The sequence below is a fragment of the Macaca nemestrina genome, chromosome 1, assembly GCF_043159975.1.
Source record: "Macaca nemestrina isolate mMacNem1 chromosome 1, mMacNem.hap1, whole genome shotgun sequence".
Taxonomy (NCBI): Eukaryota; Metazoa; Chordata; class Mammalia; order Primates; family Cercopithecidae; genus Macaca; species Macaca nemestrina.
The window spans coordinates 24,962,872-25,034,960 of NC_092125.1; the positions used below are offsets into that span (position 1 = coordinate 24,962,872).

At 42.9% G+C, this 72,089-nt stretch overlaps 1 protein-coding gene across 1 annotated transcript; it reads left to right on the forward strand.

Annotated features, from left to right (window-relative positions):
- Positions 1 to 3,009: 3,009 nt before the first annotated feature.
- Positions 3,010 to 46,253, forward strand: STYXL2 (serine/threonine/tyrosine interacting like 2). The gene is made up of 6 exons (XM_011760382.2): positions 3,010 to 3,132; positions 3,772 to 3,897; positions 26,220 to 26,314; positions 29,956 to 30,187; positions 31,879 to 32,096; positions 38,856 to 46,253. Exons 2-6 carry the CDS (start codon positions 3,788 to 3,790, stop codon positions 41,693 to 41,695), a joined length of 3,495 nt encoding a protein of 1,164 aa, XP_011758684.2. The 5' UTR covers positions 3,010 to 3,132; positions 3,772 to 3,787; the 3' UTR covers positions 41,696 to 46,253.
- Positions 46,254 to 72,089: the final 25,836 nt, after the last annotated feature.

Below are 72,089 nucleotides of genomic sequence, written 5' to 3' on the forward strand. Positions count from 1 at the left end.
ATGGGATCAGGCACCCTGGAGCAGGCAATGGCGCCCATCAGGGAGGCTCGGGCCATGCGGGAGCCCACGGTGGGGGCCGGGGGAGGGCTCTGGTATGGCGGGCTGCGGGTCCCGAGCCCTGCAGCTTGGAGAAGCGGCTGAGGCCCTGCGAGAATTCCAGCGCGGCGCTGGGGGGCTGGCAGTGCTGGGGGACCCTGCGCACCCTCCGCAGCTGCTGGCCCGGGTGCTAAGCCCCTCACTGCCCAGGGCCTGCAGCGCTGCCTGGCCACTCCCAGTGCGGGCCGCTGAGCCCGCGCCCACTGGGAACTCTCTTGTTCCCACTGGGGCCTCTCCACACTTCCCGGCAAACAGAGGGAGCCGGCTCAGGTCTCAACCAACTCAGAGAGGGTCTCCCAGAGTGCAGTGGCAGGCTGAAGGGCTCCTCAAGCACGGCCAGAGTGGATGCCAAGGCTAAGGAGGCGCCGAGACTGATCGAGGGCTACTAGCACATTGTCGCCTCTCACCATGTATATATAATTTACTTTTAAAAATTATTGGTGAAATTAGGCCAGGCGCGGTGGCTCACACCTGTAATCCCAGCACTTTGGGAGGCTGAGGTGGGCAGATCACAAGGTCTAGAGATAGAGACCATCCTGGCTAACACGGTGAAACTCCGCCTCTACTAAAACTACAAAAAATTAGCCGGGCATGGTGGCGGGAGCCTGTAATCCCAGCTACTTGGGAGACTGAGGCAGGAGAATGGTGAACCCGGGAGGCAGAGCTTGCAGTGAGCCAAGATGGTGCCACTGCACTCCAGCCTGGGCGACAGAGCAAAACCCCATCTCAAAAAAAAAAAAAAAATTTATTAGTGAAATTGAAAATATGTTAATATAGTTGTGCATCATATATATATGAGACTAGGTAGCTCATTTGCCCATATTTCTTTTTTTAATAAATTTTTAAAAATATAGAGAGAGTCTTGCTATGTTTACCAGGCTGGTCTGGAATTCCTGGGCTCAAGCATTCCTGCCTCAGCCTCCCAAAGTGCTGGGATTACAGGCATGAGCCACCACGTCCAGTCATTTGGCCATATTTCTATTGAGTTGTTGATCTTTACCTTGTTGACTTCTAGCAGCTCTTTGTACATTAGGGAAAGGAACTTTTGGATGTGATAAGCATTGCAAGTATTTCCCCTAGCATTTCTTTGTGTTATGAATTCATAATATCCTGCATGAATTATTGTTATCAATCCTTTTGACTGCTAGGTTTGGTTGACATACAAAATTTGTTGTTTTCTGTTTATTACCTTTCATTCAGGCACCTTGTTAAATTCTCTTATTATATGTAATAATTGTTCAGCCCCAACATTTTATAATATCTTTGCCAAATTATTCTTCCTAACACACAGCCCTGATGCTATTACTTGTCTGCTCGGGTCCTATCACTGACTCTGCAGAACCTAACAAATTGGCTTTTAAGGTATTCTAGCATTTGTTCTCAAACACAGTCTACCTTCCAGAATTTGTAATTTATGCTCTGACCAAGTTAGACATCTTTTCATACCCAGAACTCATACTTCCTTACCCCCAAAACTTTGTCGATGCCACCCCCTCGGTACCCTTCCCCTACTATATCTGCTGTTATAATCTTACTTGTCCTTTAGAAGCCAGCTCATTTATCACCACTGCTTCTAGGAAGCCTTTCCTGATTTCTTCAGTCAGAAGGGCTCTTTCTCACCTTTGAACTCACACAGCACTCTGGATCTCTTTTAGGACACTACATTCTGTCTTATGCTTGAGTTATTTTTGGTCTGTGCCTCATTCCTCCTAATAAACAGTGAGCTCATTCATTCAGCCATTCCGAATGATACTATATACCAGGCATCGTTCCACCTAACTAGGAAGAAAGACAACTTTAAGCTACATGTCTTACCAACTTTGGTCAAGTACGGTGCCATATGTAGTAGGTAATCAATGAATACCTGTAAGTGGGTAAATAGATGGATGGATAAATTAATGAAAAGATGACTATAGTATGTGTGGGATGAGAGGTGTGGGCTATTTGGCTTTGCTTTGATCATAGTGATGGTAGAGGGGGTAGTGGGGTAAGATAGCTTATTTGACATTTATGAAGCTCACAGAATTCTTATGTCACCAGGGTTGCCAATCCATCATCACCTCGGGGTGTGAGTAGAGGGGAGGAAACATGGAGGATGAGGACAACTGTTCAGTTGACCATCCAGAGACATGTCTATTAAAAGAAATGTAGGTGGGGACCGTGGCTCACACCTGTAATCCCAGCACTTTGGAAGGCCGAGGTGGATGGATCACTTCAGCCCAGGGGTTGGAGACCAGCCTGGGCAACATAGTGAGACCCCATCTCTACAAAAAATTTAAAAATTATCTTAGTGTGGTGGCATGTGCCTGTACTCCCAGCTACTCAGGAGGCTGAGGTGGGAAGATCACCTGACCCCGAGAGGTTGAGGCTACAGTGAGCTATGATGGCTCCACTGCACTCTCACCAGGGCAACAGAGTGAGACCCTGTCTAAAAATAAAGAAAAAGAAATGTAATCCTTGTCACAAGCAATGACTACTCTTTAATTGTACCACAGTACTCTCCCAATATCTACCTGTTGAGGACGCTTTCCATTCTATATATCTGGTCTTTTATTTAGGCCTCTGAGGTTGACATGTGGCTGTGGTAAGTTTTTTATTCTTCTGTATCTTTGGATTTAGACTCTCTTCTGGAAGAACTTTGAATAGGCGGTCCCAGGCAAGAGGGTTTGAAGAGAGAGCCCAGAGAAAAACTGTTTTTTAGGTTCTCCATCTACCATGCACAAACGTCTTCCAATTCTGCTGCTAACTGTCAGTGTTTGGAGAATCAGCCAGGAGGGAAAGAGTTAAGTGAGGACTGCTTTGGGGCCTGGGTCTGGAGCCTGCATTCCTTCCTCCCAGAGATCTGCCAGCCTATGGGGCCAGAGGCTAAATTTAGAGGGTGGCTAAGGTTTCCTGTTAACAGCTGTCCTGCCCCTAGGAGAAGAAGCCCTGGAGAGAGGAGGTGGTTGGTTCCTGTCTCACTGGCCGGAACTTCAGCTTCGGTCATTTCATCTGGGTCCCTCAGCCCTTGGTGGGGAACACCCAGGCAGGTTAGAGGTGAGTGTGCTTCTCCCCTCGTCAGTCCTGGTGAGCCCAGGACTTATAATACAAAGGGCAGCGGCTTTGCCCTGAGTGTCAGGGCACAGCCATGATGGCTGGGACCAGCTGCTGGTATACTTCATGCTCCTTAATAGGCTCCAGGATGACGCCTGAGCCAAAGGCCCTGCCTCCTGTGGCCTTGGTTAGAGTCAGCGAAGGCCAGCTGCGTCTTCCCCAGCAGAGACAAAGGGGTGCACATGGGCGTAGGTGAGGGCTGTGTGTATATGCACACCCTATAATTTCAACTGAAAAATTTTGCTGGTCTGGGGAAGTCATTGTTCTTCAACTTCTTGAGCTGAGTTCAGGTAACCTGCTAGCTCCTCTGCCTGCTCCCTTGCTGGCATCTGTGGAAGAAGCCACACTGGCACCTCAATATTGTTACTTCAAGGTGGTCTCCCAATATGGTGGGGTGCACTTCTTGGTGTCCTGGTAACAGTGGCTGGGCCAGGTCTGACTGGGTTTTCCTTGCCGGTCCTTTGCCCACTGGGACCTTCCTATTCCTAGTTCCACTGAGGTGACATCACCGACACACCTTATCCCCCGACAAAACCTCTGGAACCTAATTCCCTAACTGCCTTTTTCTTGCCAAACTTTCAGAGGCTGGCAGGTTGTCATGGCGACCAGCAAGGACCCAGAGGAGGAGCAGGTAGTCCCAAGTGAGGAGGATGAAGCCAACGTGAGGGCGGTGCAGGCCCACTACCTCCGGAGCCCCTCCCCTAGCCAGTAAGTGACCACTCATCTCCCACCCTCACAGCCATAGCTGGGAGGGGCTGGGGACAGGTTGGGTCATTGGCTCCAGGGAGCCTGCAGCCATCACCTCAGTTCACTCAATTAATATTGAGTACTTGTATGTGTCCTACTTTCTGGAGGAGGTAAATATGCGAATAGACTGATTGCAATGTGGCAGGTGTGTGCTAGATATTAATATGTGCAGGATCTAGTATGTGGTGGACTAGACACTAGGGAAGGGAACAACTGGACTTGGAAGGTCATAGGAGGCTTGGCTGGAAGAGATGATGATGGACCCGAACCTCAAAGGATGAGTAGGAATTTGGCAGTGCTTGATTCACTAGGACTGGGGCTGGATATGGGGATGACAGGCCGTAGACTATAAGAAAAGGGATCAGGAGAGGAGAAGCCCATGGAAGCATTCCCTAGCACTAAAATAACTTTTTATCCATAATCAAGCTGTGTCTTTAAACTGGGAGATGTGCATGCCTGGGGCAAGTGGCAAGATGCCAAGGGGCCTGAGGCATCTTCCTGGAGAGTCCTTTTTTTACCACAAGTAATTTGAAACTTCTTTTATATTAAAATCTTCGACGTTATGTTATCATGTAGAATGAAAAAAAGTTCTTAACGTTTTAAGACAAACCACGAGACATTAAAGAAATATCGTGCTTAATTGCCTGCTGAAACAATACTGTGTGTACCTGTCCATTTTCTTTTGTCATAAATCGTAACAGGAGACCTGACTTTTAATTATATCTCTGTCACCAAAATGGCGTGAAGAATAACTTAAATGATTGAGCCTTTAGTTGGAAACAACTAAGTAAAACATCTGAAATTAACTTCCCCTCTAAGAATTTATCATTCTGCTTGACTTCACTTTTCTTCGATTCTCTTGGGGTCTTGCTGGCTCCTCCCTCCTGTGGTTCAAAAGGCTTCCCAAGTAGAGTAAGATGGGAACAAGGGCAGGTGCTCAGCACTCATGGGCCAGCGCACTTAGCCCAAATGGAGCTTAGAGACGTCTCCTTTAAAATTCAGCATTATGTCGGGAGTCCAAGGCGGGAGGATCACAAGGTCAGGAGATCGAGCCCAAAGCCTGGCCAATATAGTGAAACCCCATCTCTACTAAAAATACAAAACTTAGCAAGGTGTGGTGGTAGGTGCCTGTAATCTCAGCTACTCGGGAGGCTGAGGCAAGAGTATCACTTGAACCTGGGAGGCAGAGGTTTCAGTGAGCCGAGATCGTGCCACAGAACTTCAGCCTGGGTGACAGAGGAGTGAGACTCCATCTCAAAAAAAAAGAAAAGAAAAGAAAAGAAAATTCAGCATTATGGTCTCACTTAGGAAAACTGTCAGGATTGAGAGATTTAACATATGTTCTCCTCTCTTGTATACCCGCCAATAAGGCAGAGGTCGCTTTGTGTGTGGTTGGGATAAGTGACAGTTTCATGTATTGCTAAGGGTAATGTTAGCTATTATATCTAAAGGACATTTCTTTCTTGCTCAAATAAGTTCCAAAACAGGTACCTGAGCAGTGATTCAAGAACTAAGACTCCTTCTATCTTGAGGGTTCACCACGTTAAACGTGGCTTCTAAAGTCACAATGCTCATCAGTATCCACATAAAATGGAGACGAGCATGGAGAATTTCCCAGGAGGTTTTATGGTCCAGACCTGAAAATGGCCACTTCATTTTGACTCATATTCCATTGTCTAGAACTCAGCAAGGCCATGCTTTCTTGCAAGGAAGGATGGGAAATAAGGTCCATGAGCCCAAGAAAATGAGGAAATGAGTGTGTTGATAGTAGCAGTCTCAGCCACAATGTACTCCTCTAGTCAGTCAATCCATGTTACCTTTTTTCCCCACCTATAGAACATGTTTACTGCCTCCCAAGTGAGACAACTCAAAATCCCACTCACCAACTGCTGCATACATAGTACCAGGCTAGGTTCTCCAATGGGTGTGCATTCTCTTCCTCAGGCCTGAATGCAACACCTTATGGTCGGATCAGGGTAACTGCCAAAAACAGCTACCATTTTATAAAAGGAGGAAGAGGAAATACTGCAGTCATATAAATAATGAACATGTTGACCCAGGATGTGAGGAAACCTCCTACGTTTGACCTTGATTTGTCTCTCTGAGAGGAATACCCTTGTCTGTTGTTCTCTTTGACCTCTAGCTCTGCCTTCCTAGCTGTCTTGCTTGTCCATTATCCTCCATAGCCACGTTGAAGACATGTCTTCCTTGAAGGCTGTATAACTTTTGCAGACTGTGTCCTGTTTATGAACATTTGATGACTCAGGGGCTGTTTTAAGGCTTATGCCACCTAAAAGCTTTTGGAAGTTCGGGGTTTCTTTGAAAATACTACCCTTTCAAAAACTCAATAGGTTTATGATCTATGCAGATTAGACAACTCCATGTGTTACTAACCACACTCAAAATTATTTCCTAGATACAGTTTTCAATCCTGATTCATTCATTTGCCTTTTTGTCTCAGTTTAATGTTAGCTATCTTGGGAGGTTGTCTGAAACTGTAAATATGGGTGGGGAGTCCAGGATGCATGTTGTAATTTGTAGTGTAATTGTTAGAAAGTTTTGCAATAGAATGTATAGCTGACAAGCTAATGAAGGGAAGATAAAATAATAAAATATAATCATTCCAAAAGAAGAAAAGAAAGTAGAGAAAAAGAATACAGAAAAAGAACAACTTTTTCCATAAGAAACTATAGGTTAAAAAAAGAAGAAAGAAAAAGAAAAATAAATAAGAAAATAGTAGGATGGTAGATTTAAGCTCAAATATATGAATAACTACATTAAATTTAAATAGACTAAATACTCCAACTAAAAGACAAAGATTGTCAGACTCAATTTTTTCAAAAGGCTACATAGTGTTTACCAGAGACACACCTTAAAAATAAGGATATAGGCTTGTCATGGTAGCTCATGCCTGTAATTCTAGCACTTTGGGAGGCTGAGGTAGGATGATTACTTGAGGCCAGGAGTTTGAGACCAGACTAGGCAACATAGTGAGACCCTGTCTCTGCAAACTTTTTTTTTTCTGAGACAGAGTCTCACTCTGTCGCCAGACTAGAGTGCAGTGGTGCGATCTCGGCTCACTGCAACCTCTGCCTCCAGGGTTCAAGTGAGTCTCCTGCCTCAGCCTCCAAAGTAGCTGGGACTACAGGCACACACCACCCCACCCAGCTAATTTTTGTATTTTTAGTAGAGACGGGGTTTCACCATGTTGGTCAGGATGGTCTCGATCTCTTGACCTCGTGATCCGTCTGCCTCAGCTCCCAAAGTGCTGGGATTACAGGTGTGAGCCACTGCACCTGCCCAAGCATTTTTTTAAAAATTAGCCAGGCATGGTTGCCCATGCCTGTAGCCTCAGCTACTCACGAAGCTGAGGCAACAGGATTGCTTGAGCCCAGGAATTCAAGGCTGCAGTGAGTTATAACCATGCCACTGCATTCCAGCCTGGGTGACAAAGTGAGGCCCTGTCTCAAAAAATAAAATAAAATAAAATAAAATAAGGATATACAAAAGTTAACAAAGAATAAAAGAAACTATACTACACTGTTCCAGTTACTACTGCTCATAACTTCAAATTTTAGTGGCATAAAATACCATTTTATTGTGTTCATAATCAGGAGCCTAGATGAGGCACAGTGGGGTTAGCCTGTCTTTGCTCGAGGATGTCCAAGGCCTCAGCTAGAAAGATTTGAAGACTGAAGATGACTTAAGGCTGAGATGACTCACAGAGGCATCTTCACATTTAGCAGTTTATGTTGAAATTTACCTGGGCTTTTGGCCAGAAAACCTAAGATGGTCCTTCCATGTGGGCTACTTTGGGCTTTCTCTAAGCATGGTAGCTAAATTCCAAGAGTTGCATCCAAGAGAATAAGATAGATGTGTATTAATTTTCATGAGCTAGCCTCAGGAGTTACATAGCACCACTTCTGCTGTACTCTGCTGTCACAAATGTCCATGAAGTTTCAAGGGGAGGCACCATAGACTTCATCACTCCATCAGAGAAGTATCAAGGTGATATCGTAAAGTAAGAAAAACAAGCCAGTGAAGCAGATTTTAAAGTAATTATTACTAGATACAAAGAGACAAAAAGAGACATTTCATAATGATCAAAGGTTCAATTCACCAGAAAGATTAAATAATTTTCAATTTCTATGTTTAATAATACAGCCTCAAAATATATAAGGCAAAAAAGTGACAGAACTGAATGAAAAATTAAAAGCCACAATCTCCCTCAACTCTATGTATATTTTTTAAAACTATCTCAGCAACTTATAAAATTTTAAAAAATCAAAAGAATAATTTTTAATAAGAATATAAAAAATTTATCAAGAGTAGTTGGACCAAGCAATAAACAAAATGAACCTAATTAGCATTTATAGAACATGTACCCAACAACTACAGGATATATATTCTTGTCATGTACACATGGAGCATTTACCAAAATAGACCATATACTGGGCCATACATATATCAACAAATGTTCAGTGATTGAAATAATGTAGAACATGTTATCTGAACATAGAAGAATAAAGGTAGCGATCAGTTAAAAAATTTAAAAATAGAGATTCAAATTAAAAGCACAATTAAATACTACTACATATTCACCAGAATATCTCAAACTAAAGACCAACAATAGCAAATATGAAGATGTGAAGCAATCAAAATTCTCATTCGTTGCTGGTGACAGTGTAAATTAGTACAACCTTTTGGAACTATTTTGCAGTATCTACTAAAGCTAAACATATGGTTGTCCTCTGATCCAGCATGCTCACTCTTCATAAATACTTAACAAAAACAACTACATATGTGCACCAGAAGATAAATACTATAATGTTTAGCAACTAATAGTCATTAAAAATATAAGATGTATAAACAATATGATGAACTGTCCAATTAGCAGTAGGCTAGATAAATAAAGTCTGGCATATATATTTATTTTAAAAACTGCCTGTCTTGGCCTGTTTTCTGTTGCTATAACAGAATACCTGAGACTGGGTAATGTACAAAGAATAGAGGTTTATTTGGCTCATAGCTCTGGAGGCTGGAAAGTCCAACATCAAGTGGCCACATTTGGCAAGGGCCTCATGCTGGCTCATAACATGGCAGATGGCATCACATGGCATGAGTGCATGTGAGAGAGGAGAGCAGGCATGTGCAAAAGAGACCAAATGCAAGAGGCAGCCTCACTTTAGAACAACCCCCTCTCCTGGTAACTAACCCAGTCACCCAAGAGCAAGAACTCACTCCTGTGAGAAAAGCATTCATCTCTCTTAACAACCTAATCACCTCTTAAAACACTGCCTTCCAATGCCACCCCATTGGAGACCAAGCCTCAACATGAGTTTTGGTGAAGACAAACCATAGCGTTGTCCTAGGGAATATGTATTTTATTAACTGCCTATCACTTTGGAGTGATTGAGCTTCTCAGATTATTGACTGAGGAAGGCAAATAATAAATATGACACAAAGGGGAAGGGGTGAAGGGAGTCACCGAAAGGGGAAATAGGAGGCAGGGAAGACTAATTCTGCTGGTTTACCAATTTTACACCACCTTAGCCTACCACAAGACAAAAGCACTGAAGCAAAGGCATTCAGTTCTTAGCCCTTCCAGCAGCCAGTCTGCCTTACTGGGCAAAAACAGGCTCAACCTGAAAGACCCACTTTCCTGTGCAATGGACTGAACTTCCTTAAAACATGGCCCCGCATCCAGAGCAAATGTCATCTGGATTTGCAGTGACTGCTGCCGAATCCTATTGGCTTTAATGCCCTTCCAGGTTTGTGTCTACTACTCAGCAATTGATTTCTAGAAACTTACCCCAAATCATCTAGCCCTTTTCAGAAATTTTCAAGGAAGGCAAACATGTGGTGACATGGTGACATTTCATAGTCTATCTCTTCCTGCAATGTCCTCATAAAATCTGAACTCTAAACTATTACAATTGCACAGGCTTTGGAGCTATCATCCAATCAATCCCACTTTACTACACAGAACCACACCTAAACCAGTTCAGATGAATGAATCTACAGTGCTTTTTAAAAATGAAAACAGAACCTCAGACTTGGAGAAAATATTTGTAAATTACGTATCTGATAAAGAACTTCTATCTAGAATGTATTTTTTAAAACTTCCACAACCTACTAATAAGGAAACAAACAACTTAATTAAAAAGCAGACAAATGATTTGAATACATAGTCACCAAAAAAGATACGTGGATAGCAAATAAGCTCATGAAAAAATGCTCAAAATCCTTAATCATTAGGGACACAAATTAAAACCACAATGAGTTACCATTACATAACTATTAAAATATCTGAAATTAAAAAGATTGACCATACCAAATGTTGGTGGAAAATGTGGAGTACTTGGGACAATCTTATACTATTGGTGGGAATGTAAAATAGTCCAGCCATTTTACAGTTTTTCAGTTTCTTATAAAATTAAACATACATCTACCTAAACATGCACACCTATATCTACATGATCCTGTCATTCTACTCCTAGGTATATACTCAAGAAAAATGAAAGCCTATGTCTCCTGGGTGCAGTGGCTCATGTCTGTAATCCCAGCACTTTAGGAGGCTAAGGCAAGTGTATCACCTGAGGTCAGGAGTTTGAGGCCAGCCTGCCCAACAGAGTGAAACCCCATCTTAACTAAAAATACAATAATTAGCTGGGTGTGGTGGGTGGGCACCGGTAAGCCCAGCAACTTAGGCTGAGGCAAAAGAATCGCTTGAACCAGAGAGGTGGAGGTTGCAGTGAACCAAGATTGCACCACTGCACTTCAGCCTAGGCAACAGAGTAAGAGTCTGTCTCAAAACAAAACAAAACAAAACCCTATGCCTATGCAAAGACTTGTACATGAATGTTCATAGCAGGTTTATTTGTAATAGCCAAAAAACTAAAAACACCCTAGATGTCCATTGACAAGTGAATGGATGAACACATTGTGTTACATTTATACGTAGAAATACTATACAGCAATGAAAAGAAATGAGCTATTGATTCATACAACAACATGGATGAATCTCAAAGTAATTGCACTGCTTGAAAATCAGACAAAAAAGGGTACACACTATATTATTCCATTTATATAAAATTCTAAAAAATGCAAATACATCTCTATAGTGGCAGAAAGCAGTTTAATGGTTGCCTGGGGGGCATAGGGCAGGGAGGGGGTGAGAGGGAGAGCTTAAAAAGGGGCACAATTAAAAAAAAAAAAAAAAAAGGGGCACAAGGGATGATGTGATCTTGAGTGTAGTGATCACTTCACGGATGTATACATATGTCAAATCTTACCAGTTTATATATTTTAAATTTGTGCATTTTGTATACCAATAATAAAGCTGTTTTTTAAAAAGTATATATATATAATAAATAAAACCCTCTTTTAGGAGGCAGTATGGTACTGTGGAAAGAAATTAAGTGGTGTAGTGGAGACCAAAATTGAGGTCAGATCTGCCCTCCTACTTATAAACCCTTGAAAGCTTGCTTAAATTATGTAATCAAAAAAATCAGAATACCAGTTTTACCCAGTAGTAGAGAATAAATAATATAACATATATAAAGGTATACTGGATATTTGATAAATGGGGGTTCTCTTCCTTTTTCCTTCCAGAGAAAGATATCTGACAACAAAATTTTTTCAGTAACTCATCATGTCAAGAAATTTTTATTTAGCCAGAGTCCCATACACACTGGTTAAGACATAATGCTTCTCTAATTCTGCCATGAGCAAATCCTGTATTCTAAGAAGCAGAGTATCACTTACTGATATTTGTCCCCGTCCTGAATAGTCCTCCTTGTACTTGATAAGTGCCTGAAATTCCATCCTTCTGGTTTTATGACTTCAAGTAAAGGTTTGAGTCTTTAAGTTAAATTTCAAGTCTTTAAGTTAAATTATGCACCAAGTCAGCAAATACCTCACCAACGGACTCTTAGTCCTTGTACTAGTTTCCTAGGGCTGCCACAGCAAATTACTACAAACTGGGCAGCTTAGAAACAAGAGAAATTTATTTTCTCACATTTTGGAAGCCAGAAGTCTGAAATCAAGGTGGTGACAGAGCCACACAGCCTCCGAAGACTCTAAGGAAGACTCCTTCCTTGTCTCTTGCTCGTTTCTGTTGGCTACAGGCGTTTCTTGCATTGTGGCAGCATGATTCCAGTCTTCAAAAGGCCTTCTGCTCTGTATTCTCTTCTCTTCTAAGGACACTTGCCACTGGCTTTAGAGTTAATCCTAATTTAAGGTTATCTCATCTCAAAAGCTTTAACTTAATTACGCCTGCAATGATCCTTTTTCCAAAAAAGATTATATTCCCAGGTTTTGGAAGATATACCATTTTGGAGGGCCATCGTTTAACTCACTACAGCCCTATATCCAGCCCCTAGCAAACATCATTGTACCCTTTCCTGTGGAATTAGAACAGAGTCTTGCAAAACTTCACCCAGTGCTCCAAACAGTCACTAGCAACCAGCCAAAATTAGCAGGGATGTAGCCTGCTTGCTGTCCTGGCAGGGAGTCCTGACATTTCAAGTCTCATCTGTAAATCTCATGCTAGGGTGAATTAAGAACCTGAGAAAGGGGTGTAGACAATGAATGGGGTATCAAATCTTCATTTTTGCCTGAGTTAGGCACTAACTTCACACAGCTTAAATTCAAACCTAGCCACAATGAGTCACTCTCTGAAAGAAAATGGGTGGTTAGAGATTCATCCATCTCATAGCTAGGCAAATTTCCCTAAGTGATTCATGATTCATGAGTTGACACTAAAATTGAAAACCTCCTGTCTGTGGGGCAGCTTGGTGGGGACCTCTCCCTTACCTATAGCCTCTGCCAGACCTTCGCAGTCACCTACATAAATACAGCCTAAGAAGTAAGTGTGCTTGTGATGCAAACCAACCTCTGCCCCGTCTCTTCCTTCTTAGCTATTATCATCAGTTTTCTCTTCCTTTCCAACTAAAGGAGTAAAGACATTTTCATCATTCTCTTGTTCTTGATTTGAAGAATGTTTTTCGACTTGACTTGATATCTTTCCAAGTCAAAATCCATTTCTTGCTTTGGCTTTTAGAGCTGAACTTTTCAAGACTTCGCAGTTTTTTAGAACTGCTTGGTAAGGCTTGATCAGGCTTCCTCTCACGGTGGCACTGGTTCCCTTGACCTTCAGTGAATTTCCTTAACTGTGCTCTCCTTTCCCTTCCTGTGGCGAGCAAGCATCTGTGATGTGTGGGGTAGGAGACAGGGGCATGAAGTGTAATTTCTCGGTGTTTTCATTGTGTTTCTTTGGGAAATGGCTCCTCCTGTCCATCCTTTCTCCTTTACATGTCTTTTTCAGTGAAAATTTCTCCACCTCGGCTCTTTCACTAAGCCTGTTGGAAGCAGCTTTCTAAAAATCAATTTTCTTTAGTTTACTGACTTCTTTTCTTCCTTAGAGCCTGAATTTTGCTTGTGTGTGGTCATTTTCTCTGAAGTCACTGAACACTTACAGAAACCTTGTCCTTTTTTTCAAAAGCCAAATCAAGAAATACGGCTCCTCCTGGGCCTCTACCTCCATTTCACTTCCATGGGACTCCTTGACAGGAAGTGATCAGCTACAGGGAAGTCTGGACTGAAGGACCCCAGTTCTACTGCATTCCGTGTCTGGACATCAGGCAACTAGTTTAAAGCAATGGCTTTCAAATTTTGCTGACTGCAATCTGCAGTATGCCAATACCATTTACAGCTCAACTCAGGGATATATACATGTATATATAAATTTTTAAAAGTTCACAAAACTACACTTATCCTTACAATGGGTGTTGCTATTCCCTTTCTTCCTCTTTTCCTTCCTTCGCTCCCTCCCTTCTTTCCTTCTTTCCTTTTTCTGTTTCCTTTTTTTCTTTCTGTCCCAGATGCTGAGCACAACCCATTGAATTGATTTTATGAAACACAGATTGGTCAGTCTGCAATTTTGAAAAATGCAGGTCTAAAGCAAGCTGCACCACTCTCCTGCTCTTGGTTAGGAAGTCCATCAAACTCCCCTTTATTGTTCCTCTTTCAATTCAGCCTCAAGGCTTTTTAGCAGCTGCTTCCTGATCCTATGATGAGGTATGTATTGATCCTAGATCCTTTCTTTCCCCGCCTGTCTTTCTTGAACAGCCAGCCCTCACTGCTTTCTAATCAGGGTGTGAGTGTCATCTCACTCCATCTCAGGTATGCCGGTTGGGACACAGACATAGTCATAAATCAAAACCTCTAGGGCCGCCATCTCACTGACCTTGCAAATATAAACAGGGCCAGTTGTTCAGGTCTCTCCCTCCTTCTTCTTTTCTGTTTCTGCAGTCCTCCTTCTCTGTGGAAAACAAGCACCCGTTTTAGGTATTGCCCCCACACCTTTCTTTATTAGACTTAATAAACTCTGTCTGTGGCAAACAGTTTTATGACTATTAGGTTTACATCTCCCCTCACAGCGGCTGACTCATAAAAGCATTTGTAATCTACATCCTACATTCCACACTGGGTAATACGGAGCAGAGTTTCAAGTTGCTCACATTTTAGCATCAGCAGCCAAAGACAGAAACATCGTGGGGCTGGGGAGGAAATCTGTTCTGAATCCCCTCTCTTTTCTCAATTACAAAGCTGCCAGCTTCTCAAGAGCGTACCGGGTAGGCTCTTCACGTATGATTTCTCAGGCTTGCCGCCTCATTAGCCGAACTTCAATCTTTACCACCACTAAAAAGGAAAGATATTTCACAGTGATTTCTCTTTTCAAATTTTCCCCTATCAAACCCACAGTCTCAGAGTGTAGGTATATTTAGGATGGATTCTTGGTTCTCAGTATTTGTTATTTAAAACCAAATGCTCACAATTTAAAGTCAACGTTGTTTAGGGAAAATGGCAGGATGGAGGGCTCCCAGATGGATAATCCCAGGACAGGATCTTGGCAATCCCACCTGCTGAGTTCCTTGCAAGGCCTTTCTGCACACCTGACAGGTGAGGGCACCTCCTATGTCTACTTTCAGTCTGTGTCAGTTGCTTGGAATACTGATTACAATGTGAGAAAGCCTCTTTGGGACGCAAAGGAACAAAGAAAATTGACCAAGTAGAAGAACTGTGGTGCTGTGCAAGGAAGAAGCCCTTGTAATCCCTACAGTAATACAATAATTCTCAGCATGGATCTGTTTGGTTTGGTTTTGCCCCAAACCTCATTTTACATAATACTGACCCTTAATAAATGAAATGATTAATGTTTTGTTAATAGGAGTATAAGTAGTGTTAATTACTGAAAAATAATAAAACTCCCTTAATAAATATTGTTGAAATGGAAAATATGACTGCTCACATTTATATAAAATCTGGGGCTTTGATTCTAGTTTTATGAAATATTGATATATGAAAGCTAGCTGTTCTGAACGCCTGGAGCTCAGAATGTCCACCAGGTCTGGTATAGAGGCAGGGTTTGCTCTACCATATTGGCATTATTTTGTTGTTGCTTCCCATCCACAAAATATTTGGCTCAGTCACTGATATTTATTAGGTTGTGTATCACTGTTGGGGAGAAGAGTGCCTACGCATTTACTTAAAACTTGCTTCTTGGCCCTTGGAATAGCACTGTTCCTGTGATCTACTGGGACTTAACAAATTATCCCAAAACTTAATGACTAAAGACAATAATTTTATTTTGCTCCCCTTTTTGTGGGTCAGGAATTTGGACAGGACTTGACTGGGCAGTTTATCTGTTTCATATGGCATCAGCTGGAGTGGCCTGATGGGCTGCAAGGTCCATTTCTAAGAGGATCATTCACATGGTTGGCTGTTGGCTGGGAGCTCAGCAGGGAATGTTGACTAGTGGCCTTTCTAGCTTGGTGCTGGGGGTAGTCAGACTTCTTATAAGGCAGCTCAGGAGTTCCCAGAGAGAGTGCCAAGACCCAGAGAAGGGAGACTTCCCTCAAGACATAGGCTCAAAAACTGACCAGTTATCACTTCTACCATATTCTATTGGTCAGAGCAGTCACAGAGACTACCCAGATTCTAGGGCAGTAGACATAGACCCCACCTCTCTATGCAAGGAGTACCACAGATCTGGGGTGACCATTACTCTACCATAAGAAAAAATTGCTAATTACTAACATAGGCCTCAGATATTATATACATCTTGGCCTCTAAAGGGCAGAGAGTAGGCATGGAGAGGACACAGCCAAGATCCTCCTTTTGCTTTGAGGCTTGCTACTGGTGTCCCAGTAAAATGATGAGCATGCAGCAAACACTTGATAGACCTTATTGCTGATTGTTGTAACTGCCACATTCCCTTAAGTATAGTACTATTGAAGACAAATTCAGTCAGTGAGTCAGAATTTATCTATTAAACATTTACTGTTTGCCAGACATTCTCCTAGGTGCTAGGAACACGATGGTCAACAAAATACCCAGTCATGGTCCTTGCCCTCATAGAGGGTATTATCTAGTATAGGAGACCAATATTTATCAAATGATTTCATAAATAAGTGTAAAATTGCATCTGATAGAAGTGCCATAAAAACAGATGTATGGTGCAAGATCAAGGAAGACTTCCCTAAAGAAGGGATGATTGAACTAAAATCTGAAAAATGGGGGAAGCAGGTGAGGACTAACCGTCAGGCTGCAGAAATTGACTTCTACAAAGTCCATAGGCAGAAAGGAACTTGGTAAGAATGACAGCCAAAAGGAGACCAGTGTACTGGAAAGGGTGAGCCAAAGAGAACTCAGTGCAAGTTGAGGTTGAAGAGGAGGAAGGGGCCAGAGACCACAGGGCCTTGGAAATCATCAGGTTTGATCTCCTAGGTGGTAAGTGGACACCTGACCCAACCTTACCATAGTCCATCCATTCATCCAGACATCCAGCTCTTCATCCATCTGGCCATCTGTCTGTACAGCCACTCGGTCAGTCATCAAACCCTGACTGATCACCTTCCATCTGCTAGAGACACAGGTAAATAAGACCACCTAATCCACCTAATCTGTACCTTTATAGAGCTCACTGCCACCCCAACTAGGTGTTTAAGTCTTTACTATCTTCACCAAGTAATGAGATTCCAAAGATCTCTCTAGTTTTAACACCCAAAGATAATATCCCACGAACTGTACCCTTAATCCACCCCCACTGTCCAGTAATGCTTATTTGAAAATGCATCTTTTGGTCACAGAAAGTACTTGGTGCTAGAATGGAAATGAGCCAACACAACTGCTATTGTAAAACTCTATTATCTTCACCAAGCAATGAGATCTCTAAAGACCTCTCTAGTTTTAACATCCAAGATAATTTGGAATTGAATTAAATTGAGTCGATTAGGGTTATGGGGGAAAAGAAAGGCAGATAGGAGGCAGGACTAACTTGCAGCGCCCACTTGGATGAACAGAGCAGCATGTAGAGACTCACATCATGAACCTTTGCTCCAAGAACTACCACAGGAACATACTAGGAAAACTGAAACGATTCACAGACCCTTTCAAAGAAGCAGCTTGCTGCTGCAAACATCGTGAGATAGCCAAAACACTGTGAATGCCCAAAGAGTGAAAAGGGGAAAGTCTGCCTCCAAACACACATCCTCACTGAAGAACCTGAAAATCCAGATCACAGGAGAAGGATTTAACCATTCCTAGAGGTGAAATGAATTTAGAGAGCTGAGAAACATATAAAAGTAGAAACAGCAGCAGGAAGAGCCCTGTAGGCACTCCCAGTCCCCAGGGAAGCCATTTTTGACTTTATCTCACAGGAGTCCTTGGGGAGGGCAGCCAGGGGTATTGGGGAAGGACCACAGGGAAAATGAAACTTCCAGCTGAACTTTGTAATAATTTCAACAGGTGTAAATTGTCCAGGGCAGAATGGGGATGGGGGAATGGCAAACAGGAAGTGCAAACAAGAGCACAGAAGCCACCACAGGAGAGTAGTGGCCAGGCCTAAAATCTCTGCTTGCTTTTTCCTTAGGGAGGTTTGTAGCCTGGGGCAAGATCTCATCCCTGCTTACTGGCTGCCTAAATATAAACTCAGTGTTGTTGGTGGGGTATAGTGAAAATGAGACTGGCCTTGCTGGCTGTGTGGGAACTGGGTGAGGTGCCCACTGCCAGCTTTATCCCCACTTCCCTGGCAACCTGTATGATGCAGCAGAGGCAACCACAATCCCCCTGGGAACATAACTCCATTGGCCTGAGAACCACACCCCAACAGCAGCCACAACAAGCCCTGTCCGAGGAGAGTCTGAGCTCAGACACACCTAACCCCACCCCCACTCTGTGGTCTTTCTCTACATGCCCTGGTAGCCAAGGACAAAAGACATAATCTCTTGGAAGCTCTATGGCCTCACCCATCACCTGAGAAACCTGAATATTTATCCAGGAGACCTTAGGACAAGTTTGTTTCCCCTGCAGCTGTTGCTTTCCTGAAGGTGCCACCTCCTGGCTGGCAACCAGCTCAAGCCATTACAACAACTTATAAAAGAACAATGCTGCTCCAAGAAAGGAGAAAACAACAGCTAATTCTACCACCTGTAACATCCTGGCTAACCAGAGGTCCTGAGTCTGTACACATGACAACTTTACTGCTGACAACCAGCATTTGAGAAAACCAGTGCACCAAAGAAAACTGTAACCAAGGACCCTCACAGAGTCCATTTCACTCCCCTGCTACCTCCACTGGAGCAGGTACTGGTATCCATGACTGAGAGACCGGAAGGCAGATCACATCACAGGATTCTTTGTAGACACTCCCCAGTACAAGCCTGAAGCCCTGGTAGCTCCACTGGGTGGCTAGACCTAGAAGAGCAATAACAGTCACTGCAGTCCAGCTCTCAGGAAGCCCCATCTCTAGTGGAAGGAGGAAAGCACCACATCAAGAGAACATCACATGAGACAAAAGAATCTGAATAGTAGCCCTTGAGCCCCAGGTCTTTCCTCTGACATAGTCCAGCCAAATGAGAAGGAACCAGAAAAACAATTCTGGCGATATGACAAAGCAAGGTTCTTTAACACCCCCAAAAGATCACATTAGCTCACCAGCAATTAATCCAAACCAAGAAGAAATCTCTGTATTGCCAGAAAAAGAATTCAGAGGGTCGATTATTAAGCAACTCAAGGAGGCACCAGAGAAAGGTGAAAATCAACTTAAAGAAATTTTAAAAATAATACAGGATATGAACAAAACAAACTCCAGAAAAAATAGATAGCATCAATTTAAAAAATCACAACTGTTGGAAATGAAAGACACACCTAGGGAAATACAAAATACACTGGAATATTTCAACAATAGAATCAAACAAGTAGAAGAAAGACCTTAAGAGCTGAAAGACAAGGTGAGAGAATTAACAATAGTGATGCCATTTTTCTACCTTGGTGATTGTGTTTTCTGCCTTGGTGACAGTGTTCCCAGAAGCAAAGCAAATGTCACCCTCACCCATACCTTTAGCAGAGCATAACAACCCTGACCACAACAAAGTCTGACTGGCCCTTACCACATCCTTCCCCGGCCCCTTACAGTTCCAACCTGCCAGCACTTCCCCAACCCCTCTCCTGCAGAAACTTTATTATAAAAACCTCAGCTTTAAGCTATCAGGGTCTCAACCAGACTCCTGACTGAGACACCTTGCAGGCTTATTCCTGTGAATAAACCTGTTTGGCCATTGAGTTGCTTTCTCTCCATTGCTCTCTTCCTTTATATTTTCCTAACACAAGGTTTTCAAATTAACCCAATCCAACAAAGACAAAGAAAAAAGAATTTTTGGAAGATGAACAAAGCCTCCAAGAAGTTTAGAGCTATGTTAAATGACCAAACCTGAGAATAATTGGTGTTCCTGAGGAAGAAGAGAAATCTAAAAGTTTGGAAAACTTATTTGAGGGAATAATCAAGGAGAACTTCCCTGGCCTTGCTAGAGATCTAGACATTCAAAATCAAGAAGCTCAAAGAACACCCAGGAAATTCATTGCAAAAAGATTATCATCTAGGTATATAGTCATCCAGTTATCTGAAGTCAAGACAAAGGAAAGAATATTAAGAGCTGTGAGGCAAAAGCATCAAATAAATTATAAAGGAAAATCTATGAGAGTAACAGCAGATTTCTCAGCTGAAACACTACAGTCTAGAATGGATTGGGTTCCTATCTTTAATGTCCTTAAATAAAACAATTATTAGCCAAGAATTTTGTATCCAGCAAAACTAAGCTTCATAAATGAAGGAGAGATAGTATTTTTCAGACAAACAAATGCTGAGAGAATTTGCCACTACCAAGCCAGCACTACAAGAACTATTAAAAGGGGTTCTAAATCTTGAAACAAAACCTCAAAATACACCAAAATGAACTTATTTAAAGCATAAATCTCACAAGGCCTATAACACAATAACACAATTAAAAAAAAAGGTATTCGGGCAACAATCAGCATGATGAATAGAATAGTATCTCACATTTCAATAGGCAAGTTGAATGTAACTGGCCTAAATGCTCCACTTAAAAGAGACAGAATGGCTGAATGGATAAGAATTCACCAACCAAGTATCTTCTGTCTTCAGGAGACTCATGTAACACATAAGGACTCACATAAACTTAAGGCAAAGGAGTGGAAAAAGATATTCCAAGCAACTGGATACCAAAAGCAAGCAGCAATAGCTATTCTTGTATCAGACAAAACAGACCTTAAAACAACAACAGTTGAAAAAGACAAAGATGGACATTATATAATGATAAAATAACTAGTCCAACAGAAAAATATCACAATCCTAAATATATATGCACCTGACACTGGCACTCCCAAATTTATAAACAATTACTAATAGACCTAAGAAATGAGATAGACTGCAACACAATAATAGTGGGGAACTTCAGTACTCCACTGACAGCACTAGACAGATCATGAAGACAGAAAGTCAACAAAGAAACAATGGACTTAAACTATACCCTAGATCAAATGGACTTAGATATTTTCAGAACATTCTACCCACCAACTGCAGAATATACATTTTATTCATCAACACATGGAACATTCGCCAAGATAGACCGTATGATAGGCCACAAAACAAGTATCAACAAATTTAAAAAAATTGAAATTATATCAAGTACTTTCTCAGACCACAGTAGAATGAAGTTGGAAATCAACTCCAAAAGGAACCCTCAAAACCATGCAAATACATGGTAATTAAATAATCTGTTCCTGAATGATAGTTGGGTCAACAATGAAATCAAGATGGAAATTTAAAAATTACTTGAAGTGAATGATAATAGTAACACAACCTATCAAAACCTCTAGGATACAGCAAAAGCAGGGCTAAGAGGATAGTTCATAGCAATGAATGCCTTCATCAAAAAGTCTGAATGAGTACAAATAGACAATCAAAGGTCACACCTTAAGGAACTAGAGAAACAAGACAAACCAAATCCAAACCCAGCAGAAGAAAAGAAATAACAAAGACCAGAGCAGAACTAAATGAAATTGAAACCAACCAACAAACAAAAATACAAAACATAAATGAAACAAAAAACTGGTTATTTGAAAAGATAAACCAAAACTGATAGATCATTAGTGAGATTAACCAAGAAAAGAAGAGAGAAGGGCCAAATAAACTCAATTAGAATGAAACAGGAGATATTACAACCAATACCACAGAAATACAAAAGATTGTTCAAGGCTACTATGAATACCTTTACATGTATAAACTAGAAAACCTAGAGGAGATGGATAAATTCCTGGAAATACAAAGCCCTCCTAGATTAAACTAGGAAGAGATAGAAACTCTGAAACAGACCAATAACAAGCAGCGAGATTAAATTGGTAATAAAAACATTGCACATACACACATAAAAAGTCCAGGCCCAAATGGGTTCACAGCTAAATTCTATCAAACATTCAAAAAAGAATTGGTACTAATCTTATTGAAAGTATCCCAAAAGATAGAGGGAATCCTCCCTATATCATTCTATGAAGCCAGTATCACTCTAATATTGAAACCAGGAAAGGACATAACAAAAAAAGAAAACTACAGACCAACATCCCTGATGAACACAGAGGCAAAAATCTTCAACAAAATACTATCCAACTGAATCCAACAGCATATTAAAAAGATAATCCACCATGACCAAGTGGCTTTTATACCAGGAATGCAGGGATGGTTTAACATCTGCAAGTCAATAAATGTGATACAGCACATAAACAGAATTAAAAACAAAAATCACATGATCATCTCAATAAATGCAGAAAAAGCATTTAACAAAATTCAGCATTGCTTTATGCTTAAAACCCTCTGGCATAGAAGGGACATACCTTAAGGTAATAAAAGTCATCTATGACAAACCCACAGCCAATATTATACTAAGCAAGGAAAAGTTGAAAGCATCCCCCCTGAGAACTGGAACAAGACAAAGATGCCCACTTTCACCTCTTCCATTCAACATAGTACTGGAAGTCCCAGTCAGAGCAATCAGACAAGAGAAAGAAATAAGGGAATGCAAATCTGTAACGAAGAAGTCAAACTGTCACTGTTCACTGATGATATGCTCATATACCTAGAAAAACCTAAAGACTCATCCAAAAAGCTCCTACATCTGATAAATGAATTCGGTAAAGTTTCAGGATACAAAATCAATGTACACAAATCAGTAGCACTGCTATACGCCAACAGTGAACAAACTGAGAATCAAATCAAGAATTCAACCCTTTTTAAAATAGCTGCCAAAAAAAATGCTTAGGAAGATGCCTAACCAAGAAGGTGAAAGACCTCTACAAGGAAAGTTACAAAACACTGTTGAAAGAAATCATAGATGACACAAACCAATGGAAACACATCCCATGCACATGGATGGGTAGAATCAATATTGTGAAAAATGAGCATACTACCAAAACCAATCTACAAATTCAGTGAAATTCCCATCAAAATACCATCATCATTCTTCACAGAACTGGACAAAAAATTTCTAAAATTAATATGGAACCAAAAAAGAGCCTACACAGCCAGAGCAAGACTAAGCAAAAAGAACAAATCTGGAGGCATCACATTACCTGACTTCAAACTATATTATAAGACTATAGTCACCAAAACAGCATGGTACTGGTATAAAAATAGGCTCATAGACCAGTGGAACAGAATAGAGAACCCAGAAATAAAGTCAAATACTTATAGCCAACTGACCTTCAACACAGCAAACAAAAACATAAAGTGGGGAAAGGACACCATACTCAACAAATGGTGCTGGGATAGTTGGTAAGCTACATGTAGAAGAATGAAACTGGATCCTCATCTCTCACCTTATACAAAAATTAATTCAAGATGGATCAAAGACTTAAATCTAAGACCTGAAACCATAAAAATTCTAGAAGATTACATCAGAAAAACCCTTCTAGGCATTGGCTTAGGCAAAGACTTCATGACCAATAACCCAAAAGCAAATGCAACAAAAACAAAGATAAATAAATGGGACTTAATTAAACTAAAAAGCTTCTGCACAGCAAAAGAAATAATCAGCAGAGTAAACAGACAACCCACAGAGTGGGAGAAAATCTTTGCAAACCATGCATCCAACGAAGGGCTAATATCCAGATTTTACAAGGAACTCAAACAAATCAGCAAGGAAAAAAAAAAAACAATTCCGTCAAAAAGTGGGTTAAGGACATGAATAGACAATTCTCAAAAGAAGATACACTATGGTTAACAACAAACATATTTAAAAATGCTCAACATCACTAATTATCGGGGAAATGCAAATCAAACCACAACATGATACTACCTGACTCCAGCAAGAATGGCCATAATTTAAAAATCAAAAGATAGTAGATGTTGGCATGGATGTGGTGTAAAGGGAACACTTTACACTGCTTGTGGGAATGTAAACTAGTACAACCACTATTGAAAACAGTAGGGAGGTTCCTTAAGAACTAAAGTAGATCTCCCATTTGGTAGCAATCCCACTCCTGACTATATACCCAGAGGAAAAGAAGTCATTATGTGAAAAAGACTTGTTTATATGCGTACGTTTATAGCAGCACAATTCGCTTGTGAAAACATGGAACCAGCCCAAATGCCCATCAATCAACAAGTGGATAAAGAACATGTGGTGCATATATATACACACACATACACACACATACATACATACACATATACACACATATATATACACACACGCACATACACACATATATACATATATATGCTATGAAATAATAGCCAAAAAAATGGTCTAAAATAATGGCATTTGCAGCAACCTGGATTGAATTGGAGGCCATTATTGTAAGTGAAGTAATTCAGGAATGGAAAACCAAACATTGTATGTTTTCACTTATAAGTAGGGACTAAGGTATGAGGAGGCAAAGGCATAAGAATGATACAAAGGACTTTGGGGACTTTGGGGGAAGGATGGGAGGGGGTGAGGGATAGAAAATTACACATTGGATACAGTGTACACTGCTCTGGTGATGGGTGCACCAAACTCTCAGAAATCACCACTAAAGAACATGTCCATGTAACCAGACACCACCTGTTCCCCAAAAACCTATTGAAATATAAAAAAATTAGTTGATTAGCAGAACAATTATTTTGTAATAACCATCCACAAATTGTTGTCCAATTTCAGGAGAATGCTGTGCCCAGTGTCAACCAGGCCATGGAGAAGGAAATAACCTTGCCAGGAGAAAGGAGTAGCCTGTGAATCTACTCAGGATATGGCCAGACCTGCCCATGCAGCCTCTAGTGAACAAAGCTCACCCTTAATCCACTCCCACTCCCCAGTCATGCATATTTGAAAATGCATTTTTGGTCACAGGAGTACTTGGTGCTGGAATAGGAATGAGCCGGCACAACTGCTATCAGAAAACTCTCAGATACTATGGATGATGATGCCACATCATGCTGTCCTTGAGGTGGCATAGGCAGTTCTGGCCATGTCCTGGGTGGAGTCCCAGGCTACTTCTTTCTCCTGGCAAGAGCATTGGCCTTGCTGACGCTGAGCACACCATTCTCCCTAGGGTGGACTCATGTTGTGGATGCACGAGAGAATTGTTCTGCTAATCAATTCAACTTAATTCAATCTCAACTTGTCTCAGCTCAAGTCAGCTTTGTTCAGCTCATCTAGATTCTGCTCAACTCAACTTTACTCAGCTTAATTCATCCATGCATCTAGGCTTCCAATAAGCATTTCTTACCTGTCAAAGTCTGCATTGAGTCTGGGAATCCAGCTGGGGTTGCTTCCACTAACCAACCCACCTCCCTGTTCTAATCTAAATGGTATCTGTGTATTGTGTAGAGAACACTGGACCTACAGCAGGACTGCCCTATGTTCTCAACTTAGCCCTGCCATTTACTTACTGCCTTGGACAATTTTCTTAATCTTTCTGAGCTACAGTTTTCTCATCGGTAATGCAGGAATAAAAACAATACCTCATTTGTGGAGGGTTTGTCAGAATTAAATTCATAGAACGCACTCACAAATGGTATCCATTAAATCCTCCCTCTCTAGACCTAAAGGAAAGACTAAGCAGACAAAAGAAAATGGCCCAAAGCTCATCTGAACACCTCGAAAACAGGACAACTCACTAGAAAGGCATTTACTAGTGAACTACGGTGTGGTCCCATCCCCACCACCATAGTGCAGTCCCAAGTCTTGTCTCTGCTCTAGACTCTCCACGTTCCTAAAGGTCTCTTTTTGACAACTGCACTGAATTATTTTTGGGAAATTGCTTTGACATTTACCCAAGTTACTTTCTTTGCTTCCCTGGGCTCAGCCTGACTCTTGATTTCATGTGCTCAGAATCAGTACCTGTGCATTTGAGTTCATCTTTGGCATTTCACTTGGTGGTATGCCAGTCCTTCATCATTAGCCCATTCCCTTACAAACTTGGAGAAGGAATGGAGAACAGAGGGAACAGAAAGAGTGGTGGCAACCTATTCAGTCCAGCAGAAGACTGGCAAAGGCACAATTAAGGACATCCTATAGATTGATAGCAGAGGAAAAAGAGACAAAATTTTTTAAATGAGCAGCAGGACATCCAAGAAAGTGAAGCCACATCAGGGTGGGTTCCCCCAAGCACAGACATACACTCTTGCCTTCCCAACATAGACCACCATGTCATTAAACATCACACAGCATCAGTGCCAACTGTGATCTGAAAACAGGTGGGCATCTGAGTCACAGGATGCCCAGTGTTCTCTATTCTTGGGTCCTTAAACTTAGGAAGGCTTTGCCTTGATCATTCGTTGTTTCCTACTTGTTGCTAAAATCAGAACCAGGTTTCTCATCTAAAAGAATGCCTTTAATTCAGATGCTGCAGGCTTATCTCACATGAATATCCTCTTCCCTCAGGTGTTCGATGGTCTCAGATGCAGAAACAGAAAGCATTTTCATGGAACCCATTCACCTCTCCTCAGCCATTGCAGCCAAACAGATCATCAATGAAGGTAATGCAATCAAAAACTGGGTGGAAGCAAAGTCCAGTGGTCATCTGGAGACCCTTAGAGGGGGGCCATTGGAAGATGTCAATGTGCCTCTCAGGTGCTGCCCATTACGTTAGGAAGAGCAGATCTGCAGAAGGTAGTTCTGCCAACTCCACCTCCTCAACTTTGATAGGAAGGAAGTGGAAATAATTATACATCAGCATGAACAGGGACAACCAGAGAGTCAGCACCAATCTGTTCCTAGGGCCTCCTGCTCAATTTTTGGTTACGTCAGGGGTCCTGAGGTGGCTTATGGCAGAGGCACAGACCTGAGAGCCCAAGAAATGGCCAGAAGCATCCAGAGGGTTCTCTTCCAAGGGAGCCCAGACTTAGACCTGCACTTCCACCAGTGCTTAAAGATGCTTCAAACTGAAGGGTGCATGGGAAGGAGGGAAAAGCTTGGGTGGGGAGCACCCAATATTAAATATGTTCATATTTACACAGTAAAATTTTGAAGCAGACAACATATTATTGTATTTCATTCAAAGATACTTATCTAGATTAGATGGATTTTTTTTCTAATCAATTTCAGGTAAATAATCTTTTGCAATTTCTTTCTTCCCCTTTCTTCTCCCTTCTCCCTGGGTAGCCTCACAACTCTGGTGAGATGGGGTGGAGTGGGATAAGGTGCACACTGATGAAGCAAGGCCCAGCTGGCCTTTGGACTTAATCTTGCAACCACCGCTGGTGGCCACAATCCTTTCCTTGGTCTTTCATTATGAGAATCACATGCTACTCTTTGTCCATTCTCACTCTGGTCCCTTCTTTGTCCCCTGACCCTTTTGGGTCTCCACCAGGATCTCTAGAGGACATCTGGACCTCTTGCACACTTCACATAGAACCAGAAATTTGACTTGCTGTTGCTGACTGTTCTGGGCATTCTAGGAGGCCCCATCTTCTCAAAGACTCATCTGCTTCGGGGGATTTTTTTTTTCTTTTTCTTCCATACCTAGGGTCTCTGTTATCTTGCTCCAAGATATCTTATCCCAAGATATCTTGCTCCAAGATATCTTATCCCAAGATATCTTGCTCCAAGATATCTTATCCCAAGATATCTTGCCCCCAAACCCAGGCAGTGTCTTCACCCTGGTCCAGTTCTCTCTGAATTGCTCCTAGTGCCACCATAGCTCTGGAAAGTCTTTTCTTCCTCTTTTGTGGTTGGAAGTTTCCCTAACCTTCCATTCTGCATCATCTCTGCTTTGTGCTTCATTCTATGGATCATTTTCCAGGCTTTGGTTCTTGATAAGTAAAAGTCCAGCTTTAGGAATTGTGGGGAGAAAAAAAATAAAAAACTTTTTCTCTCTTTGAAAGCTTCACTTTCAAGTCTATAGAATGCTATGGACATTCAGTCTAGTTTGAAACCAAAAGATGTGCAATGCCTTTTTTTATCCTGGCTCTTTATTCTTCCCTTCTCTGGGGGCATCAAATCTAAGTTTCATTAGCCTTAGTGGCTGAAGGGCTGTAGGGGGAGAAAAAACAATATATTAGAGAGAAAGAAAAATGTATCAGGTGATATTTCAAAACACCGCCATGCTCACTAGTGATCACAGGGGTAAAAATGTGTGTTGAAAACCTTCTGCTTTCATGAAAGTCTGCATATGCCACACATCCGAGAGTGTAGGGGAGAAATGTGTGGGCTTTACTCTCTGCTGAAGAAATGTCAGGTAATAGAAAGAAATTGATGCAGGGAGGGAGGCAAACTCTACAGAGGCTGAAGTGTGAACAGAGACCTAGGGAAAGCAGGAGTTGCCATCAGGGGTGAAGGGCTGGGACATTTGTTTTTAAATTGAAAAGAAAAGAAATGGAAACAACACCTGCTAGATAAATAGCCGAGGAAGACAATACTGTGTATTTTAATGAGGTGTCAGGAGTCCCATTTTTTATATGTAGTAAGGGAAAGACATCTAAGTAGACAACGGAAGGAGAGGGGGCTGCATTTGCTATGAAAGACCCCAGGAGAGCCAGGGGAGAAAACTGCATGGTGGAGAAAATAGGAACACTTCATCTATTTTTAAACAAAATAGAGCTCTGGGATTGCAGGAGTTTTCTTCTTTCTGCGTTTGAAATGAAGATCAGAGAACGTTTAGAGCTGAGCCCTGATGTAGGGACGTGGGGGCCCCTCAGGGGGGTTAGAGGAGGGAAGAGAGGAGGGAAATGAAATCCTGAGCCCCAGGCAGAACCCAAGGCTCTCAGGATTTGCAGTCCATGAGCAGCAAGCCCTGCTTACAGACTCCTGGGAGGAGCAGATTCCATGAGGGGCTGGGCCAAGTCTACCCTCCAAATGTGGCTGGACTCTCTCTGCAGCCCCCACCCAGAGACTGCCCATCAGGGAAAGAGATGGTGCCAACAAGAGGCTATGGGGAACACAGAGGACACATCTTTCCAGCTTCTTTTCTCTCTCTCTCTCTCTGTTCAGTATTTTTGGCTACCACATGAGAGGAACGATTTTGTTTTTCTTATTTTTGTCTAACTTAAAGAAAGAAAACATCTTACATTTCCCCAAATTTGATAAACTGTGAGCAAATATATTATTAGAAGAAGATAAAGATTCACCCCAGATGTGAGTGAGTTGGGATTTGAGTTCATTTGGAGTTTGAACTTTTCGGACCTGTTGTCAGAAAGGCCCTGAGTCACGTTTTGAGATTAGAATGAGAGCTCATGGCCAATCTTTGCCACCTATCTGTGGGCTGGGAGGCTGAGAATCATAGGTCCTTACATTCTAGTAGGGGGAAGGAGACAATACAAGAAATAAATCAGTAAATTAGATGTATATTAGAAGGTAATATTGCATAAATCACTGCTGAAAGTTTTACTTTTCCCAGGGTTATTTGCAATCCATATGTAAAAGAGTCAAACTAACAGAGTGAATTATACTATGAATGAACGCCATTCACTCATTTGGTAAATACTCCTACCTTTTTTCTTTCTTTTTTTTTTTTTTTTGAGACAGAGTCGTTCGTTCTTTTTGACCAGGCTGGAATGCAATGGCGCGCTCTCAGCTCACTGCAACCTTCACTTCCCAGGTTCAAGTGATTCTCCTGCCTCAGCCTCCCAAGTAGGTGGGATTACAGGCGCTCACCACCACGCTTGGCTAATTTTGTATTTTTTGTAGAGACAGTGTTTCACCATGTTGGCCAGGTTGGTCTTGAACTCCTGACCTCAGGTCATCCGCCCACCTCAGCCTCCCAAAGTGCTGGGGTTACAGACGTGAGCCACTGCGCCTGGCCGGTAAATACTTCTGAGCATCCACTTTGTACTGGGCACTGTGGGAATCATTAAGTACGAATCAAAGTACACCTAGTACTTAAGGAACTTGGTCTAAAAAATTATTGACCAGCTTCTGAGAAGCATGGGAGGGAGTAAAAGAAATTGGATCCCCTTTACCCACATCTATACAGTCCTCTTGCTGACCCTGATTACAAGTGTCTGGGCCAGTGCAGCAGGTACCCTGGGCCCAATTAAAATCCTTCCTGGGAGATCCTGCTGGCATTCAGTTCACGGCCAAAATCTTGGCAGCGAACTGGCCAAGAGCATGTTCCCCCCAGGAACAAGGAAGGCCATGATATTCCTAACTCTCTGATGAGACTGCTGCCTGTCTCCTCTAGAACTCAAGCCACGGGGGGTCAGAGCAGATGCAGAGTGTCCAGGCATGCTGGAGTCTGCTGAACAGCTGCTGGTGGAGGACCTGTACAACCGCGTCAGGGAGAAGATGGACGACACCAGCCTCTATAATACGCCCTGCGTCCTGGACCTACAGCGGGCTCTGGTTCAGGATCGCCAAGAGGCTCCCTGGAATGAGGTGGATGAGGTCTGGCCCAATGTCTTCATAGCTGAGAAGTGAGTCTGACTGCTCTTCATGACCCTTTGTCCTACCCCTCTGGTTAGTGCCTGAGACAGACGAAACTCTCCCAACTTTCACCAAAGGCACCCATAGGTCCATCCAGCACAATGAGGCTGCCTAGCCACTTACCCTGCCCCAGTCCAGAGAAAGGCCCCTTCAGTCACCTGCATTCAGAGGTCTCCAGGCAAGATGCCGCCATGACTGCTTATCCTTTGCCCTCTTGCCAGGACTCTCTTGTCCCTCAAGAAGGCCTTCTCTGGGCCTCCTTTCCTGCCACAGAGTCTTGCCAACTTCACCATCTCATGACATCTGTAGCTACCACAGAACCAGACACTAGGAGCCATTGATAATAATATTGACATGCATATGTAATTACCAACGTAGGAAAACGTTCACAATACAGTAAGAAAGATTACAAGAGAAGACATGTAAGTAAGTGTGCTGCTAATTGAGCAATAGATGTGTGTGTATGTGCGTGCATGTTTTTGTATAGACAACAGTTAGAAGGAAATGTGAGAAAATGATAACAATGTTTCTCTCTGGGAGGTGTTTTTACAAGTGGTTTTTATTTTCTCTTTAGATTTCCTTTGACTTGTACAGGTTTCCTAAAGTAGACATTGTTTTTATAATCCAAAAACTATTATTTTCTAAAAGTTTATCGGGGCTTCCAGAACAAAAACAACTCACTCACATCCTATTTCTTTAGGATGCCAGTGCATAATTGCTACCACCAGGTTAATTAGTGAAACAAATATTTTGCTGATTCATCAAATACTTAATGAGATGTTTTCCCAATGTAATTATCTGGATATCCAGAAGCAAAGGAGGAAATTTGGCCTCAGGGGAGGGAATAGGGAAAACAGCATTGGACAGTGGGTCTCATCTTCACCAAGGAGTCATCCGTTGCCTAGAACTTGATCCTCAGCGCTGGGCACCAAATCCTACGTGATCTTTAGATAGATCTTCAGATCCAGGAGCATTCATCTCATGGTCACTAAGAACCCAGCCATCGCCAGGTATCCTTAGCTAAAAGCGTTTGGTCCTTCTCGGACAACCTGTCCTCAGGGCCTCTTCAAACGAAGCTACACTTATACAGCTACAGCAAAAAGTGCTCTGAACTAGAAATCTAAAACACTAGTTCTTGTTGTCTTTTACTCCTTTCACACTCTTGGGAAGTTATAAGAGCTCTCAGATTGAGTTTTATAATCTTCAAATGGGAATAAAACTAGTGTCCCTGTCTACTTCTTAAATTTATTGTTAGGATAACATGAACTAATGCATGTGAAAGGATTTTGACAGTTATAAGCATGCCATATCAATGCAGAATACACTTAATTTTATTATTTGTGCCTGCCACTTTTGTGCCTTGATGAATGTCCATTCCCAAGGCATGAGGTTTTAAACTACAAGTCTCTGGATCATTCAAATGTTTCCTTTCACGTCACTTTGTTGGCCTCTTCATCTCGTCCTTCCTTGCCTAACTCCCTGTCTTTTCTCCCTTTTGCTGAGGCCAAGCCATCAACTCTTTCTATAATGGTATTTGCAGTGATCCCCAGACAACCAGGGCAGAAAAGGAGGTACTTGCCCAGCTGCGGCCCCAGACCGGCTGAGGCAGGCTCGCCATGGCAGTGGTGACACACCTTTCTAGTTCCGACTCTGGCAAACAGGTCCCTGCCTCTTCCCCCAGGAGTGTGGCTGTGAACAAGGGGAGGCTGAAGAGGCTGGGAATCACCCACATTCTGAATGCTGCGCATGGCACTGGCGTTTACACTGGCCCCGAATTCTACACTGGCCTGGAGATCCAGTACCTGGGTGTGGAGGTGGATGATTTTCCTGAGGTGGACATTTCCCAGCATTTCCGGAAGGCGGCTGAGTTCCTCGATGAGGCGCTGCTCACTTACAGAGGTGAGAGGGGTCTGCCTGCTCCAGGCTGCTGGAATTCCACAGGGGGAAGAGCAACGTGGGGAATGTTAAGAAAACCTGATTAGTTGGCGTGTCTGGAGGGTATCTGTCTTAAGAACACCGTTTTCTCTAAGAAAAGGAGAAAAGACAGGATAATCATTCATCCAGTAAATAATTACTGAGTGCCTAGCATGTACCAAGTACCATTCTAGGCACTGTGGTGAAAGATACAGGCAACGCTTCCAGCCTTTGACTCTTACACTGTAAAAGGGGACAGAAAATGAAAAAAAGAGAGAAAAATGTCAGATGGTGATAAGCGTCAGGCAGAGACTAGCTAGGACAATGTGCTAGAGCGACCGACTAGCTCCTTGGAGAGCATGGTGGAGGAGGCCTTCTGACAATGGGACATTTAAGCCAAGTGACAAAGAGCTAGCCATGGGAAAACTGGAAGAAGAGCATTCCTGCGGAAGAGAACTAGTAGTGCAAAGATCCAAAGGTGGAAAGCTTGGTGTGTTCAGGAATCAAAGGCCAGTGTGGATGAGCATGGTGGATGAAGATTGGAGTGGCAGGGCCTCCCCACCCCATCAAACAGGAAGCTAAAAGCCAGGGTAAGAAATTGGAGCAGCACCTTGATCTGATTTATGTTTTAGAAAACTCCCTCCCTCCACCTTGAAGAACAGACCGAGTTGGAAAAGTAGAGAGTAGTGCTTTATATGCTTTCATAGAGAGGGGCTGCTATTGCTATATCCAAGTGAAAGGCGACATGAGACTAGTCTACAGAGGTCACAGACCTCAGGGAGGAGGGGTAGAGCCCATGCAATGGGGCCGACAGCCTGACTGGGAAGAGTTCAGAATTTGGTGTCCAGAAACCTGGGTTTGAGTCCAGGATTTGCTACACTGTATATACAATGTGACCTTGGGCCATTTCCTTTAGCCCTGGGAACTGCAGTTTCCTTATACAGAGAACAAAGACAAAAATATCAAATCCTAAAGTTGCTGTGAGGAATAACGTTTTAAAAATGCATATAAAGTAACTCCCTTGGGACAACACTTGGCACAATAAATGCTTTAAAAATTATAGCCATTGCTATAATAATATTGTTAATAATTTCCTGGAAAGGGCATTTCCTGTCACCACCAATGGCCAGGTTAGGTAACTTCTAATGGAAATTACAAGCACACATATTTTCTTTTTTTATTATTTTTACTTTTTATTTTTAGAGACAGGATGCAGCTCTGTTGCCCAGGCTGCTGGAGTGCTCACTATAGCCCTGACCTCCTGGGCTCAAGTGATCCTCCCACCTCGGCCTCCCAAAGTGCTGAGATTACAGGAGTGAGCCACCATGCCTGGCCAAATACACATATTTGATATATGTGTGTGTATGTGTGTGTGTAAATTTTATATATAGAGAGAGAGGTATGTATGTGTATGTATACACATATACATATATACACACATATATACATACACACACATATAAACAGTTTTCAGTTTTCTCCTCTTTTCAATGCTTAAAAACTCCTTTTTAAGGCCGGGCACGGTGGCTCAAGCCTGTAATCCCAGCACTTTGGGAGGCCGAGACGGGCGGATCACGAGGTCAGGAGATCGAGACCATCCTGGTTAACACGGTGAAACCCCGTCTCTACTAAAAAAAATACAAAAAACTAGCCGGCCGAGGTGGCGGACGCCTGTAGTCCCAGCTACTCGGGAGGCTGAGGCAGGAGAATGGCCCGAACCCGGGAGGCGGAGCTTGCAGTGAGCTGAGATCTGGCCACTGCACTCCAGCCTGGGTGACAGCGCGAAAAAAAAAAAAAAAAAAAAAAAAAAACTCCTTTTTTTTTTTTTTTTTTTTTGAGGCGGAGTCTCACTCTTGTCACCCGGTCTGGAGTGCAATGGTGCCATCTACGGATCACTGCAACCTCCGTCTCCTGGGTTCAAGCGAGTCTTCTGCCTTAGCATCCCGAGTAGCTGGGATTACAGACGCCCGCTACCACGCCCAGCTAATTTTTGTATTTGTAGTAGAGACGGGATTTCGACATGTTGGCCAGAGTGGTCTCGAACTCGCAACCTCAGGTGATCCGCCCGCCTCGGCCTCCAAAAGTGCTGGGATTACAATAAGCCACCGCGCCCGGCCGAAAAAACTCCATCTTTTTAAAATGTAGGACGTTTGACCAATGTGGGATTGAAAGGGTCTGTCGGTCGTCTGCGGCCTGGAGAGTGTGTCCCACCTCGCTCGGTGGCCCTGGCGCGCACCGGCCGACCTCGAGGCGGAGCTCCAGCATGTGGACACGGCCACGAGCCGGCGGTCCCCAGCAGCATCCCAGGGCGGATAAGACCGATCCCAGAATGTGGAACGCATCGCAGAAGCTATAGCCAGCGTTGGGGATGGAGGGAAGAAGAACGCGCCCAAACGCGGAGGCGGAGTCGGTGCCAGGAGCCGCGCGGGCTCAGCAGGAAGTTTCCTGTCGCGGGTGCAACCCAGGCGCGGCCTTCCCTGCAGCATACCCAAGGCGGGCTGGGTCATGCTGGCCAGGAGCCAGCTTGTCAGCTACACCCGGCCCGAGAGCGTAGGTCTGAGAGCAGGGTGTCCAGATCCCTTGCAGGGGCCAGTGTGCCCTGCGGGCATCTCCTCCCTATTCAGCCTCACTCTCCCGGCCAGGCAGCGAAAGGCCCTTATTGTTGCTGTGCTTGTTGCTTTTGTGGGTCGTTCCTACTCCACCGCAGAGAGGTCGTGGCATCCCTATAATTACTCCCTGAGCCTTAGGTCCTGTGGTTTCCTCTACTCTAGGATGCTTGGGAGTCAGTTCTCCAGAACAGCGAAAGAAACACCTGGCGCCGGCGTTTTACGTGATAATCACAAAGAGCCTATAAGGGGGTGTTGTTATTTACATTGTACACACTGGGAAGTTGAGATCCATGGAAGATTAAGTGGTGACTTTGTATGGTGCACGGTGTAATAATCAAGATTCTCTTTGTTGCTAGTGTGTGGAAACCATCTCAAACTCCTTTACAAGCAGCAAAGGCATTAATTCTGAAGATGCAGGAAAGAAGCCAAAGACAGGAGCCTGGCACGCGGGGCAGGCCTGGAACAAGGACTGGACAATCTCAGGACTCTTGGCTTCTCTCTTCTTTCTCTCTCTACTTCAGATAGCAAATGGCCATCCACAGGCCTGACATCAAACTAGCTAATTTCCTGCCTCAGTCCCATTTCCAAATTTCCTGGAGAATTTGTCAGATACTGGTCCTTTTGTGTACCCTGAGTTCCATCAACAGTGGCAAGTGGGGTGGCTTCTGGGCAAATACAGGTGTGGAGAGGGGTACGTTCTGAGGAAAGAGGGAATTTTGAATTGGGAGAGTATAGTACAATTGCCTGCCATATAAAGGCATACTGAGAGTGTAGAGAATTCAAATCCAGTCTTGCTCAAGTCTGATGCTCTTCCCCAGTAGCTGTACTCTTAAAAAAAAAAAAAAAAAAATTTTTTTTTGAAGGTCCTTTTTTTGAGTCTCACTCTGTCACCCAGGATGGAGTGCAGTAATGTGATCTTGGCTCACTACCTCCGCCTCCCAGACTCAAGGGTTCTCATGCCTCAGCCTCCTGATCAGCGGCAATTGCAGGCACGTGCCACTACTGCTCAGCTAATTTTTGTATTTTTAGTATTGACAAGGGAACCATGTTGGCCATGCCAGTCTCAAACGCCTGACTTCAAGTGATCCACCACCTCGGCCTTCCATGGTGCTGGGATTACAGGTGTGAGCCACCATGCCCGGCTTGTACTTTTCAAATTTTAAAAACAGGGACTCTTCACAATCAGCCCTGCTGGTAATCAAAATGGTAACTCTGCAAATTAGAAAAACGCTACCTTCCTCAAACCATTTTACTGTTGGAAAATTTTCACCATAACCCAAGTATATTTTGATATTTTCATTTCGATGTGAAGAGTCCCCCTAGAGTTGTGCAGAGAAGAATCTATATGGCATCAGCCTACCTCTAACAGAGAAGACAGAAAATCCTGTTGCTGCTCTGGGTGAAGTGGGTAAAGATCCCTGAGTCTCACCCACCCAGCCTCTCTCTTGTCCTTCTGGCTGCCCTTGAGGCTACTCAGAGGAGTCCCAGTGTGCTAGGAACACAGCAGGAAAGACGTGACCCCCCAACCTGGTCTACACCAGACTGAGTCTAAGTAGTATTTGATGCCCCTGTGAAGAAGACTGGCTGGTCGTGTCCTGAAGGGTCCTGAAGTAAGCTGGTCTGGTGATTCCACCTCCAAAGAAAACCAGTGAGACTTTGAGACTCGTCACAGTATATGGTAGCCTGGTCAGATGGTGAAGGGGAGGTCCTTGTAAGGGACAGCTAAGCCCTGAGCTGAGGGTGAGAGGAGAAAAAAGACAAGTGCTTCTGTAGATGCTCCTTATAAGGCTTTTGCTTGTTTTTTTGTTTGTTTATTCATTTTGTTTTGTTTTGGAGACAGAGTCTCACTCTGTTGCCCAGGCTGGAGTGGAGTGGTGCGATCTCAGCTCACTGCAGCCTTTGCCTCCTGGGTTTAAGTGATACTCCTGCCTCAGCCTCCCGAATAGCTGGAATTACAGGCACGCACCACCACGTCCAGCTAATTTTTGTACTTTTAATAGAGACAGGGTTTTGCCATGTTGGCCAGGCTGGTCTTGAACTCCTGGCCTCAAGTGATCCACCCACCTCGGCCTCCCAAAGTGCTGGGATTACAGATGTGAGCCACCGCACCCTTATTTGTTTCTTTTTGAGACAGGGTCTCATTCTGTTGCCTGAGCTGGAATGCAGTGGGACAATCACCACTCACTGCAGTCTCAACCTCCTGGGCTCACGTGATCCTCCCACCTCAGCCTCCCAGTAGCTGAGACTACAGGCGCTTGCCATGGTTTTTTGTTTTTGTTTTTCAGAGATGAGGTTTCGCTATGTTGCCAGGCCGGTCTCAAACTCCTGGCCTCAAGCGATCCTCCAACTTGTCCTCCCAAAGTGCTGGGATTACACACATGAGCCACCACGCCCTGGCCTGTGGCTTTGACTCTGCTGATTTACCTCCCTCTAGTGGCTGCTGGCTCTTGGCAGTAACACCTTTCATCATTACTGGGCCTCAAGTCCCCTGAATTTTCTGTCTCTGACCTCCTGTGTGACAAAGACATGACCTTAACTGCTGCAAAGATATAATAATAAGTCACCTCCCATCTCATATTGTTAGAGAGGATTTTTAACTGATTTAGCAAACATCCCCAAAGACTGTTGGCAAGTTAGATTGATGAGAGCAGGGAGAAGGTCTCCAGTGGTCCCAGTCTGCATTTTAAACAGCTATTATGATGAAGGCATAGGAGGCATATTTGTCCCGTTCATGAAGGATGCAAAGCCGAAAGGGAGGCTAGAAGCAGATAACTGATCTGTTGAACCCACCAAAAGATGTTAGTAGGAATTTGTGAAATTATCCTTAAGTTTAAAAATGACTGCACATTAAAAGGAACATGACTTAATTGCAATTTTTAAAAACTGTTTTACAAGTTTCAGTTGATGGATGTAAAAGATAACTTGAGTTCACTGTGTGGCATATCTACCCATATTGCAAGCTTATATGGCATCAGTAAAGCCCCAGTGACCCAAACAAGGGTGGGGAAGGGCCCACTCTACTCTGTGTGAGTGAGTCAGTCCAAACCTGAAATATCTTGCTCCATCCTGAATACAAACTCCTAAAAAAAAAAAAAAAAAAAAAAAAAAAAATCCTGATAAATTCAAGTTTTGACCTGGAGGAAAGTAGCTAGAATAGTAAGAGAACATGAGAAGACGTTCAAATAATGTTTGAAGGACTCAAAATAGCCAGAAAAAGATTTTATATATATATAAAATATATATATGGAAGAATATGATATATATATCATATATATGATATACATGGAAGAATATGATATATATGAATATGACTATGATATATGATTATGAATATGAATATGATATATGGATATGATATGAATATGAATATGATATATGGATATGATATGAATATGAATATGATATATGGAAGAATATGATATATATATGGAAGAATATGATAGCAATCTTCTTAAGGATTTTTGTATAAAAGCCCTGTTTCATACAATGTATTCATTGTTGACTTTATAATGTCAGAGCAGGAATATTAGATGCTTGTTACAGAAATTTATACTTTTCCCTAACATATGAAAGAAATTTTGAAGCACTAGAGTGATCCAAAAATGCAGTGAGTTGTGTCTATGTGCCCATGTGAGCTAATGAACTCCCCGTCACTGGAAGCACTCAGCAGTGGCTGGATGACAGGTATGACAGGTGATCCAGCATCAGGGATGTTGTAAAGGGAATTCTCAAGTTTAGGATGTGACTTATGATGCTTCCCAACACGAGATTCTATTTCTCTGTGATTCATTTATCTTAGCCTCTAATTCCTTTTCTGCTTTATCACCCTTCCCCCTGTTCTTCTATTTCTCCTCCTTCTGATGCTCAGTTTGTGAGAAGAAAGTAGAAATGCAATCCAGTGTTTATAATACAGGGCCAGTGGGGACTGTGGTGTCATACAGATGTGGTGACCCCATCTGTAATATGGGGTCAGTGATGCTGAGCCCTCCTGTGTCTTGAGCCGCGATGAACTTCAGAGGCAAAGTAAACACCTTAAGTGCAGCACATTAAAACCGCACTTACCAAAGAAAACAAACAAGAACACTACAAGGAAGCCACTGTCATTACATCATTTTCTCTTGTGTTTTCTTTTCAGGGAAAGTCCTGGTCAGCAGCGAAATGGGCATCAGCCGGTCAGCAGTTCTAGTGGTCGCCTACCTGATGATCTTCCACAATATGGCCATCCTGGAGGCGTTGATGACTGTGCGTAAGAAGCGGGCCATCTACCCCAACGACGGCTTCCTGAAGCAGCTGCGGGAGCTCAACGAGAAGCTGATGGAGGAGAGAGAAGAGGACTACGGCAGGGAGGGGGAATCAGCTGAGGCTGAGGAGGGCGAGGGCATGGGGAGCACGCTCGGGGCCAGAGTGCACGCCCTGACGGTGGAGGAGGAGGACGACAGCGCCAGCCACCTGAGTGGCTCCTCCCTGGGGAAGGCCAGCCAGGCCTCCAAGCCCCTCACCCTCATTGACAACGAGGAGGAGGAGAAACTGTACGAGGAGTGGAAGAAGGGGCAGGGCCTCCCCTCGGGCAAGGTCCCCCAGGGTGGAGGTGGCCGGCGCTCAGCCTCCTCTGGCCAGGGTGGGGAGCAGCTCGAGGACGAGGACGAGGACGAGGACGTGGAGAGAATCATCCAGGAGTGGCAGAGCCGAAACGAGAGGTATCAAGCAGAAGGGCACCGGAGGTGGGGAAGGGAGGAGGAAGAGGAGGAGGAGAGCGACGCTGGCTCCTCCGTAGGGAGGCGGCGGCGCACCCTGAGCGAGAGCAGCGCCTGGGAGAGCGTGAGCAGCCACGACATCTGGGTCCTGAAGCAGCAGCTGGAGCTGAACCGGCCAGACCACAGCAGGAGGCGCCGCTCAGACTCGATGTCCTCGGATAGCACCTGGGACGCGTGGAACGAGAGGCTGCTGGAGATTGAGAAGGAGGCTTCCCGGAGGTACCATGCTAAGAGCAAGAGAGAGGAGGCGGCAGACAGGAGCTCAGAGGCAGGGAGCAGGGTGCGGGAGGATGACGAGGAGAGCTTGGGCTCTGAGGCCAGCTCCTTCTACAACTTCTGCAGCAGGAACAAGGACAAGCTCACTGCCCTGGAAAGATGGAAGATCAAGAGAATCCAGTTTGGATTTCACAAGAAAGACTTGGAAGCAGGAGACAGCAGCAGTGAGCCCGGTGCAGAGGAGGCAGTGGGGGAGAAGAAGAACCCCTCTGACATCAGCCTGACAGCCTACCAGGCCTGGAAGCTGAAACACCAGAAGAAGGTGGGCAGTGAGAACAGGGAGGAGGTGGTGGAGCTCAGCAAGGGGGAGGACTCGGCCTTGGCTAAGAAGAGGCAACGGAGGCTGGAGCTGCTGGAGAGAAGCCGGCAGACGCTGGAGGAGAGCCAGTCTATGGCAAGCTGGGAGGCGGACAGCTCCACGGCCAGCGGGAGCATTCCCCTGTCTGCGTTCTGGTCTGCAGCCCCCTCAGTCAGTGCTGATGGGGACACGGCGTCAGTACTGAGCACCCAGAGCCACCGCTCCCACCTGTCTCAGGCTGCAAGCAACATAGCGGGGTGTTCAACCTCCAATCCCATCACACCCCTGCCTAACCTGCCAGTGGGGCCTGGAGACACCATTTCCATTGCCAGTATCCAGAACTGGATTGCCAATGTAGTCAGCGAGACCCTTGCTCAGAAGCAAAATGAAATGCTGCTGTTGTCCCGCTCCCCGTCTGTTGCAAGCATGAAGGCAGTACCAGCGGCCAGTTGCCTGGGGGATGACCAAGTCTCCATGCTCAGTGGACAAAGCAGCTCCTCCTTGGGTGGCTGCCTGTTGCCTCAGAGCCAGGCAAGACTCAGCTCTGACATGCAGTCTGTGCTGTCCTGCAACACCACACTGAGCTCGCCCCCTGAAAGTTCCAGGAGCAAAGTGAGGGGGACCAGCAAGCCCATCTACAGCCTCTTTGCTGACAATGTGGACCTAAAGGAACTTGGCCGGAAGGAAAAGGAGATGCAGATGGAGCTTAGGGAGAAGATGTCTGAGTACAAAATGGAAAAGCTGGCCTCAGACAACAAACGCAGCTCCCTCTTCAAGAAGAAGAAGGTCAAGGAAGATGAGGATGATGGTGTGGGTGATGGGGATGAGGACACTGACAGCGCCATAGGGAGCTTCCGGTATTCTTCCCGCAGTAGTTCCCAGAAACCTGAAACAGACACATCCTCCTCCCTGGCTGTCTGTGATCACTATGCAAGTGGCAGCAGAGTTGGCAAAGAGATGGATAGCAGTATTAATAAGTGGCTCAGTGGCCTCAGGACAGAGGAAAAACCTCCTTTCCAAAGTGACTGGTCTGGAAGTTCCAGGGGGAAGTACACCAGATCATCCCTGCTCAGGGAGACAGAGTCTAAATCCTCCAGTTACAAGTTTTCCAAATCCCAGTCAGAGGAACAGGACACCTCCTCCTACCACGAGGCAAATGGCAACTCTATAAGAAGCACTTCACGGTTCTCGTCTTCCTCCACCAGGGAGGGCAGAGAGATGCACAAGTTCTCCAGGTCCACGTACAGCAAGACCTCAAGTTCCCGAGAGGAGAGCAGCCCAGAGCCCTACTTCTTCTGCCGGACCCCAGAGCCCTCAGAAAGGGAAGAGTCCCCAGAGTCACAGCAACCAAATTGGGCCAGGTCCAGAGACTGGGAAGATGTGGAAGAATCATCCAAGTCAGACTTCTCTGAATTTGGAGCCAAGAGGAAATTCACCCAGAGCTTTATGAGGTCTGAAGAAGAGGGAGAGAAAGAGAGGATGGAAAACAGAGAAGAAGGGAGGTTTGCATCTGGACGGCAGTCCCAGTATCGAAGAAGCACTGACAGAGAGGAAGAGGAAGAAATGGACGATGAAGCCATCATTGCTGCTTGGAGACGTCGGCAAGAAGAAACCAGGACCAAGCTGCAGAGAAGGAGGGAGGACTGAGCTGGGGAAAAGCTGAGAACACTGAAATAAACCACTCACCTTAGCATAGGGCTCAGGGCACACATTGCCACCACCCATCAGGGGATGACGATACAGAGAGGATCTTCCAGAGGGGCAGAGCCAGAATGAGAGGTACCAAGCATAAGGGCAGCAAAGGTGGAGTAGGGAGGAGGCAAGGACGGGGAGAACCATCAATATGAGGTCCGAATGCTGGACCAACTGACACCATTTTCTGTTGCCCAGCACCCTCTAAGCTTTGGTGTTTCACTTAGTGTATTTGATAGTGTTCATCACAGACTAGAGAGGTGAGCTTGGAAAAGCACTGTAGTTTGTCAGAGACTCCAGTTTACATCCAGAAAGGCCATGAACATAGGACACGCTTCTGTCTGTAGAGGTTTCACATGAAACCCAGAAAGTCTATCCTATGGCAAGTCTGACCTCTCCTGGCAATGCTCAGTTCTGATTTTTTTTTTTTTTTTAATGTTTTGAGTCTCCAATAAAAATGGTATATTGGCAAATAGTTCTTTATTCTGGTCATATTTAGCTCTTTGGATATTAGAAGAAAACCACTTTAAAAGACACAAATGTGTTATCCTGAGCCAGTCTCACCTTGTTTCACAAAAGCTGGGCCTCCAGACAATGCCATCATCATCTCATTATAAAAAATAACAAACAATTATTTAGCCTATGGTACAATACAGTAGGAGACTACACTAGGAAAACCCTTGAGAGTAACAGAGGGAACTAGAGAAAGAGAGAATTAGTTTTATTGTGGCAAGAATAGCAAGATGTAAAGTAGAGAGAAGGCCTCTCTGGAAGGCAGAAAAACAAAAACAGCATGGGGAGAGAAGAAAATAAACCCAGTACAAGGAAATGAAGACATGTTTTTATAAAATCTAGTAATCACCTTTGCTTCTTATTCCTAGGAGGATCACTGGGTAATGCAGTGGATAGTACACTGGGTTCTTCCCTGCGCTCTGAGTGGGCTAAGTTGGTGAGAATCTTTTACCTTTTGTTCCCAAGGCATGTCTTTCCCTAAAACACAGGTTGAGTTGCCAAATCAGGGAGACACTTTGAACACTTTACAACAGTGATTGATGGACTGGTTTCTACAGTTCTTTTCAAGCTGCGGCACCTTGAAGGATTTGAAAACAACTGTGTGCTATGCAGGGGTCTGAGATGTCTTGATCAATCAAAAAATCCAATTCAGGAGACACAAATGGTGATGAAATGATTAAAGAGAGGGAAGAAGAGTAAGGAGTAATCCACCAATGAGATAAATAGTAAGTGTTAATTATGTGATCACTTTTTCTAAAAATGGAGTTTCATGGGTCATGGAGATTACGTAACCTTCCTATGTAGATTAGTTCAGCATCACATATTTCAAAGAGCACAAAGATAAATATATCAAGGCAAACAGAAGCTGACTTGAACACAAACTCACAATGCCACATAACTGCTGTTAAAGCAACTGAATAAATTTGTTTGCCTTCCCTCTATCACTTTAGCCCACTGTTCAGTTGCTAGTGGTACTTCTCTCTCCTTCACTGATTGAGGACTTGAGAAAAAAAATACTGCTCAGTCTTTGCCCATTTGCCCCTTTTTCTTCTTTTGTTTGTCTTTATTCAGTCTCAGCCCCTAGTTTCCAGTGCTGGACGGGTCATTCCCACCACAGAAAATGGTGTTATTAACCTGGCATGGTGCTGCGTGCCTATGGTCCCAGCTACTTGGGAGACTGAGATAGGAGGATCACTTGAGCCCAGGAGTTTGAGTCCAGCCCGGGCAATGTAGCAGAACCCTCATCTCTTTTTTAAAAAGCATTATTCTAATACACCCCACAGCAAGAAGGCTGTTGTGGTCCATTTTACTTTCTGGGAGAGCTCTCATTTCACTCTTATAGAGAAGTTGCTGATATAGGCAGAATTAACTGGGCATCTACTCTAGAAGTTTGACCTTCTGGAGAGAAGAATGGGAATATTCTTTGATGGGTCCCTTGTGCCCACCCATAAGGAGCCAATTAGCTCAGATCCCTACACATGTCTTTTTTTTTTTTTTTGTAAGTAGCAAAATATATAAATTGATCTCATGTCAAAGTAGACAAGAATTTTTTAAAAAAAAAAACTATTCTTAGTAAATCTCAACTCATACCCCACTGAATAAATGTTGAACAAACATTTCAAGCATATTGGCTTGAAGAGTCACCCCAGTTTTTCTCCAGCCCTGGATGTGAGTCTGGGGGAAACAGACCATGGAGACTGCCTAGTTTGCTTTTAGTTGAGCTCTTAGGCTAGAGGGTCAATAATGACCCCTGTGGCCTGCATGTAGACCAGTTTGGCTCACCAGAGGAAACCAGATGTCTCAGAGTGAAGCTTTCAAGAAATGCCTTTGCTTTCTGTGTCTCCAAAGATAGCTGCCTCGAGATCCTGTACTCAGGGAGGTGTCTGCCAAAGAATTCAGAATTCCGAATTTAACTTATTGCTGGAGTTTAGGGTATATTTTGGGAAACCACATCAATAGAAAATGTATTGGATTTTATCATGAACTTGAAGAAATATCTGGGCTTTGAAGTGTTAGAATCCCAAGGGTGACTTCTGAATTCTACCTAACCTAGTGTGTTAGGTTGCAAGCCAGCCTTCCAGCCTCCGAATGACAATTAAAGATATCTCAGTAAAAGTCCCCACAGGAAACAGATGGCACACCCAAAGTGGTGCCTGATAAGAATTTAATGCAGGGACCATTTACAGAGGCATAGGAAGGAATGAGGGAGCCAAAAAGAAATAGTAAAGCACCCAGGTACTAGCAACACTGATACCACCCTAGCACTGAAAGGACAAAGGGACAAAGCTGTTTCCAGAGCCCAGCATCATGGAGAGCCATCACCATGGAGAAAGCCACCTGACAACCTGGCAGAGGAGTAGGGGGAATAAATACCCCAGCCCTTCTCTGCTCCTGGTTTTCTGTTCAATGCTAGTAACTTCCATGGACTAAACCTAACTGGAAGCAAGTGGGTAGGACAGCGTAGAAGTCTGGAGAAGGACAATAAGTAGATCTGGAGGCAAACACAAAACTACCAGCACAGAGGTCAACATGTTTAAATGGAGAGGCCATCTCTGTAGGATTTTTTCCATTGATGTCTGTCTTAAATGACCAGAAACACTATACAATGAACACAAAATCGACTCTCTGTTAAGAATTCATCAACAGGCCGGTTGCAGGAGCTCACACCTGTAATCCCAGCACTTTGAGAGGCCAAGGCGGGCGGATCACCTGAGGTCGGGAGTTTGAGACCAGCCTGACCAACATGGAGAAATCCTGTCTCTACTGAAAATACAAAATTAGTTGGGCATGGTGGCATATCCCTGTAATCCCAGCTACTCGGTGAGGCAAAAGAATCACGAACCCAGGAGGCAGAGGTTGCAGTGAGCCGAGATCATGCCATTGCACTGCAGCCTGGGCAACAAGAGTGAAACTTCGTCTCAAAAAAAAAAAAAAATCATCAACAATTCAAGCAGAGTTTCAGCTACATAAAACCAACTATCAGAGTCAATGATTTTGTTTTACAGAAAATAAAAAGAGGAACTGATCTGAATTACTCGAGCCCACTCCCAAGTCTCATAAACAGTTCACTAGGAGAAAGCTCCCACATTATTCAGCACAGAGAATCGTGCACTGAAAGGGGCCCTACAAGATGAAAATCCTGCTCAGACTCCTGAGGTGAGGGCTGGGTAAAAGAGAGGCAGAGAGAAGGAAAACAGATTATTTTCTTCATCCAAAGGTAAGGCCCTGGAGGAAATGAGATCTGTGGGGGCTGTGAAGAAATAAGAAATAAAGTGTATCAGGCAGCATCCCAGCAGGAAACAGAAGGCATGCCCAAATTAGGGTGATTCAAAGGGGGCATTTTCTAAAGGAGCTATTCACAAAGGAGTGAACATGGTACAGGGTACAGGAAACCACCAGGCACAGTTCACAGTCCAAAGCCAGGGGCCTCTCCTAGGCCTGGAGAGACAAGGGAGGAGCTGTTACTGGGCCCCTAGAGACACAGAGGGCTACGTGGAGGGGCTGTCTTAAGAGCTAAGACCTTGGGTCTAGAGAGCCAGCCTGATGTGACCCCACAGGAAAGGAGGCAGAGGACTTTAGCCCCTCTTACTCCAACCTCCATCAACCTCCCCACAGGCCAAACCCAACCAAAACCCATAGGGAAGAGAGTTGGTGTGTGCAGTCCATTCTGTCAGCCCATGGGACCCCAGGGAGAGTGAGGAGAAGGGTGGATGTGGATCCGAAAGGGCAAACAGAAGATATACAACAAGGGCAAAATTTCAGGCTGGTGACATATTGTTGGTGCTGCGTTATGAAGACCCTGCTTTTAGTGTCTTGAATGTTGCCAGAAGAGGAAATATTAATTTTTCTGGACTTTTAAAACTTATTTCTTGTGTTGTTTGGGAGAATTATCAACCAACGACAATTGAATAACTAGTAACCTGCCTTAAAGCATGCTACATAGAATTGCCCTTGTGTGAAGAATCTTGAATAAAAATCTACACTGTTCTTAGGCACACTACTCTCCGGAGTTCTGATTCAAGCCTCGTGCTTTAAAGCATCACCTATTTTGTGAACCCTGCAACAAGTCTTCCCTCAGCTCCACTTGCTCTGCAAGATGCCTGCCATCTGTCCCAGGTGCCACACAGAAACCACCTGCCCGCCACCCTCCCACACATATGCACGCATGAGTGAATTTCATGTAAAACCTGTATATTAAGTCACACTGTCCCCAAAATACCTGCCAGATGTAGTGTAAACCCATCCAGCCATTTTGCCTCATAGAGGTAATTAACAATATTCTATAATTTTAATCTCATAGGTTCCAAACAGTTCAGCAGTCATTTTCAGACACTGTGATCCCTGCAGTGTCTGTAAGCAAGCTGTGCATATAGATCAGCCAATGCAGTAGCCAGGCCACACCACTGCCTGCCATTCAGTCCCCTGGATCCTGAGTGGAAGTCCCTCAGAGCAGGGAGCAGACCCACTTGGATTAGCTTCATCTGTCTCTAGGCTCCTGAAGGCAGAAGTTGGATTCACTTTTGGTGGCAACCAAGACAGTGGCCTCAAACCAATCATTTGATTCCATTTAGCTCAGCTTGATAAACATTTCTCGAATGCCAACCTTGCACTAGCACTGCACCAGGGTACTGTGCTATCAAGAGCACATGCTACATGAAGTCATGGAAGGTGGAGACAATCTCAAGTTAGAGAAAGGCCCAGTCCCTCATGAGAAATAATTTTTGAAATATTGTCTGAGTTAAAGAACCCTCAAGCTGTCTGGGTCTGAACTTACCAGTGTGCCAAGTATATCAGAAGAGCATCAACCACTCACGCTTGAAACCTCACAGTCGGGTTTGACACCTTCCTTTGCCTCTTGCCTGCACCTAGGCCAGGTAATTCTGCTCATTGCATTTGCTCTCTCCATTCTGTTATCACTACCACCTCCCCAAACCAGGTCTCAAAGTGAAGCCCTCAAGAAATGCCTTTGCTTTCTGTGTCTCCAAAGATAGCTGCCTCGAAGCTCTTGGTGTAGCGCCTGGCACATGGTAAACATTTAATATAAGTGTTGGTTGTTTTTCAATTGGATTACAAAGTTGTGTTCTCAACTACTTTACCACATTGTGTCCAAACTAACTGACAAATATTATAGAATTGTATATAACAATGTGCAGTTACTGAATTCTACTTAATTCTATGAACTGTCTAGGCACATTAAAATCATGTCTTATTTAATTATAACCTCACAATAATCCTGAGGGGTAGATATTCTTATCCTTCTGCCCTAAATTTCTATAATAAGAAGCAGACTGTGGCAAGCATGGATAGACATAAACAAATTGCTGTGCGATTTCAAAGGAGGGGGAGACTCATGTGGCCGAGGTGGCCAGAAGAGGTTTAACAGAGGAGAAGCTCCTAGAAGAACCTTGGAGGGTGAGGGGATCTCAGCAGGGAGGAAGTAGGTTGGGGTGGGAAAGCTGAGCCAGGGGGAAAAGCCAGGTTCCAAATGTTGTGCGGTTCACACATGGCCGGAAGGTGAGGCGCACGAAGGGAGTAATACAGTAGGGCTGGAAAGGGTGGGGAAAGTGGTCCTTGAATGCCAAGTGAAGGAATTTAAGATTCATTTCATTGGTAATAGGAAACCATTAAAGACTTTTTAGGCAGAGGAAAAAAGAACCAGAATTGGGAACTTGGGAAATTAATTTGGTCCTAGAGTAGATGCAAAGGAGATGAGGCTGGAAGTGGCTAACAAGGTTACTGCAGTAGCCAGGTGGTATATAAAGGAGACCTTGTTTCCCATGTAGCCCTCTGTGTCTTTACTATATTTTTTTGGCTCCCTTGACCCTTCCTATGCCTCTGTAAATGATCCTTGCATTAAATTCTTATCAGTTGCCACTTTGGGTGTGCTGTTTCCTGTTAAGCAGGAAAAAAAAATCCTCTTTAAGCATAAATGCCTTTTTAAGCATAAGATGTGCTAAACGCTGGGCTAGGCTCTGGGCATTCAGCAGAAATAAAAACAAATCAAACTTGCCCCTAAGGAGCTAACACTTTTATTAAGGGAGATGGGCAGTAAGCAAGTAATTTAGAATATTTGCTATATTATTTGTTTTTGGCCTGCCTACTTCTCTGCCTCTCCCTACTAGAATGTAAGCTCCATGGGGGGAGTTGGTATTCATTGTTGTATCCCCTGCAACTAGAAACCAGGCCTGGTCTAAGCAGGACTTAGCGCAAACATTTGTTTTTGTTCAAGACAATAAGTGCTCAGAAGGAAATTATCGGATTAATCTGATAGATAACAATGACAGATGGGGTGTGGCATTATTTAAGACAGGGCAATCAGGGAGATCTCCAGGAGGAGGTAATATTTAAGCTAAAACCTGGAGAAGGAGAAGGAGCCAGCCAAGCAAGGACCCAGAGCCAACACTGGGAAACTGACAAGGACACTGAGGTTTAGGGAGAAGAAATCACAAATTAGCCAAGGCCATATGGCTACTCCATGTCGAAGCCAAAATTCAAATTGAGAGTCTGATTTCAGTGCCCATACACCTTACAGGGTAGGTAGCATCTGTAAAGTGCTTAGGACAATGCCTGGCACATAATAATTGCCAAGGAAGTTATCTTTTATATCCTCTACTGCATTTTAAGTTTTAAAATTATTCTTGTTTTGAAAGCATGGAAGTATTGATTAGCTAATTAATCCAGCATGGGTCATATTTAGGACCCAAAGATGCCAGTTCGTTTCTGTCTAGTTTCAGAGTAATCTTTTTCCTTTTTAAAAAATTTCTCATGAGTGAGCAAGATGGTTAGGGTGTGATGAGATAGAGAATGTCACAGGATACTGGAGGTTGGAGGGAATTCCAGGCATCTTTGGGAGGTGCAAGAGTTTAGCCAGCTGCTTGGAAGAATAGCCCCTACTACAACTACACTGACTGCTGGGCCAGAGTTACTGAAAGCATCTCTCTCCAAGCCACAGGGATGCTGTGAGTGCGTTAGTACAGCCAGTGTTGACAAATGTCCATGCTCTCAAAGGCAGAGAAGAGGCTGGGGTGGGGCAGAAGGGAGGGGAAAAATAAAGCAGCTCCAAAGGCCACGATGGTAATAATTGGTCCTAGCCCTTGCTCTGTGCCATGCCAGCTACAACCAGCCTGCTGTGACCTCATTCACACAAAATGGCTAAGAGCTGTTCTGGGGGAACCAGACATTCCTCAAAGGAACACAGAGTAACTAAAACCCCTGTGGCAAGCAAAAGGGCAGACAGCAGGCATGACTCACTGCCTTTGCAGGACATTGAGAACATGTGGCTTAAATGGATCTTTCTCTTATTAACGTTTCTCAAACAAGAATGCAATGCAAACAAGCCCTTAAATGGGAAGACAAGGCAAGTGATTTCCTGCTCCCAGCCCTGGTGGCCCCTGAGAGGGGCGGAGCAAAAAAGGCCCCAGAATTGGACCACTTTTCTTTTTGGAATTCCATTTGGAAAGCTGATTGACCACCTCTCAGCCAGGTTCCATTCAACTCTGCTGAACAATACAGCAACTCTGCAAAGCAGATATTAATACCACCTTGTTACAGATGGGAATACTCAGAGGGGTGCTATGGCTTGAATGTTTGTGTCCCCCCAGAATTCATATGCTAAAACCTAATCCCTAATGCCGTACTAAGAGGAGGGGTCTTTAGGAGAAAATTAGGTCCTGAGGGCTCCATCTTCATGAATGGATTAGTGTCCCTACGAAAAAGGCCCCAGGGATCCTGCTTTCTCTTTCTGCCATGTGAGGACACAGCAAGAAGGCACTATCTAAAAAGCGAGAGCAAGTCTGTACCAGACACTAAATCTACTAGTGCCTTGATCTTGGACTTCCCAGCCTCTAGAACTGTGAGCAATACATTTCTATTGTTTATAAATTACACAGTCTATGGTAGTTTGTTATGTAGCATGAATAGACTAAGACAAGGGGTTAATATAATATGCCCAGAATCGCATAATAAGTAGGCAAGCAAGGATTTGAACCTAGCTATATCTGATTTTAAAGCCACTTTTTCTACCACACCATTTTGCCTTTAAAAGATCTATGCCCAGGGAGAGATTAAAACTACAGTTGCAGAGAAATCTGGAATCAGAGTACAGGGCAACTGATGGATTGGCCATTCAGAAGATACAGTCTCTGAACAAAGCCTGTGCTCCAGTTGGCCTTCCTCCATCGTCCATGTTAGCCGTCTCACTAATAAACAGTCCTGTGCAAAAGAGTGTCAGGAAGATGACAAGCAGGGAGCCCCCAGGGACTGCTCTTAAATAGGAGCTTTACTTAAAGGACAGGATGTTCAAAGAGGTTAAGATTTCTGTGCGCTCTCTCTTCCTGACTCCCAGGAGAGAAGCTTTCATTCCAGGGAGTCACAATATTTGCGCGTCTTTCAGACAGCGTTCTCTTTTTAAAGCTGCACAGTGCAGGTAGTTATGTAGCTCTCGATTTATTACAAAGGCTGCTGGTGTGGGGAGCAGGGAGGGGAATGGCAAAGAGCTGGAGGAGGGGAGTTTCAGCAGCTTTTTCTGGGTCGAGGCAGGATCTGTTCCCAGATCTGTTTTGGTGTGTGTGTGAGAGAGATATTAGGCAAATTACTCATCCCAACAGTGTCTCTCAAACAGAAGCAAAATTGCTGCCTGTTAGATAGCAATGGGGTCAGGATGAAAGAGGACTTCAGACAAGGACAAAATTTAGACAATTAGGTCTAAAAGTATACCTATTAATTATTGTTATTAATATATTTCAATAGGTATCTTCTAATACCTATTATTAATATATATTTTAACAGGTATTTTCTAATAGGTATTAGAAAATTTTAATAGGTATTAAGAAATACCTATTAAAATATATTAAAGACAATAATTTGAGACCTGCCATAAAATATCTCCCTCATCAGCTTCATTTTTACTCTTTCATTCGACAAGCATTTACGGGGTACTTACCATGGGACAAGAATTGTTCTGGGTGATGGAAATGCAGTATCTTCCTCTGAAGAGTTCCAATGCAAGTCTGGTGAGTTTGGCTAACAAAGACAGACACTTGAAGCCCAGGGGCTACTTCAGCTTTAAATCCCAGTGTTACACTCAATCCTTTGAGTTAAAGCCTCAGCTACGGTTAAAAAGTCTGTGAATTAGGGATAACTCAGTGGCATGGATTAGCCAGGATCTCTTTGAAAAGAGGACACCCAGACGGTAAGTTTTGATGGAGGAATATCAAAAGGTCCAGGAGCCTGCAAGTTGTGTCAGAAGACTAACAACGGCAATATGGGGCTATTTGCAAATCAAGACATGGACCTCCTTTCCTCCCTATTCAGTGCAGAGGTGCAGTGAATCCCAAGATATAGCAGAGCTCACTTTCCACATACTGGCCCTCCACTACAAAAAAATCCCATATGGCAGCAGTTCAGTCAAGCTCATCAATGCTTTTTATTTGATCGAGAAAATTGTAGAGTTTAGGTAATGATGTTTACTGGACACAAAGTATATTGGTTCTGATATTATTATAAACTGGATGATTTTTCAAAATTGCAACTACTATAATAAAATATTTTCACCCCCTCATAATAAACAATATGATCTAAGTACTCAAAACTCTGGCTTTGCAGGCCTGACCCTCAATGAAATCTCAGCTTTAAGAACAAGCTCTGTTGGAAATCATGCTAGATAAATGTGAATGAGCTGGCCATCAGATTCTTACAGCACCTCCACTGTCTCAGATACACCTGGCCAAGCAAGTGGGGTTTACCATGGAAGACAAACAAATAGGGACAGTTCAGTTCCATGGAGATCATTCCAAAGTTCTCTCCTGTTAGCCTCAAAATACTATTTCATTAACCTGTGCATTTGTCTATGTAAGATGACTGTCATGGTGCGTTTGTTTCAGTGTGATAAAGAAATGATCAAGAAAATCTTTACAATAAAATGGCATCACACATTATACTTTCATCTTTTTTGTTTTTAAATATAATTATGTGCCTCTAAGTCTAATGTTTTCAGAAATTCCTCTCTGACTTGCTCTAGGACTCAGCTGCTTTTGTTGTAGCCCCAGCTTTCCCCGCTGTTTCTCCACAAATATCTCCCAGCTCGTCTCTGACCGCCTGTGTTGGAAACACCCTGTGTTACACCCTGTGTCTCCAGGACTCTCCAGGGCCTTTAAGTCAGCTGATGCCAGCACATCCCAGCTTTTGTGACTCTGCATAATCTCAGTGGTCACACAATAACGAAAGCTAAGTGTAATCATCATTGTACAGATGCAAAAACAGATTCAAAGTTAAATTACTTGCCCGAGGTCAATCAACTAAGGAAAGGCAGAGTACGGAATCTATGCTGTACCTTTGATCCCAGCTGCCACAATGTTTCCACTGTGTTACCCTTATTGAGTTGAGCTCTAGATCCTAAGCAATATTTAAAGGCATTTAAATTTTTTAATTAAAAATAATTAGTTAATAATTTAAGTGTGTCTATTACAACATTGCAGGTATTTTCTGATTTAATGTTATGGATTAGGAAAATGATTTTACACATTTTTCACATCTACCTCCATCCTCCAGTCATTAGGAACTTTCCAGAATATTGTCAGTTTACTTGAGGTGAGTCTGTTGTTTTTAATTTCCTTTTAAAATGAAATTGTGGGTTTCCGCAAGAATATCTTTAAAATTTCTAGACAACACTTTTTTTTTCTCCCAAACTTCTTTTGACATGGTGGTATCTATTTGCCACATTTTAGTGTGGACTTTAATGTGAAAGAGTTGGACTCAAGAGTCCCATAAACAAATGAATGTTGGTTACATTAGATATGGCTACAGCCCATGGTTACTCAGTGATCTAACCTCATGATTAGTCTTAAACAAAAGTTTTCTGCCATTTTCTCCAGTAAATAACTAGATACCTCCTTAAAGCACCCAATCATTTGTGTGTATTTGTTTGTTTATGCAAAACAAGTCTGTTTTGCATCTCTATATGAGATTGTGCACTGTCCCTGCATGCTGCCAGTAATGCTAAGTGCCACCATTTGTGGAGTGCCTGCAGGCACTACCCCAGATATTTCACAACAACCCTGTGAGACAGATGTGTCTATACCCATTTTACAGATGAGAAAATAGGTTCAGACAAGTTCAATTACTTACTCAAAGTCACATGTCTAGACTATCAGGGCTAACCTTAAAATACATTTCCGCCTGACCCTCTCTCCTCCTATGTGGCTTCCCAGTTACGAAGTGCTCCAACAGGTACAACATGGAATTCTGGAAGTTTAGAGACTTCTATGATACTCCTAATTTATTTTATCTGCCATTCCCAGGTCCCCAAATTAAGGACTAATATCATAAATAAACACTGGGCACATAACTTTTAATTTCGTGGTCTATAATATTGATGTTTCCTCAGTTGGATGTCCTGATCATGTCGGGTTATTTTCTGTTTGTTTCGTCTTCCTCTGGGGAAATAAGTTTGATCTCAGAGCATCTGTTATTTTCTGAAACAATTTTCTCATTTTGCTTTAAGCTTACTGTAGGTATCAGAGTTGCTGGTGCACACCACAAACATTATTACTACCTATGGCTTCAGAATATTCGTGGAAAGGGAGAATGGCCTTTGTTAGTAATGCCACTATCAGCTTTCTTAAGTTGCTGGTACTTGATGTTCTGGGTATTTTGAAGGAGACACAAGAAAAATGGATACCGTGCTAATGGTGTTCTGCAGCTGAGGTGCCCTCCTTACAGTGCCAAGAAAAAAGATCTGTACCTATTACAGACGATTAATAATTCTATTAGTGTATTACAAGGGCTGCAGCGCAAGGATGTTGGCGAGATTAGCAACTTGTGCAGACTTCTGCTGCCATTCAGAGTAAAGCCACTGTTTAAAGAGGGTTTAATTGCTCTGGTCTGAAAGACACATTAAGAATAACAGAAAACTCTTCATGTCAAAAGAGTTTCTTATAAGATGTACAGTTTCCAGATTGGAAAAGATGAAACTAACACCCAAGGATCAATTACAGAATCAATTAAAGAATATTAAAAGAGTAGATAATGAAGTGGGAACTGGGGTGCTACAGACCCTTATACTTTTATTCAATAACATTATTGACTTCTCCCCCCTCCATTAACAAAAAAGAAAAAAAAAAAGCAAACACAGTACATGCAGAAAAACACAAAAAAGAAATTAAATTTAAAACTATCTATAATCATGCCATTGGGAGAGAATCACCATTGATATTTTTCTAAGTATATAACATTTCACTCTCTATATATTTGAAATAATATGTACAGACGATTTTTAAAGTTAATTTTCACTTAGCATTTTGCCATGGAAGACATTTTTCTGTAACATGAGTTTTCATAACTTTATAATGCTCTATTTTTGGCTGGGACTACCATACTTTACCAATCTCTATTATTGAACAAATTATGTTTTCTATTTTATGTTGTAAACAACACTAAAGCTGAGCATGGTGGTACACACCTGTAGTCTCAGCTTCTCGGAGGCTGAGGAGGGAGGCTCATTTGAGCCTAGGAGTTCGAGACCAGCCTCCTGGCAACACAGTGAGACCCCATCTCTAAAAAACAAACAAAAAACAACACTGAGATGAATCATTTGGTTATAAACAACACTGACATGAATCACATGGTTGTGTATCTGTCAAGTTATTTCTTCAGAATAAATTTCTATGAAGTCACTACCCCAATGTGTACCTACTTATAAAACAAAAACTCCTTTGTAACGTGTTGCCAAATTGCCTTCTAGAAGGTATGTATAAATTCAGCATCAGCAATAATACCTAGTTCTCCATACTCCCACTTGTGCTTGGCATTATCAAATGCATTCACCTTGGCCAATATAATGTGAATAACGGCTAAGGTTGCTAAAGGCTTGCTGTGTGCCAGGCACTGTGCTAATGCTAAGAGCGTGTGCAAGTCAGCCATTTTTAGATCCTCCGTCAGCCCGGCCAAGTGAGGCAAGCCTTGTTGTCCCAGGCCATTGTATGCTGCTCTCAAAGAGATTGCAAACTAAAACCCCAATCCTCTTTTATCTGATAAAGTTCACCTGTCAGCCACCCTGGCCATCCAAAATGACATACATGTAAAACAATGTGCATGTATTATTTGGATAAAAAATAAAATTTTATTCCTAGTATGTTAAGTGTTTTTTAATGGAATTTTCTTGTGATATCTTTGTCTGGTTTTAGTATTAGGGTAATATTGGCCTCATAGAATAAATTGGGAAGTATTCCTTCCATTTCTGTTTTAGGAAGAGTTTGTGAGGGATTGGTATTAATTCTTCTCTAAACTTTGGTTCAACAGTGAAACCATGTGGCCTGGGATTTTTGTGTGGGGGGGATGTTTTTAAATTACTAATTCCATCTTTAGTTTTTATAGATTTATTCAGGATTTCTAGTTCTTCTTGAGTCAGTAGTTTGTGTCTTTCTAGGAATTTGTCCATTTCATATATGATATCCATTTTTTTTTTTTTTTTTTTTTTTTTGAGACGGAGTCTTGCTCTGTCGCCCAGGCTGGAGTGCAGTGGTGCGATCTTGGCTCACAGCAACATCTGCCTCCTGGGTTCCAACGATTCTCCTGCCTCAGGCTCCTGAGTAGCTGGGATTACAGGCACATGCCACCATGCCCAGCTAAATTTTGTATTTTTAGTAGAGACGGGTTGCACCATCGAACTCCTGACCTTGTGATCCGCCCACCTCAGCCTCCCAAAGTGCTGGGATTACAGTCGTGAGCTACCACACCCGGCCATGATATCAAATTTGTTGGCATGCAGTTATTCACAGTATACCTTATGATCCTTTTTATTTTTGTAAGGTTGGTAACGACATTTTGTCTTTCTCTTTCTTTCTTTCTTTCTTTCTTTCTTTCTTTCTTTCTTTCTTTCTTTCTTTCTTTCTTTTTTTCTTTCTTTCTTTCTTTTCCTTCCTTCCTTCCTTCCTTCCTTCCTTTCTTTTTTTTGAGACAGGCTGGAGTGCAATGGCACAATCTCAGCTCACTGCAACCTCCACCTCCTGGGTTCAAGCGATTCTCCTGCCTCAGCCTCCCGAGTAGCTGGGATTACAAGTGCATGCCGCCATGCCCAGCTAATTTTTTGTATTTTTGGTAGAGACAGGGCTTCACCATATTGACCAGGCCGGTCTCTTAACTCCTGACCTCAAGTGATCCACCCGCCTCAGCCCCTCAAAGTGCTGGGATTACAGCCACCACACCCTGCCTCTTTTTATTTTTTTTCATTCCTGATTTTAGTAATTTCTGTCTTCTCTCTTTTTTTTTCTTGGTAAGTTCAATTAAGGATAATGTCTATATTTTCTTGCCATATTAAACCTCTTATTAATATACAATGCCCTTTTTATCTCTTGTAAACTTTTTTGATTTAAAGTCTATTTTGTCTGATATAGTCACCTTTGCTCTCTGTTGGTAACTATTTGCATGGAATATCTTTTTTCATTTTTCACTTTCAATGTATTTGTGACTTTGGATCTAAAGCAAGTCACTTGTAGACAGACCATATAGTCATATGCAGCATAATGACGTTTTAGTCAATGATGGACCACATATAGGATGGTGATCTCATAAGATTATAACACCATATATTTACTGTACCTTCTCTAGATATGTTTAGGTACACAAATATTTATAATTGCCTAGAGTATTCAGTACAGTAACATGACATACAGGATTGTAACCTAAGAACAATAGGCTATGTATCACGTACTCCAGGTATGTAGTAGACTATTCTGTGTAGGTTTATGTAAGTCCACTGTATGTTCACACAATGATGAAATCACATAATGACACATTTCTCAGAATGTATTTATCATTAAGCAACACATGACTGCAACTATATTTGGATCTTGTGGGATTTTTTATTCCATTCTGCCAATCTTTGTCTTTTGATTGGATAGTTTAATCATTTAGACAAATTAATTGCTGGTAAGGAGGGGCTTACTTCTGTCTTTCTAGTATTTGTTTTCTATATGCCTTATAACGTTTTGTTTCTCATTTCCAACACTACTATCTTCTTTTTATATTTGGTTGATTTTATGAGAGTGAAGTGTTCAAATTCCTTTTTAAATTTCCTTTTGCATGTATGTATAACTCTTTTATTTATGTTTACAATGGTGATTACATTTAACATCCTAAAGTTATAACACTCTAATTTGAATTTATACTAGCTTAACTTCAATAACATGTAAAAACTCTGTTCCTTTATAGCTCCATCCCCATCCCTTTTGGTTGGTGATGTCACAAAATTACATCTGCATACATTTTGTGCCCCAAACCATAAACTAATAAATCTATTATAGTCTCTTAAATTTTATAGAAAACAAAATGTGAAGTTACAAAGTATAATAATACTAGTTTTTAGACTAATAATTTTAAAAAGTGCATTAATCTCTCAAATCATGCAGAAAACAAACAGTAGAGTTACAAACTATTGCTATAATAATATCAACTTTTATAATTTCCTATGTATTTACCTTTATCAAGATCTTTATTTCTTCAGATGGCTTCAAGTCACTGTCTAGTGTCTCTTCACTTTAACCTGGATTATTCCCTTTTGCATTTCTTGCAGAGCAAGTCTAATGGTCTAAAACTCCCTCTGCTTTTATCTGGGAATGCCTTAATTTCTCCCTCACTTTTTAAGGATAGTTTTGCTGGATGTAGGAGTTTTGGTTGACAATGTTTTCTTTTAGCACTTTGAACGTATTAGCCCACTGCCTTCTAACCTCCAAAGTTTCTGATGAGAAATACACTGATAATCTTATTGAGGATCCTTATGTATGATGAGTCATTTCTCCCTTGAAGCTTTCAAGATTATTTTGGTCTTTATCTTTCCAAGATTTGAATATAATGTGCCTTGGTGTGGATTTCTTTGAGTTAATCTGACTTAGAGTTTGTTAAGCTTCTTGGATGTTTATGTTCATGTCTTTCATCCAGTTTGAGAAGTTTTCAGCCATTATTTATTCAAATATTCTCTCCTCCCCTTTCTCTCTCTCATCTCCTTCTGGGACTTCATATGTTTGTTCACTTATTTGTGTCTTACAGGTCCCTTAGGCTCTCTTCACTTTACTTCAAATGTTTTTCTTCCTATTCCTCAGATTTTATAATTGTCATTGTCCTGTCTTCATGTTTGTTGATTCTTTCTTCTAACTGCTCAAATCTGCCCCTGAATCCCTCTAGTGAATTTTTTATTTCAGTTATTACACTTTCCATCTCCTGAATATCTTGTTTCTTTTATAGTTTTCAATACCTTTATTGATATTTCCATTTTGTTTGTACATTGTTTCCTTGACTTTCCCCATATCTTCCATTAGTAATTTGAGTGTCTTTAAAACAGTTGTTTTAGGGCCAAGCACGATGTTTCATGTCTGTAATCCCAGGATTTTTGGAGGCTGAGGGGGGCAGATCACCTGAGCTCAGGAGTTCCAGACCAGCCTGGCCAACATGGTGAAACCCCTGCCTCTACTAAAAATACAAAAGTTAGCTGATCATGGTGATGTGTGCCTGTAATCCCAGCTACTTGGGAGGCTGTGGCAGAAGAATCACTTGAACCCAGGAGGCGGAGGATGCAGTGAGCTGACATTGTGCCAGTGCACTCCAGCCTGGGTAACAAGAGTGAAACTCTGTCTCAAAATAAAATAAAATGGTTGTTTTAAAAATTTTTGCCTAGTAGGTCTGCCATTAGATTTTTTTCATTAAGTTTCTGTTTATTTTGTTTCCTTTAAATGGGCCATAGTTTTTTTGTTTTTGTTTTTTCATTGCATGCCTTATGATTTTCTGTTGAAAACTGGACATTGGAAGCTAATAATGTGGTAACCCTGAAAATCAGATTCTCCCCCTTCTTCAGGGTTTTCTGGGTTTTGTTAACTTATTCATTGTTTTGGAGGTTAAAAAAAATTTTTTTAGGCCCTCTCTGTACCAAGGATCAGCCTGAGGTATAAGCTTAAGGTTTTCTCAGGTCTTTGCTGAGCTTACACCTTTCCCTGAGTATGTGCAGTCACTTTCTAATTTTACCATACATGCAGTTACTTTTGAATGTCCTAGTTTAGCTCTCAAAAAGACAAAATGAAAAAAAAAATGTGGAAAAGGACACTGGCCCTTTAAACCTCCTGAAAATCACTCTAGCCAGAGGTGGAGGGGCATGCAACAATGGGGAGAGGTGCAACAACAATGGCTGTGATCAGAATCAGTAATCCGTGATTGGAGTACAGATCCCTGATGTTAGAGGACAAGGATATTTTTTTTTTCTCACTCTGGCTCCCACAAGCTGTAAGCCAGCTGCTCCAGCTGCCTGCCAGGGGGCTGGGGATGGGGGATGGTAGTTTCTACTGTGCTTAAAAGCTGAAATTGGCCAAAAGTCACTGCAATTTACCATCCTATTCTTCCCCTGGAAGTTGCAAGCCTTTAATAGACTCCAGAGTTCCAAAATAGGAAGATACTGGCATACAGCTGTCTTTAGGTGGGGAGACAGGTTCCTGGTGCTTCTTAATCTGCCACCTTCCCAGAATTCTTTCCCCACTGCCTGTTACTATAAAAATTATATTAAAATCTACTCACACCCAGCTCATTTATTCATTGTTGATAGCTGCTTTCACACTACAATGCCAGAAGTGAGTAGTTTTGACATGGACTGTATAGCCTGCAAAGCCAAAAATGTTCACTATTTGGCTCTTCACAGAAAAAGTTTGCCAATCACTATGGGGGAATAGAGTATGTAGGGTATGAAAACTAACAAGATAGCCTACAAATAGGACATCTATTTTCTAAATAAATGTAAATTATAGCTATAAAATATAATTTAATAAATACATGAAACACTATGGAAGCATTTACCACCACCAAAATTGTGCTGCTGCAAGTAATCTTGGGAAGTGTCCAACTTCAATCAAAGTGACCATTACTCAATACTAGAAGGTAACCAAAGAAAGCTCAAATTGGATCATGCATACCCTGAAGTACTCACAAAATTTGGAAAGTCAGACTTTTAAACTTTCTGGAATATCAGTATTTCCAGAATACAGTTGAGTTTAAAATGTGAATGTAAACACAGCAATACCAAGGAGTAAAATGTAAAATCTGTATGCATTTTTAAGATAAAACAAATTACTACATGATGCTCCTCTTGATTGCAATGTGTTGATTGAGCTACCCCCAAAACTCCTAGCAAGTTACCTTTATTCACTCTACCTTAGCAAGTTGCTGTGGAATTGTGGTATATGAATAGGATATTCTTTGTAATAATCTTATGTGGGTGTGGGAAGTTCTCAATTCATTGCTCTTCAATACCTAAGAAGTTGGCCCAGAAAGCATTAGCTGAAACATTCTGAGGTTGAAGCCAACTTGGCACTCTAGATGTCAGCCAAGGAACATTTGTTCTAATTTTAAATAACAACCCAGTGTCAAGGCAGAGTTCCTACTACTGAAAAGACACATAAAGCACTCCCCAACAGGGCAAGCAGGAAGGGCAGGATCCCCAACTTGGGTGCAGAGTCTAACTGCTACTAACAGACTGAGCTTCTTGCTATGGATTATATCAAAGCTACCTTAATTGAAGAAACAAAAGCTTAAAACAGCTTGTCAACTTTCATCTTAAAGGACTGCAAGGAGTGTTGCTTCTGTTAGCTTATTCCAGGAGGCCAGAGCTCTCTGGAGTCTTCTCTTCCCTGGACCTTCCCAGGGCCACTTTCAAGTCCTCTCAAGCTCCCTTCTTTTCCCTATTCTCCAGTCTTTGGGTTAAAGGGTGTTAGAAAGAAGGAATAAAATTTCCTTAAAAAGCCATAAGCCACTGCTTTTTTCCTTCCTTTTCTAGGGTGAAACTGTCGGCTAGAGAGAAAACTTCAGGGGCCTTGATTAGTAATTCAGCATTCCATTCATAATGGATATGGGTATTTCAGTGGAAACATTTGCTCAGCGGCACCAGTGCACGCTGACCAGTCCTACAGTAGAGTGGTCTGCATGGAATGTATAAGAGGGGAAGAATGTTATTAACATTTTATCAGTGTTTATTCAATCCCACAAAAGAAAAATTGATGCAGCATTCCAGGAATGAATATTCCTAAATGGGGCAGGGATGTTCATCTATCTTTTCCATAGCCCAGTGAAACATCATTCAAGAGTATCTAAGTGGCTAATCTCTGATTCGACATTTGCTATGAAATTGTTCAACCTTGTTTCCGTAATAATGACCGAGATTGGTAGCTGTCTACCCAATGTTCTTTCTCTCTCCTGCTTCTTTAGTAGCATAGTTCTGATTTTGACAGGAGAGGGAGTGATGATAAGTCTGGCTGAAGAATTAAATTTCTCAGCTTCTCTTACAGAGATTGGGTAACTCTATGACTGAATTCTAGCTTCTAATACATAAGGCTTTTCAGGGAAAACCCCTTGAAAAAGGAGTGTTGAATCAGCTAGGCGTCCTTTTGGTGGCTCCCCCATCCTCTTTCTTCCTGCTGGAATGATGGATTCAATGGCTGGAGAGGCAGTGTCTAACATGTGAACTTGAAGTGACTTTGTGAATGGGTGGCTTATTGAAGGAGGCGGAAGCATTGATGATTCCACAGAGCCAGCATAACAGCCTTTAATTGTCCATATCTGTATTTCATTTACATGAGAGAAACAGAAACATCAATAACTTCAATATTCTGTAAGCCACCATTACTGAGGAGTACAATTACTAACACCCCATGTGCCAGGTAGGATGCCCTGGTCATTGCAGAGGAAAAATTGTGATACAGATTTGTACACCAATCTCCTTCAAGTTTGGTTAGTAGGAAACAAGCCCCTGGAGACATCTGCACCCAGTAAACTACAAAATTAAATTTCTGAGTCTTGCGGTGCGTGGAGTCTGAGATAAGAAGCCTCTACCTAGGAGAGCAGTAAAGGAAACAGGTCCTTAACTATGATCCGCTCTCAGTTAAGAGAAAGTGGTAGAGAGAAAGCTCTATGAGAAGTCTGAAGATGAAACAGAAGCAATTCAAAAGGCAGGAGAGTTCTGAATGATGAAGGTAGGAGTCATTTCAGCATTTTCTATGCGAATCTCGGCTGCCCATCCCACCCCACATCCCATCACTCCCATGCTCACACATTCCTGTAAGCCTAGAATTCATGCATGTTCCCTAGTCTCAGGACTTGGTAGCACAACCTCCACTGACTTGCCCAATAGAAAGCAAGTTTCTCTTCTTGCCATCTGAATTCCACATTTGGTGTGCCTGAAGTAAATCCTAAGAGCCCATATTAATTCAGTTCTAGAACTTTACTGTCATCCAGTACATAACCCATGTTCAGTAAATATTAGTTGATTTAACAGAAGACAAAAAAATTATAATCCCCAAAGTAAAATAGTCTGAAAATATCCGGTGAAAAAGTTGAGGGGAATGGTATTTAAAAATAAATGCAGCTGGACGGGCACAGTGGCTCATGCCTGTAATCCAGGCACTTTGGGAGGCCGAGGTGGGCGGATCACCTGAGGTCATGAGTTCGAGACCAGCCCAGCCAACATGGGGAAACCCTGTCTCTACCTAAAAATACAAAAATTAGCCAGGAGTGGTGGTGGGTGCCTGTAATCCCAGCTACTTGAGAGGCTGAGGAGGGAGAATTGCTTGAACTCAGAGGGCGGAGGTTGCAATGAGCTGAGATCGCACACTTCACTCCAGCCTGGGTGAAAGAGCAAAACTCTGCCTCAAAATAAATAAATAAATAAATAAATAAAGTAAAATTTTTAAAAATGCAGTCAACTTATAGTTAGGATTTGTGTTGATAGTTGTTGGAAGGTAAAGAGAAAAATCCCATATAAAAATATTCTGTTACTCTGGCCCATAAAATCATCACTTTGAAAGAAACAAGGTGGAAGGTAGGGCTGAAAGGGATATTGAGAGGACACTGATGACCAACTTCTGTGAGCCACAATTTTGCCTAAGGCCTGCTCTGGTACCAAAGTGGCCATTTCTCTCCTCAGTGACCCCTTTCCAGACTGGCTGCCCACTCTATCCTGCTTTGCTTCTGCCACCTACTTCCTGGGCTTCTAGTGCTGGGCTGGTACCATTTATTTGTTTATTCAGGGCAGGAAAGGACTTGACCAGGTGTCTGTAGCACCAAATGCCTGTGGCTCCCTAGAGCAGGAGAGTCAGGCCCAAGGTAATACACACAGTGACCACCTCGAAGTTTCCACTCGAGGCAGGGCTCAGACAGAACATTCCCAGAGAAACTCACTCCCTCAAAGTTACAGTCACTGTAGTCATTTTAGCTATTGAAGACCACAGTTCTCTGTATGTGTTGGCTCATTTGTGCTCCAACCTCCTCTACGACATCAGTTCTATTAGTATCTCCATTTCTCAGTGGAGGAAACCACTTATACAGGTTTAGTATTTTGTCCAAGATCACAGTTCCTAAGTGGTAGCTCTGGGATTCACACCCAAGCAGTGTGACCGTGGAGCCAGACTCCAGCCATTGTATGTATTATTTACTCCCTGTTGTCTGTGAAATGTAGAAAAGAAAAGGAAAAGAATAAAAATCCCCTCTGACTCCGGCAACAGAGATAACTATTTGCTTTTTCCCCACCTGCTATCCTTATGCAAACCGCCACCTTTATGTGGTGGTAACATCAGCTTCCCAGGCATATTCCTGTGGGAAATAGTCTGTCTCCCTCCCTGGCAGTGGCATGTCTCAGAAGTATCCTTTGGCAACCTCTTGGTGAAGTCTATGTCTCCCTCCCACACCCCGCCATGCTACCCTCTCAGGTGACCTCTGCAGAGCCCACACCAGCAGGATTTCTTGACTAGTCCCCAGGCGCGCCCCTCTCCCTTCCCACCCCAGAGACTGTTTCTGCAGAGGCCTGCCCTCTCTTGCCCACAGCCTGGCTAGCCTAATCATCTCAGGTCATAAATGCTGAAGCTCTAGCAGGTTACTCCTCCCAGGCGACATGCTTGTACAGGCATTTTTGAGAGATACTGTACTTTTTAGCCAAAAGACCCAAAGTGGAGACACACTGGGCTTGGCCAGGGTTTTGGTGTTCTCTTAAAGCACACCATCCCTTTGCTGCTTCACCAGTGGGAGTGAAATGTTTTCACAGGGAAACCTCCCTCCGGCTGCCAGGCTGTGATGGGGAGGTGTCAGTGGGTGGGTGCCGGAGGGGAAGATGTTTTATGTTACAACACAGGAAGTCAATGACCTTGGGGCCTCTGAGCACTCTGGCAGGTCAATTCATCTCAGAGGTTGTTCTTTCCTGCCCCAAAGCCTAGGCTGACTACAAAGCTCCTTCCGCCCCTCAAAGCAATTAGAGAAACAGAAAGAAGCAGAGTACCAGGACCTGAAAATGGAGCAATGCAGAGAGAAAGCTAGTGTAAGACCATGCTTCTCAATCCTTTCACACATAATACTTAACTTTTATAAGAAATATTTCAAAATATTCATTTTACTATCTAGGAATGAGGTTCTTAGATATATAACCTACCTACACATACAATTTTTAAAATAAATATAATGTCCTACCTACAATGTAAAGAAAAATAAAAGGAGAGTAGCAGGTAATAAAATATATTTAAATATGTGAATTCTAGTACACAGCTGCCCTAGAAGACATAGCAAAGGGCCAGGTGCACCTTTACTTAAAATCATTGTGAACACAAGGGATATAGCTGCAGTTAAATTGGTGATTCAATATTATGAGAAGGGTTGCTGTCAGAAACATGCATTTCCAAAATTGTGAATAATTCTTGTTAAAGTTATTTTTTTTTGAGACAGGGTCTCACTCTGTCACCCAAGCTGGAGTGTAGTGGCACAAACATGGCTCACTGTAGCCTCAATCTCTTGGGCTCAAGTGATTCTTCTGCCTCTGCCTCTTGTGCATCTGGTACCACTGGTGCATGTCACCACACCTGGCTAATTTTTTAATTTTTTGTAGAGATGGGGTCTCTCCATGTTGCCCAGGCTGGCCTCAAACTCCTGGGCTCAAGCAATCCTCCTACCTTGGCCTCCCAAAACTCTGGGATTATGGACGTGAGCAACTGAGCTCAGGTTAAAGTTCTAAACAAAACAAAATATTATCTTGCCTTGATTCCCACAATAGTTATAATCCTAAAAATTTCAGTATGTATTAAACTATCCAAAAAAAAAAATTATGTTTATACATAAAACAGAGTTACATTCCAGCACAGGTAATCTGTAAGATTTTCATCAACACATATGTCTATTGTGATTTTCCAAAGGCACATGGGACATAGAACAGTTGCATTTCAGGAAGTCTAGCATCCTTGGCCCCCCCTTCCTAAAATGCTAGGTGACCCTCCAGTCATTGTGACAAAAATGATCCCATAAATGTCTAAAATACACACTCCCCAGAAGTATGGCCCCCATTGAAAATCAATTTTCGTTTGAGGCGACCCCAGGAAATGATTAGCAGGAAGATCACATACCTTAACTCTGTATGGCATGAATTGCTCAGTAGCATCAAGGAAACTCAGGGCAAAATACTGATAAACAATATAGGCAAGTGTTAGTGACATGCTTCTCAAGAAGTTAAAAATACTTGCCCTCAAGAAGATCAGTGTAGCAGGATTCATTCAGAACTTGCTAAATCATCTTAAAGAACTAGGAATGCCCAAGATTTAACTAGAGAAGATTTAACAGTAACTTAACTGAGGATAATAAATCCAAAGAAGAACTAAAATTAAATTTGATGAAAGCCAATTTGTCAAAGGTCAATTCTCCAAAAGTCAAGTCACTCAATGACCAATTCACCAAAAGCCAATGTGTCAAACATTAACTTGCTGAAAGATTAATTCACCCAAAACTGCCAAATTTAGTACTTTAAGCCATGTCTAGAACTGTAGCAATTTCACCATAAGCCAATTTGCTACCATTGAGTCACTGTGGCTGGCCAAATCCTAGTGTATTTGGCACTTTTGGTCTGTCATTAAGTAATGAGAAGATCCTGGGTGTTTCAAATGTTGTGCATTTTGCACATCTCGAATGTCAAGGAATTTATGAAAAATAAGGTAGATTTCTCTCTGCCAGTACATATAACCAACTGCCTTCCCTATTACTCTTAATCATGGCTTTGTGAATAAGCTCAATCAAATAAATATTTTGTGCATGTTTCAAATTTCAGACTCTTTCATTTGATATCATGTACATGAAAGAAGAGTTTGCCCTTTAAACAGTTTTATATCAATTTGCCCTTCCCTATTTGTGCTGACTTTGTCAGTCTTTTGAACGAAGTTTTTGTCTGCATGTCAATTTTTATGTATCCACAAAATATGTGGAAACTAGCAAAAATTCTTTCTATGAAGTGGGGTCTATACACAAATTTAGGAATGCGGCTAAAATCCAAGTTAGGCATAAAGCCTCAAAACTAGAGAAGGTCATAATCTGTGTTGAAGGGCAAGCTCCCCCATTCACATATAAAATGCTGTACAAGAAGTGCAAGGCCCTAAAAGGTGAAAAACATGAAATGAACATTCAAATAAGCTGCCCTGATAAATTCTCAGGGAGAGAGATGAGGTGAAGCAGTTCCTGTGAGCCACACCAAACAAAAACGGAAAATAAATCTTCAAAGACTATTGAAGCAATTTCATACAAACAATCTGTTATAAGCTCCATAGGCAATTAATAGAATCAAGGTTTTGGTGAATCAGTAATTTGGTAAATTGGTTATTCGGTGAATTGATCAGTTGCTACGTTATATTTTAGTGACTGGGATAGCACCGTCTTTTGGAGCATTAGTTTGCCTTCCTCGCGAAGTAATGTGGTAGGCAGGTGGGGAATTGGAAATAAAAGAGCAACAGAAGCAAGCATGGGGTGTGCCCAACTTAGCACAGCCCATTAGAGATGATGTCCCTTCTCCATTCTGACCTGCATGCATGTCCCCACCGTGGAGACAGATGCCTCGGGCTAGCTCAGCCGGCTGCCAGTAACAGGTGAATCCCATAACCAATTCTTGTTCCGCTTTTACACTCACCTGAAATGCTCCTGATTATAAATGAGCTTCCTCAGTCGTTTTCCATCAGAGAGAGAAATTGTAGTCCAAGGGTCATGCGTACCTGGTCACCTTGGTGAATATAAATCTCAATGTGCATTAATAAATGAGCATCTTTGTTTTTACATCTGTATTTTATGAGCTTCCTAAGTGTGGACCAGCGCCACTGAGTCTGATCACCCCTGAGACCCTGGTAAGATTAATTTTGCACAGCATCTGTGGGTAATGGCCAGACCCAGGTCTGTTCTGAATGCATCCCTGTTGGCTCCACATCTTTACTTTATGTTTCTACAATCTATAAAACATAGTGGAGGAAGACTCTACATGTAAATGGTGGGCCTAAAATAATTGCGAACAGGGAGAATTGAATATTTTTGTTACATATTTTATATAAAAGCCCTGAAGTGATAGTCTGTGTATCGGAGCACTAAGACAGGTCACGTGAACAGACATAAGCATTATTTCTCTGGCTCCAGCTTGAACCAGCTATTGTGGGCCTTCCATCTTTCCTTGCTTCACCCCCCACCCCCCACAGCCACCCCTACCCCACCAGTTATTTAGGGGAGGTACCAAGGAGTTCTTGTGTGCTAATGAAGAGGTCTCTCAGCTCTTCCTGCCATTGTCCTCCCTGTTTCACTCCTGTCTTAGTCCGTTTGTGCTGCTATAATAAAATACCTGAGACTCAGTAATTTATAAAGAACAGAAATCTATTTCTCACAGTTCTGGAGGCTGGGAAGTCCAAGATCAATGTGCCAGCAGATTCAGTGTCTGGTGGGGGGTGCTTTCTGTTTCCAAGATTTTGGAATCTTGGAATATTGCTGCTGTGTCTTCACATAGCAGAAGAGATGGAAGGACAAGAGGCACTAGGGTTCTCCCTTCAACTGCTTTTATGAGAGCACTAACCCATGAGGGCAGAGTCCTCAGAACTTAATCATTCTCGGAAAGCCCCCACTACTTAATACTATCACATTGGTTATTAGGTTCCAGCATATGAATTCTGGAGGTACACATATGTTTAAACCACAACTTCCTTCAATTCTATCTATTGCTTCCTTGTGAAGCAAGGAAGGGCTGGCACTGAAGGTGGTCCTGTCCATGCCAAGGGCAACCTTCTGCTGCTGGGCCTCTTCCTGCTGCTTCTCCAGCTGGAGCCAGGGTTTTGGGCACAACTCCAGGCCCTCTGGATGCCCTGGATCTCCAAGTGCCAATGCAGGGCCTCACTTGCTGTTACCTCTAACTTGACATGTTCTGCACAAAAAGGCATGTGAGGAGCATCTCTCCCTTCTCCTTTGCGTCACAGTAGACACAGGGCCCTGAAGTGCTGCCTCGTGTTTCCCAAGAATTCTCACGTCAGTCTACAGTCAACCAAGTCTCTAGATGAGGGAGTGATCATTGCTACACAGAATCAGAACATAGATAAGCTCAGGGTGCCACAGAGAATCAGAAAGTGATGCAGAAACACCTAACCAAAAAAGATAGAGGCCATGTACACCAGGTTAGTGATGGGCTCTTGTCTACCCCTGGCCTGTCCTGCTTACCCTGATGGAGAAGAAAGTGAAGATTGCCATTAAGCCATGCTGAAGAACAGAGGTTAATTTTGTAGTCAGAAAAAAATGGTGACATTTCAAACCATCATTGTAATAAAACAATACATTTATTTATTTAATTCGATGCTTGTAGTCACATTATACAAATTGCCATCAGGTCACAGGTCTCAATAGTGTGGGTACAGTCACTCTCAATGAATCATTTTGCCATCTCCATAAAGTCACAGGTGAACAAAGGCCTTTAGATAGTATAGGGAGAGACACCAGATCCAACTGGACCCAACTAAATGACATGCAGCATTTCATTACCCTGAACGGGCAGGTCAGAAAAATAGCTTTCTATACACCTCTCCCTTTTCCCATACCTTCAAAATAGGGCCTCAGTGGGACTGGGGGGCAGTGAGCCTTACCTGGGCCTGCCCCAGGTTCCATTTCTGGTATCAAGGACTTTTCAGCCCCTCCCTACCTTGTCATGTATCTATGAATAATCACATGCATGCGTGCACACACACACACACACACACAATTTCACCCTGGCCCAGACAATTTCCAAGGCTGCTGGTCAACCCTGGTGCTGGTTTCCTGATTAACAGTTGCTCACTCCAGGCTTTACCTTGTAAACCTAAGGAATTGTCCCTGGTTCTGCTCTGCTGCTGTAGGAGGCAGAGAACCTCTGTGCAGGCTGGAATCTCACCTTTCCAACATCATTTCCAGACAGGATTCACCAAGGACATCTGTGCCCTATGGGAAGTCCAAACTCCCATTCTGCAAGTATGTCTAATTTATTTCAGCATTCAGCTGTCCCTTTTCTGTGAAATTTTTCTTTTATCCCATGTGTCTTTCTCTGCCTCGCCCTCTCAGTCTCACCCTTCCTTCCAACTAAGTTAGGAGAGGGACTCTGCTATTTATGGTTGACCTTACCCTGTGCTTTGTAAGGTATGCTAAAGGATTTTCTCCCCACCTTTGCCAGTGGATTTTTAAATTAATTTTAAAAGAGAACGCAATTTCTGAGGCTGTCCTTCCTTGAAGGACACTTTTTATTCCCTCTGCAGAATGTGCACTGGGGATTGGTCTATAGAAAAAAAATCTTCTGTGCCTCTGTTTTATTTTATTCCTGGGGTGGTTTGGAGGATGGGTGATCTGATGACACAACTAACCTCACAAAGTGTCCTCCTTCTCTGTCGGAGTTCAATTTACAACATAATCGGGCTTGGCAAGGGATATCCTGAAACAGCAGTAACCCTCTACACAAAACATCACTTTGCTTCAGGCCAAGCCTATTCACCTTCAAGGTTACTTTTACACAGTGTCTAGTATCTTGTGTACAACTATAATACTTGGTCCTCAGTGATTAAATAGAACACAGGGTTTGTCTACACACACACATACACACACACACACACACACACACACACACACACACTCAGACTCTGGGAGAAGTGTGCCTTCCAGAAGTGTTCCTTGCATTGCTGCCCAAATCCAAACCTCTTCTTTGAGAAGGCAAGGGCACATTAAAGGAGGTGCCTGAACCCTTCTCTGGGTCGGGGGCCCATGGTTTCCTCCACCTCCCTGGTGGAGGCCTAGAGTCGGAGTGGGAGAGGGAAGTGGTTGGAGAAGAGGAGAGAGCTATGTTGAAAGACAGCTGGGGAGAAAGCAAGCCCTCTATTCCCCTCTGCCCCTTAGTCCATGCTGAAACCCCAGAGTACACTAGCAGAAGCGGAAATGGGCAGTCTTGCCATTTCCAGGTTCTGGTGGGCACCTTTCCACATCCTAAACCAAAACACGGGACATGGACTGTCTGGGTTTGTTCTGAAGAGGTGGCAGGTCCATTTTTTCATGGAAATCCTGACAGTGTCAGCTGTGAATCCCACTGATGCTGGTGTAGGGTTAACACCATGGAGGTTGCAGGGGCCTGTGCTCTTGCTGTACTTCCCTCACAGCTCTCTCTGTTATTTACTTTCCCCTTAATTTCACATTTGTTAGTTGTGGGTTTGGGTAGGGCAGGAGAAGCAATAATTTCCATTTACTACCAACCACATAGCACACAAAACCAAATGTAGACCACTCCTCAGTCACCGACCACTGTTTCTGATGGTACAGGGACATTCTAGGATGGGGGATGAGATATCCATCATTCAAAATGAGCCCAGAGGGCCACTGCTGTAAATATATGTGGTTGGCTGAATATAAATGTCTGACTGTATATTTTTTAAGATAAACTTTTTGTCTGTTTTGTTTTGTTTTGAGACAGAGTCTCTCTCTGTCTCCCAGGATGGAGTGCAGCGGCATGGTCTCGGCTCACTGCAACTTCCACCTCCTGGGTTCAAGCAGTTCTCCTGCCTCAGCCTCCTGAGTAGCTGGGATTACAGGCATGCACCACCATACCCAGCTAATTTTTGTATTTTTAGTAGAGACAAGTTGGCCAGGCTCGTCTTGAACTCCTGACCTCAAGTGATCCACACACCTTGGCCTCCCAAAGTGCTGGGATTACAGGTATGAGCCACCACGCCCAGCCAAGATAAACTTAAAAAAGAAAAAAAGACTTTAATTAGCTGGAACCCCACTAACCAGCACTCTGACTTAATTAGGACAATAAACTATCAGGAAAAGAAACAAATGATAACAAAAAAAGATAAAAATAATAGCTATTTATTGTGTCACTTCCGTGTGCCAGGAAGTTATTTCATATACTTTTTATACCAACCCTGGGGAAACTCTAAATGTCAAAGAGGTTAAGTAAGCTAGCTAAGAGCATACCTCCATTTACAAGTGAGTCAAAACTCAACCCCAGGTTCTATGCTCTACAGAGCTATTCTATATGCCTAAGTTTTGTCATGTGTTGCCATAACAGAATATCTGAGAATGTAATTTAAAAAGAAAAGAGGCTGGGCACAGTGGCTTTTGCCTGTAATTCCAGCACTTTGGGAGGCCGAGGCGGGAGGATCACAAGGTCAGGAAATCGAGACCATCCTGGCTAACAGGGTGAAACCCCGTCTCTACTAAAAATACAAAAAATTAGCCGGGCTTGGTGGTGGGCACCTGTAGTCCCAGCTACTCCAGAGGCTGAGGCAGGAGAATGGTGTGAACCTGGGAGGTGGAGCTTGCAGTGAGCCGAGATCGCGCCACTGCACTCCAGCCTGGGCGGCAGAGCAGGACTCCATCTTAAAATAAATAAACAAATAAATAAATAAAATAAAAAAAAAAGAAAAGAGGTTTATTTGGCTCACATTTCTGACGGCTGGAAAGTCCAAGAGCATGGCATTGGCATCTGCTCTGCTTTTGGTGAGGGCCACGTGCTGTGTCACACATGGCAGAGAAGCAGAAA

What these genes read in the sequence shown, in the direction of transcription:
- STYXL2 (XM_011760382.2), top strand. Translation starts at nt 3,788, where the DNA reads ATGGCGACCAGCAAGGACCCAGAGGAGGAGCAGGTAGTCCCAAGTGAG. An exon ending in AATGTCTTCATAGCTGAGAA is followed by an intron (nt 30,188 to 31,878) that starts GTGAGTCTGACT and finishes CTCTTCCCCCAG; the next exon opens with GAGTGTGGCTGTGAACAAGG. An exon ending in GGCGCTGCTCACTTACAGAG is followed by an intron (nt 32,097 to 38,855) that starts GTGAGAGGGGTC and finishes TTTTCTTTTCAG; the next exon opens with GGAAAGTCCTGGTCAGCAGC.